The sequence below is a fragment of the Phocoena phocoena genome, chromosome 10, assembly GCF_963924675.1.
Source record: "Phocoena phocoena chromosome 10, mPhoPho1.1, whole genome shotgun sequence".
In the NCBI taxonomy this organism is placed as follows: domain Eukaryota; kingdom Metazoa; phylum Chordata; class Mammalia; order Artiodactyla; family Phocoenidae; genus Phocoena; species Phocoena phocoena.
The window spans coordinates 82608045-82674408 of NC_089228.1; the positions used below are offsets into that span (position 1 = coordinate 82608045).

At 49.7% G+C, this 66364-nt stretch overlaps 6 protein-coding genes across 12 annotated transcripts in view; 2 read left to right on the top strand and 4 right to left on the bottom strand.

The window, feature by feature from the left end:
• The first annotated feature begins 1585 nt into the window (after positions 1–1585).
• DHX16 (DEAH-box helicase 16) lies at positions 1586–16677 on the top strand. The gene is made up of 20 exons (XM_065886158.1): positions 1586–1951; positions 3512–3762; positions 3859–4021; positions 4318–4374; positions 7410–7664; positions 7852–8055; positions 8135–8326; positions 8966–9076; positions 9249–9364; positions 11064–11274; positions 11465–11563; positions 11675–11827; positions 13462–13602; positions 13794–13956; positions 14053–14171; positions 14284–14351; positions 15076–15238; positions 15345–15506; positions 15757–15930; positions 16449–16677. Exons 1-20 carry the CDS (start codon positions 1745–1747, stop codon positions 16575–16577), a joined length of 3138 nt encoding a protein of 1045 aa, XP_065742230.1. The 5' UTR covers positions 1586–1744; the 3' UTR covers positions 16578–16677.
• Positions 16678–16728: 51 nt separating this feature from the next.
• On the bottom strand, positions 16729–20620 carry C10H6orf136 (chromosome 10 C6orf136 homolog). Its single transcript, XM_065885699.1, has 6 exons — positions 20465–20620; positions 18741–19142; positions 18368–18456; positions 17992–18192; positions 17105–17174; positions 16729–17026 (listed from the first exon to the last, which is right to left on the bottom strand). The coding sequence occupies exons 1-6, from the start codon at positions 20534–20536 to the stop codon at positions 16913–16915; spliced, it is 948 nt and encodes a 315-aa protein (XP_065741771.1). The 5' UTR covers positions 20537–20620; the 3' UTR covers positions 16729–16912.
• Positions 20621–20894: 274 nt separating this feature from the next.
• Positions 20895–32938, bottom strand: ATAT1 (alpha tubulin acetyltransferase 1). 6 transcript variants are annotated; one of them, XM_065884775.1, is made up of 13 exons: positions 32812–32938; positions 32277–32337; positions 32072–32163; positions 31891–31951; positions 31654–31767; positions 31365–31466; positions 26880–26925; positions 26692–26760; positions 25035–25106; positions 24622–24865; positions 21758–21837; positions 21624–21666; positions 20895–21273 (listed from the first exon to the last, which is right to left on the bottom strand). In XM_065884775.1, the coding sequence occupies exons 1-13, from the start codon at positions 32916–32918 to the stop codon at positions 21099–21101; spliced, it is 1266 nt and encodes a 421-aa protein (XP_065740847.1). In that variant the 5' UTR covers positions 32919–32938; the 3' UTR covers positions 20895–21098. The 6 variants fall into 6 exon arrangements, with proteins under 6 accessions (XP_065740847.1, XP_065740848.1, XP_065740849.1 ...); XM_065884776.1 differs by lacking the exon at positions 32812–32938 and adding an exon at positions 32524–32597 and having other exon boundaries at positions 21099–21273; XM_065884777.1 differs by lacking the exons at positions 20895–21273; positions 21624–21666; positions 21758–21837 and adding an exon at positions 24053–24086 and having other exon boundaries at positions 32812–32918.
• A 495-nt stretch (positions 32939–33433) lies between these two features.
• MRPS18B (mitochondrial ribosomal protein S18B) lies at positions 33434–39707 on the bottom strand. The gene is made up of 7 exons (XM_065885488.1): positions 39272–39707; positions 37987–38095; positions 37787–37884; positions 37311–37379; positions 35911–35977; positions 34589–34648; positions 33434–34010 (listed from the first exon to the last, which is right to left on the bottom strand). Exons 1-7 carry the CDS (start codon positions 39449–39451, stop codon positions 33715–33717), a joined length of 879 nt encoding a protein of 292 aa, XP_065741560.1. The 5' UTR covers positions 39452–39707; the 3' UTR covers positions 33434–33714.
• Positions 39708–47043: 7336 nt separating this feature from the next.
• On the top strand, positions 47044–55507 carry PPP1R10 (protein phosphatase 1 regulatory subunit 10). The gene is made up of 18 exons (XM_065885178.1): positions 47044–47150; positions 47828–47914; positions 48060–48195; positions 48610–48661; positions 50701–50778; positions 50927–51100; positions 51318–51423; positions 51524–51636; positions 52125–52225; positions 52473–52620; positions 52697–52855; positions 52958–53204; positions 53368–53431; positions 53537–53731; positions 53886–53961; positions 54191–54304; positions 54470–55132; positions 55398–55507. The coding sequence occupies exons 1-18, from the start codon at positions 47044–47046 to the stop codon at positions 55505–55507; spliced, it is 2730 nt and encodes a 909-aa protein (XP_065741250.1).
• Positions 55508–62596: 7089 nt separating this feature from the next.
• The window catches only part of ABCF1 (ATP binding cassette subfamily F member 1), a 12206-nt gene continuing 8438 nt past the window's right edge, over positions 62597–66364 (bottom strand). For both annotated transcript variants that reach the window (XM_065884903.1, XM_065884902.1), the window contains 11 exons: positions 66045–66128; positions 65719–65843; positions 65416–65528; positions 65154–65325; positions 64977–65051; positions 64823–64893; positions 63581–63613; positions 63328–63496; positions 63076–63140; positions 62909–62981; positions 62597–62763 (listed from right to left, as the gene is read on the bottom strand). In XM_065884903.1, the coding sequence (XP_065740975.1) occupies positions 62597–62763; positions 62909–62981; positions 63076–63140; positions 63328–63496; positions 63581–63613; positions 64823–64893; positions 64977–65051; positions 65154–65325; positions 65416–65528; positions 65719–65843; positions 66045–66128 (1147 nt within the window). The remainder of the gene's footprint in view (positions 62764–62908; positions 62982–63075; positions 63141–63327; positions 63497–63580; positions 63614–64822; positions 64894–64976; positions 65052–65153; positions 65326–65415; positions 65529–65718; positions 65844–66044; positions 66129–66364) is intronic.

Below are 66364 nucleotides of genomic sequence, written 5' to 3' on the forward strand. Positions count from 1 at the left end.
GGTGTCAATAGAATGAGCCACTTCAGAGAGGATGGGGGTAGGAGGGAAACAGGATACTTACCTTAGTAGCTAATTAGGTAAAGATCCTAATCAGTTGTGGCCCAGGAAAGCAGAAGCAAGAGGCTCTGAGGTGCCAGGGGTGTCCACAGTCCATTTCAGAAATAGAAAGCAGTGCATTCAATAAGTTAATGAAGGCTTCCCTGGTGGTGCAGTGGTTAAGAATTCACCTGCCAATGCACGGGACACGGGTTCGAGGCCTAGCCCAGGAAGATCCCACATGCTGTCGAACGAGTAAGGGCATGCACCACACTACTGAGCCTGCGGTCTAGAGCCCATGTGCCACAACTACTGAGCCCGTGCGCCTAGAGCCGGTGCTCCGCAATAAGAGAAGCCACTGCAATGACAAGCCGGCGCCGCCGCTCGCCGCAACCACAGTAAGCCTGCGTGCAGCAACGAAGACCCAACGCAGCCAAAAATAAAAATAAACAAATTTTGAAAAAAGAAAGAAGCCAATGATGTGGAGCTACCTGTGGCTGTTAATTGGAATAATAAATGTTTCTTTTCCCAGCGTAGTGTCGATAAATACAATTAATTGTAAAAGTATGAAGCAGGATCAAACAGAGGACGGCAGAGTCAAGCAGCAAACTCTGCTTATTTAAAATTAAGCAGTCACCAGTGAGTTTCTCAAGCAGTTAGCCAAAAAAAAAAAAAAAAATGCTGAATACAGTTTGCACATTCCTTAGTGTGCAGATCTTTTAAAATAACTTCCAGAGACAGCGCCAAGAAAAGAGGGCACCTTTATTTTTTCTCCACATCCCAAGTCTTCTCCTGCCTGGAGTCCTCTTTTAAGCCTAACCTGTATTCACTTCTGCGGAAAGTACCAGTCCTAGCAAAGATCACTTCTAATCAGCACGGCCTAATCTGTAATAAGCATGGACCTGATCCTCTAATTTGAAAGACTGTCCAACCAGCCGCGCGCGCGTGCGCACACACACACATACACCTTGCATTATTTTTGGCTCCATGGAACTTACATGTCTATTTATTTATTTATTTTTGCGGTACTCAGCCCTCTCACTGTTGTGGCCTCTCCCGTTGCGGAGCACAGGCTCCGGACGCGCAGGCTCAGCGGCCATGGCTCACGGGCCCAGCCGCTCACGCGGCATGTGGGATCTTCCCGGATCGGGGCACGAACCCGCATCCCCTGCATCGGCAGGCGGACTCTCAACCACTGCGCCACCAGAGAAGCCCACATGTTCTATTTTTTATGTATCTTGTCTCCGCCCCCCTCAAGCCACTGTAAATTCTGTGAGGGACTTGTTTCTGATTTGTTCTTTGGTATATCCCCGGAACTAAAACTGCCTAGCACACATTAGGCTCTCAGCATTTGTGGAATGAAATGAGTGAGTGTAACACCCAGGAGTGACCAACAGAGGGCGAAAGAGAGATTCAGTGGGGGAGGAAATGAAAATGTTTTATCCTAAGCTTCGAGTACAATTCCGCAAGATTTGACTTCGCTCGGCCACCGTAGTGCTTAGGCCGGAAAAAGTGCAGCTACTTCCGGCTTCCGAGGTCCGGGAAGATTGCTTTGGGCTGTCGTAAACCGAACCCCCAGGTCCTAAGGCAGCTTCTTTGTGGAACAGAGGCTCCGGCCCGGGGCTTAAGGCCTCCGGGTGACCCGCCCGGCCGCCAGCAAGGCTGCTCGAGACACTTTCAGGGCCGGGAATAGGTAGCGTGAGTCGCCATGGCGACGCCGGCGGGGCTGGAGCGCTGGGTGCAAGACGAGCTGCACTCGGTGCTGGGACTGAGCGAGCGGCATGTGGCCCAGTTCCTCATCGGTACCGCGCAGCGCTGCGCCTCGGCAGAGGAGTTCGTGCAGCGCTTGAGAGACACCGATACCCTGGACGTCAGTGGGCCGGCCCGGGACTTCGCCTTGAGGCTCTGGACCAAGGTGCGGGGTGGGGGTGGGGGGCGGGCATGGGAGCGGCAGGAGAGGGGGTGGAGCGGGGGCGGCGCCCCCAGGTTATTTGTCCTGGTGAGGTCGGGCTAACTGTCCAACCGAGAATTAAGTAAGCTCAGTTCACCAGCATTTCTTCTTTGTCCGTTATCGCCTACGGGCTGGACGTCTACTTCCGTGGAGAAGATTGAGGATGGTTTAAGTGTGTTGGATTAAGCGCTATAGAGCAGTGTTTCTCAAACTTTAACAGGTACAGGATTCATCCAGGGCTTTTGTTAAAATGCGGGTTCCGATTCGGTAGGTCTGGGATGGATTCTTCGTTTCTTCATTTCTAACAAATCTAACAAGTTTACAGGTGATGGCTGGTGATCCATAGACCATCCTTTGAATAGCGAGGCTATAGAATAGATGTGTAGGCCCGTGCTGTGGAAGGGCAGAAGGGGTGGGAGTTGGGATCGGGAAAAGCAGACCCAAAGATCCCCTGGAATTTGTCAGGTAGAGAAGGGAGAACAGTACAGGTGTAAAGGTTAGCTCCTGGAAGACAAGACTGTATTTCTTTTTTTAATGAAATATTTTTAAAATAAATTTATTTATTTATTTTTGGCTGCGTTGGGTCTTTGTTGCTGCACGTGGGCCTTCTCTAGTTGCGGAAAGCAGGGGCTACTCTGCGTTGCGGTGTGTGGGATTCTCATTGCAGTGGCTTCTCGTTACAGAGCATGAGCTCTAGGCTCGCAGGCTTCAATAGTTGTGGCACGTGGGCTCAGTAGTTGTGGCTTGTGGGCTCTAGAGCGTCCACTCAGTAGTTTTGGTGCAGGGGCTTAGTTGCTCCGCGGCATGTGGGATCTTCCCAGACCAGGGCTCAAACCCATGTCCCCTACATTGGCAGGCGGATTCTTAACCACTGCGCCACCAGGGAAGCCCGACAAGACTGTATTTCTTGTCTTTGTATTCCTACCACCTAACTGCACCTTGCAGAATTAGAGCTTAGAAAGTATCCAGTAATACTAAAAGTGTTGAGCTTGTTCAGAGAATGGTGGATAACCTGGTGTGGATATCCCATAAGGTGCTTGGTGAGAAGTGAGGTTAGAATGTAAGGGATGGGAGGGTAGGAACTTTATGTTAATCTGTTTACCAGTGTATCCCTGGAGTCTGGTACAGTGCCAGGCCTCTGCACAACAATCCTGGCCAGTCCTTGGGTAGGAATGACTTAGTCATTGGGAAGAACAGAGGCTGAGCAGTTGAGAATTGGATATGAGAATGTAAACTCCGTGAGGGCAGGAGTTTTTGTCTCTTTATTTATCCCTGTATCCCTAGTACCTAGCAGTGGGTGCACGGGACAGGCTTCGATAAGTGTTTGTTAAATGAACCACTGAAAAGAAGTTTGGAAGCTGAGAGGTCCTATTCAGGCTGATGGACATGGTGTGAAGCCTTGGGGAAGAGAGAGGATGAAGGCCGGTTTAAGGTCAAGTTACTCCTTAAATTAGGAACAGCGCAGAGTAGGTGGGCAGGGATCAGGAGTTGGTCACACCCCCTTATCCTCTCCTCTTCTGACAGGTCCCAAGGAAGGCTGTGGTGGAAAAGCCAGCTCGGGCAGCAGAGCGAGAGGCCAGAGCCCTGCTGGAAAAGAACCAATCCTACAGGTTGCTGGAGGACAGTGAGGAGAGCAGCGAGGAGACTGTAGGCAGGGCCGGGAGCAGTCTCCGGAAGAAGCTGAAAAAACGGAAACACCTCAGGAAGAAACGTCAGGAGGAAGAGGAAGAAGAAGAGGAGGAAGACTTTTCTGAGAAAGGAAAGAGGAAGACACAGTAAGTCAGAAGTAGGGTGAGAGAGGATGGGGCAGGTGGATGATGGGACAGTAAGCCTCTGGATGCCCTTAGTTAATGCTCCGGGCTGGGCTGCAGGGGGAGTAAACAGCAGACGGAGAAGCCAGAGTCAGAGGATGAGTGGGAGCGGACAGAGCGAGAGCGCCTTCAGGACCTGGAGGAGCGCGATGCGTTCGCCGAGCGGGTTCGGCAGCGGGACAAGGACCGGACTCGCAACGTCCTGGAGCGGTCAGACAAGAAGGTGTGTAGAAGCAGCACGTCCCGTCAGTGCCCAGAAGATCCCTGGGTCCAGTGTGAGGTTGGGTGTGATTGCAGAAAGTGATCTCTGGGAAGACAAGGGGCTGCCTCCAGTGATCTGGTAATGTCTTTGGGTCTTTGGGCTAAGGTGGCTCTCTGCTGAACCTGCAGCCCCAGAGATTCCTCAGTGAAGGGGGAACATTTTTTTGGCTAGGGAACATCAGGATGATACCTGTGATTCTAGAAGGGCAGTGGCTGTGGGTGTGGGGACTCTTGGCCACTCTTGCCTTCTTCTCCTAGGCTTATGAAGAGGCTCAGAAGCGCCTCAAGATGGCTGAGGAAGACCGGAAAGCCATGGTGAGTCCCAGTGCCCAGGAAGACAAAAGGAAAGACTTACTGAAGGAGTGTGGTTAAGGATAGGGAGAAAGTGTGCACAGGAAGTGCAGTGGGGCTGCTGGTGGGGTGTTGGGTCTCTGGAGGAGGGGGCTCGGTCGACAGGAGCCTGCTGAGGGTGGATTAAGTTGTAGAGGGAAGAAAACGGCCCAGAAACCCTCTTTGACTCCTAGGATCAGATCACACTGTGTGTTAGTGAGGGGAGTGTGAGCTTTCCCTGTTCCTGAGACTTAAAGAGACGTACTCCAAAGGCAGCTGGGTGTTCAAGGGGCGGCTGCAGGACAGGGGCAGAGCAGAGTCCTGCTGCCCACGGGCATGCTGACCCCTGAGCTTGGGTACAGCATCTCCACATACCTTCTTACCACCTGATCCCTCCGTGCCCCACGGGGCCTTGTGATCTCCCACTGGTTTCCTGATTTGGTCTTCTCACTGCACGGGGACAGAGCCCTTGTAATTCATAAACTGGACTTGTTACGGGGTTAGCCTAGGTAGGGTTGCAGTTTTCCAAAGGTCTGGTCTTCCCATTAAGTCACACTTAGATTTCCCCAAAGAATTTTGAGGCTCTTGGTGTCCTGAAAATGGCCTAGTGGCCATCAGCTCTCTCCTGACATATCCATCTCAGCTCACACCCCACAAAGTGACTGTGGCCAGACTTCTGAGACATCTCTCGTTGCTGGTGTAGTGTTTTTACTTTCCTGAATTTTTCTTTTCTTTTTCAATTATGAAAATTTTCAGACAAATAGGAAAGTTGAAAGAATAGTATAAGGCAATTTTAAAAAATTTTTATTTATTTATTTATTTATATTTTGGCTGAGTTGGGTCTTTGTTGCTGCGCGTGGGCTTTCTCTAGTTGCAGCGATGGGGGGCTATTCTTCATTATGGTGTGCGGCCTTCTCATTGCGGTGGCTTCTCTTGTTGCGGATCATGGGCTGTAGGCATACAGGCTTCAGTAGTTGTGGCGTGTGGGCTCTAGAGTGCAGGCTCAGTAGTTGTGGCGCACGGGCTTAGTTGCTCTGTGGTATGTGGGATCTTCCCAGACCAGGGCTCGAACCTGTGTTCCCTGCATTGGCAGGCGGATTCTTACCCTTGCGCCACCAGAGAAGTCCCTGCAATGCCTATGTAAATGGTGGCTTTTTTCTTTTCCTCTCTTTTTGAACCATTTAAAAGTTTTAGACATCATGGCATTTTGTCCCATCAGCATGTACCTGGTAAGATATTTCTCTAAAACCACAGTGCCTTTGTCACACCCGGGCAGATGTTTCTCATATATCAACCAAGAACCTGCCTACAGTAAGATTTCTCCAGTTACCCCAAAATGTCTTTAATAACTGCTTTTTGCAAACTGGAATCCAGTCAGGGTTCACGCATTGCATTTGGTTGTTAGGTTTCTTCAGTTTGTTTCATTTCCCCCTTCTCTCTCTTTCTTTCTGTCTCATCTTGTACCGTGTCCTACATTCTGGATTTATCTGATCCTTATCTTGTGGTATTAAGTTCTGTCCCAGTGCTTTCTTTAAAGTGGAAATTGGGTCCACAGCTTGCTTGACTCAGATTAAACAGCTGTGGCAGCAACACCTCTTGGGTGGTGATGTGCACGTCATATCAGGGGGACACACTGTCCAGCTGTGTGCGCATTAGTGCTGGTATCCTTCCTGCCAACAGCCTCTCAGCTGATGGTTTAGCAACCACTGCTAATCCTTTCCTGAATCGCTTATGTCATGGGGGATTGCAAAGTGGTGATTTGTGGATCCTGACATTCCTTCTACATTTATCGGCTAGCCTTTTTATATAAAGAAGAACTTTTCCTCAACAACAAGGAATGGGCTACAGTGCCTTCCTCAAAGTGAGGGCAAATGCTTAATTGTTTCCTTTTAATTACTAATTTTCAGAGTAAAGAGTCTGCTGTAATATTCACCTCACCGGTGACAGAAGTTTTTTTCCTGTTGTTTGTACGCATGTCATGTTGGACTCATGAATTTTTATTTCTCAGTATTTTATAATTGCATATCATTATTCTTTTTGATGCTCAAATTGTCCTGATTTCTTGCCCATATTTTAAAAAGACATCCATCTGCCTCACCCATCAGGCCAGGCCGAAGGAGTATTTATTTGATTGTGGTACTCAGATCAGGTCATGAGCATAAACTCCATTTTAAGACGTGATAGAACAAACAAGAAAAACCAAGCAATTAAATCAAATCAGGGCCCCCAAGGGGAGGGCAGCAGTGGGGTTTTGTCACTGCAGTAGAGGAGCTTGTTGTGAACACAGGGAAGATTGTGTTGCCACAGTGGGAGGGCTTAGGGTTAGGGTCCAGAAAGGCCTTCAGCATGTGGCCAGTCTTCTGTCATCCACAGTGTGCCCTGAAAAGCCTGTATTGAAAGGAAACACGTAGAAGCCAAATGACCCATTGTCTGAGGGGGAGAAGTTAGTCCCTGAGCTAAACATCCCTCATTACATTTTGCCTCACAGAACCACTCTCTGATGCTTCCAACCTTTTTGTGTGTAATTTATTTTTCCCTTTTCCTCAAACTGCAGTCATTTGGTTCAAGACTGGGGAGCATATCACTGGGGAGGAAGAATACCTATTTTTGGCTCACGCAGGGTTTCCAACTGTCTCAGTTGTTTTCAGTTTGAGACCTGTGCTTCCAAATGCTGGTATCAGCTGTTATGTTTTTCCCCTTTCCACTAAGTCGAATAAAACAGCAAGAGTACAATATAAAATATGCACATAATCACCTTAGCTCTAGTGAATTTATATTGGCACAGATGGTCAGGCTGCCTGGAAGGACGTCCAGCTGGGTCCTCCTGCTGGAAGGCAGCGTGTGGGCCCAGCGTTGGGCATGTTGTCAGTCGCGTTGTCCAGTGCAGAGGGAAGGAAGGTAGAGGACACATCTTTAGGTTCTCTTGCCGGCCTGTCGGAGGTTGTCACTCTTAGGGGTATGTGAGGAAAAGGGTCACTCTTCCAGCGAGAAGAGGCTCTGACTGCCCTGGGCTGACCCAGGTCCCTGAGCTGCGGAAGAAATCCCGCCGAGAATACCTGGCCAAGCGGGAGCGCGAGAAGCTTGAGGACCTGGAGGCCGAGCTGGTGGACGAGGAGTTCCTCTTTGGGGATGTGGAGCTGAGCCAACATGAGCGGCGCGAGCTCAGATACAAGCGGCGAGTGCGGGATCTGGCCCGGGAGTACCGGGCGGCTGGGGAGCAGGAGAAGCTGGAGGCCACCAATCGCTACCACATGCCCGAGGAGACGCGAGGACAGGTGAGGCGAGGGGGTTACCGCTTCAGCCCCGGTGCCCGAGCAGATGGGAGGGAAGGCTTCCGGGGCTTAGGCGGTGGCTTGGCTGGCCCCTTCCTTGTCTTGCCTTTCTCTGGGGGCGGGGGTAGCGGCTGGGGAGGGAGTGCTGGGCAGAGAGGGCAGCTCTGTCTCCACGTGCCCCTCTCTTTAGCCAGCACGAGCGGTGGATCTAGTGGAGGAGGAGTCCGGTGCCCCTGGGGAGGAGCAGCGGCGCTGGGAGGAGGCCCGGCTTGGGGCAGCGTCCCTGAAGTTTGGGGCCCGAGATGCTGCCTCCCAGGAGCCCAAGTATCAGCTGGTGCTGGAGGAAGAGGAGACCATCGAGTTCGTCCGGGCCACTCAGCTCCAGGGTGATGAGGTGAGGGGGTGGGCGCTGGGATGTCCCGAGGAGTGTGGGAGCCAGCCCTGAAACTCATAGCCCTTCTCCTCCTTCTCAGGAGCCGTCAGCCCCACCCGTTCCAACCCAGGCCCAGCAGAAGGAGTCCATCCAGGTCGTCCGCCGCAGCCTCCCGGTGTTCCCGTTCCGCGAGGAGCTGCTGGCCGCCATTGCTAGTCATCAGGTCCTCATCATCGAAGGCGAGACAGGCTCGGGCAAGACCACCCAAATCCCACAGTACCTCTTTGAGGAGGTATGGCAGCCTCAGCCTCCGCTGGCACTGACCAACACAGTCCTGTCAGGTCCTTTACGTGGGATTTTGAGTAGTCACTTTCCTTCTGTATTTCAGTCCTTTAGTCTTTTCTGCTAAGTGGTGAGGTTCTCGAGAATAAGGACCACACCCTTTTCATGCTTCTGTTCTCACTTCCTGCCACGGTGTCCATGCCTGATAGGTGTTCTGTAGGTTAGTGTTGGAAGGAGGTATAGACGGTTAGATGGTGGCGTGTGGGTGTGAACATGGACCCCGCTCCACCAGCCCGGCCTCTGCTCCTCCTCAGGGCCAAGGAATGAGGAGTGAAAAGACTTTTCCTGCTTTTTTACCTTCCCTTGATCCCCTTGCTTTTGGGTCTGCCCAGCCGGTCAGTCCTTTTCCAGCTTGAATCTCGCATAGCCCCGAACTTGATGACCCAAAGGGCTGGGACTGCCTAGGGCTGGGTGAGGACCCTTTGTGGGCCCTGGGTCTGCCATCCTACCTGTTTGCCCTTCTTGTCTGGTTTTCTGCTCTGTCTGTTTCTCTGTTCCCCCTGCCCTGCATTTCCAACTTCTCTGAATTGCTGGGCCCCAGCTGCATATTTGTCAAAAGGAAAGCCTCCTCTTTCTTCTTGTCATGCAGGGTTACACAAAGAAAGGTGTGAAGATTGCCTGCACCCAGCCCCGGAGAGTGGCAGCCATGAGTGTGGCTGCCCGAGTGGCCCGGGAGATGGGTGTGAAGCTTGGGAATGAGGTGAGATCTGTGGGGACCGAGGGACGAGGGGAGCCCCTAGGGTCTGGGACTCAGCCCCCGCTGCCTGCAGGTCCCCTCAACCTCCACCGGTCCAGGTGCTCACCCTTGTCCCTTTGCCCTCCCTTCTGGGGGCAACAGCCCAACTGTCGATCACTAATGGCCCACATGACAGGTCGGCTACAGCATCCGCTTTGAGGACTGCACATCAGAGCGAACTGTCCTGCGCTACATGACGGATGGGATGCTTCTCCGGGAGTTCCTCTCTGAGCCTGACCTTGCGAGTTACAGGTATGCACGGACCCCCCAGCTCCCACGAGAGGGGGTGCTGCCCGCCTTCACCTCCCTCCGGTCTGCTGCCCTCCTGTTCTTCAGTACCCTCCTTTATCTCCTTTAATCTTTGGCTTTTCCCTCCTATCTTCCCACCTGGCCATTTTGGCCATTGTCTTCTCTTCTGATTTATCCACCAGTTCTTTTTTCTTAAATTATTTATTTATCTATTTTTGGCTGTGTTGGGTCTTCATTGCTGCGCACGGGCTTTCTCTAGCTGTGGCGAGCAGGGGCTACTCTTCGTTGTGGTGCGCGGGCTTCTCATTGCGGTGGCTTCTCTTGTTGTGGAGCACGGGCTCTAGGTGCATGGGCTTCAGTAGTTGTAGCACGTGGGCTTAGTAGTTGTGGCTCCTGCACTCTATAGAGCGCAGGCTCAGTAGTTGTGGCGCATGGGCTTAGTTGCTCCACGGCATGTGGGATCTCCCTGGACCAGGGTCTGAACCTGTGTCCCCTGCCTTGGCAGGCGGATTCTTAACCACTGCGCTACCTGGGAAGTCCTGTCCACCAGTTTTTGAATCTTTATGGTTCGAACAGTCTTATAACTGAGATGGGCCCGGAGGGTAGAAGAGGCTACAGAGAAAGCCTTTCTGTGTCTCCCCAGTTGTTCCCAGAGTTCAGAAAACAACCAGGATGGTAGAATGGTGCTGTGGCTACTTGAGAAGCCACGTGAAGACCACTTGCAAAAACTTAGAATGTTCAGCTTGGCGGGGAAAACTCAGACATCCTGGTTCCCTCTAAATATGTGAAGGGCTATTATTACATGAGAAAGGGACCAGACTTGTTTTATTTGACCCCAGAGAGCACAGCTAGGAGCCATGGGGGAGGTTACAGGGAGGCGGATTTCAGATCAATACCGACAAGCCATAGTGTGGCAGAGATGGCGGGGGCTGTCAGAGTGCTTGCGCCCTGACTCTTAAGCCTCTGGCCCACATCTTGGAGTGGCTTGATCTGTGAATAATGAGTTCTCAGTGCCGGCATTGGCCAAGCAGGGGTTGGATGAGCATGTCTTGTGGGGGAGAAGTGATTCATGGATGGGATGAGGGTGGAGCCAGGCCAGCTGAGCAGTACTTGCCTTTTCAGCTCTTAGGAGACTGGATTTCTGGTCCTAGAAGGTTACACTGGAGCAATGGGACAGATATGATTTGGTCCTTTTCTCAGAGGAAAAACCTCTGAGAACCCATGGAGGCCACCTAATGCGAGAGTGTTCAGGCTGTGGGGTTTTCCCATCACGCCAGCCTGCTTTGTGAAATGGCTGAGGACTTCACCATCATGGTCACAGTTAGGCACAAAGGGTTGAAGTGGGGGATGAGCTCCTGCGGGCTTGGCAGGAAATCCAAAGACTAGAGCAAGGAGAAAGAAGGTGACACACATATAGCTAAGTTACGAGGAGACCAAGAAGCCTGCAGAGTCCTCTCAGGTTGGGGTGGGAGGGCTCATCCGGCCCCTCTCTCCAGAAAGAGGCATCAGGGTCAATCAGGGATGCACGGCAGGTGCCCCAGAGGACCCCGGGAGCTTCGGGGCTGTTCACATCATGGTGCTTCAGGTCTGTCTGTTCCTTCCTGGCCAGGCTGGGGGCCTGTCCTCTCATCCGGTGACCCCAGCGTCCCCTCCTGCATTACCCACCTCCCCTTGCTCACTGGTGACCCCGTTCCTTCCTCAGCGTGGTGATGGTGGATGAGGCCCACGAACGGACCCTGCACACAGACATTCTCTTTGGGTTGATCAAGGATGTTGCTCGATTCCGACCTGAGCTCAAAGTCCTGGTGGCTTCAGCCACACTGGACACTGCCCGCTTTTCCACCTTCTTTGATGATGCCCCCGTCTTCCGGATCCCTGGACGCAGGTTTCCAGTTGACATCTTCTATACCAAGGTGCCCCCTCAGGGAGGTTGGGCTTAAGAGTGAAGGCAGTGGAGCCTTTGAAGGAGATTGTCCCAAGGAGGGGAGGACGGGATGGAGAGTCCAAAGGGAAACTGGGGTAAAGTGTATGTCGAGCTGGGAGGAGAGGAAGGGATTTGCCTGAGCAGGTGGCCTTCCTGCGGCCCTGCCTCCTCCCCCACAGGCCCCGGAGGCAGACTACCTGGAGGCCTGCGTGGTGTCTGTGCTACAGATTCACGTGACCCAGCCCCCGGGCGACATCCTGGTGTTCCTGACGGGACAGGTGCGTGATGTGGGGCGGGTGTGTGATGTGTGAACCCCAGGGGAAGACAGGGCTGGCAGGTCAGCCTCTCGTGACTCTGGGTCCCACACAGCTCTCCCCACCCAAATCCAGGAGGAGATTGAGGCTGCCTGTGAGATGCTCCAGGATCGCTGCCGCCGCCTGGGCTCCAAAATCCGGGAGCTCCTGGTGCTGCCCATTTACGCCAACCTGCCTTCCGATATGCAGGCGCGGATCTTCCAGCCCACGCCCCCTGGGGCACGGAAGGTCAGTTGGAGAAACCCACATTCTTCACCCCTGTGGTTCACGCAACTAGTAGTGAAAAGGAAAGTGTGTGCCTGCCCTGTGCAAGGTGTGTCATGGGCACTGGTGCAGCTGCGAGGCGGGGTGGCAGTTCCTTGCCTCTGGAGCTGGAGAGAGAGGGTGATGACAGCGGGAATGGCGAGATAGCCAAATGTGTGATCCAGAAAGTGAGCGTGGTAGAGGTACAGAGGAGAAGGGAGGCCCTTGGTGTGCCAGGAGGTGGGATTTGGTCTGGAGGATCTTTAGGGAAGATGATGGGGGAATATCAGAGGAAGGCTTAAGGGGTGTCTGAAGTCAGAGTACTCCAGCAGGCTTAGGGGAAGGCTCACATGGTGAAGTAGTGGGAGACAGGCTAAAAACAACTTTGAATGGTGATTAGAGAGGGCCTTTGATGGCAGGAGGAAGAGTGTGGACTTTAGACCAGTTAGTGGCCATCAAAGGATTTTGAGCAAAGATGTAACTTTTCATTCAACAAATATTTAAAGAGTTCCTCCCGCGTTCCAGGTACTGTTCTAGGGGATGAGGATACAGCAATGAACAACACAAGTCGCTAGCCTCCTGGAGTTTAGTCTAATGTAAGTTAGGAGACAGTGAGCACATGAACGCCTGATATCGATTCGTGGCAAATGCTCTGAAGAGGCACAGTGCGGCACGGGAATACAGAGGCTGACCCCGGGGTGTCAGGAGAGGAATGGCAGGAAGGGATTTTCCTTAGGGTGTAGGGAAGGCCTCTCCCTCTCTGATAAGGTGAGAGTGAAGCTGGGGCCTCACCCAGGCCAGGGAAGGAGCCAGGCTGACATCTGGGAGAAGAGCACGCCAAGTAGAGGGAATAGCGCACGAGGAGGGCAGGCGTGAGGATGGGGCGGCTGTGAGGATGGGCGTGAGGTGAGCTCAGCAGTGGGCAGGGATGGAGCGAGGAGCCCTGGTGCTAGGAGGTGAGATCAGGAAAGTAGCCAGGGCCTGGAGGACTCAGGGCCTGAAGGGGTTTGGATGTGATTCTCAGGTAGGGTGGGAGGCCGCTGATGGATGGCGGGGAGTGATGTGACAGGCTCACATTTTAAAAGGACCATTCTGGATGCCGTGTAACCAGGGCTAGGAGTAGAGCAGGGAGACTAATCAGGGGGCTGTCGTAGGGAGTAACGTGTAAAGGTGAATATGAAAGTGACAGTGGGGCTTCCCTCGAGGTCCAGTGGTTAGGACTCCACGCTTCCACTGCAGGGGTCGCGGGTTTGATCCCTGATTGGGGGAACTAAGATCCCACATGCTGTGCGGTGCAGACAAAAACTAAAAAACAAATTAAAAAAAAAAAAAAGTGACAGTGGGGAAGATGGGGCCGGAACCTGACACCCCCAGCTCCCACCTCTGAAAAAACCCCTGAACCCCCTTCATTTCCTTTCCTGTCCTTTCCGCCTTATGCCCTGCTAATCCCCATATCTCCCCTCTTCTACTGGCCTGTCCCCCTCTCCCGACCTTGGCCACAAATCTCCTCAGCTCCTGCTCCTTTGCACCTGTTCGTCTACTCCGCGTATTCCAGAATTACTTCCTCTGGGTAACTAGGTGGGTGGGATTTACCGGCAATCCCACATCCTCTCATTCAGGTAGTTGTGGCAACGAACATCGCCGAGACCTCGCTCACCATCGAGGGCATCATTTACGTGCTGGACCCGGGGTTCTGTAAGCAGAAGAGCTACAACCCGCGCACGGGCATGGAATCGCTCACCGTCACACCCTGCAGCAAGGTTGGCCTGGGCTTGAGCAGGGTCTCCACGGGGCGAGGGGGAGAACAGGCCAGCTCAGAAGCGGTGGAGGCTGCTTAGAGCAAGGGGGATTAGCGGTCCACACCCTCCCAGATTTCTTGCAGAAATACTGCCCTTTCTCTTTTCCATCACCAGATGGTCCGTGGGCCTCACAAATTGTCCTTTCTTTCCAGGCCTCAGCCAGTCAGCGAGCTGGTCGGGCGGGTCGGGTGGCTGCAGGGAAGTGCTTCCGCCTGTATACCGCCTGGGCCTATCAGCACGAGCTGGAAGAAACCACAGTGCCCGAGATTCAGAGGACCAGCCTGGGCAACGTCGTGTTGCTGCTCAAGAGTTTAGGTGACTGGGGTCCCCCAGTCCTCCTGAGACAGAAGGGGTGGGGCTAGCTTGTGCTTGTGAAGGGACTCTGTTCTACCCCCTCACATCTTTCTCCAGGGATCCACGACCTAATGCACTTTGATTTCCTGGACCCTCCGCCATATGAGACCCTGCTGCTGGCTTTGGAGCAGCTGTACGCGCTGGGGGCCCTCAACCACCTTGGGGAGCTCACCACGGTGAGGTGGGAGGGCGGCAGGCTGGGGCAGGAGGAAGGCTGGGGTGACCCCTCGAGAGTTGGAGGGACACCTGAGGGAGGAGTGGCCTCAACTCTGTCTTTCCTCTCCTTAGTCTGGTCGAAAGATGGCAGAGCTGCCGGTGGACCCCATGCTGTCTAAAATGATCCTGGCCTCTGAGAAGTAAGCCCCTGACTCGGCCGGGCCCCCAGCACACACACTGGCCCTGCCTCTTTCTGTCTCTGGAGCCGTCTTTGTGATCTTGCTTTTTCTCTCCGCCACATTCTTCTTTAACAAATAACGAGTCATTAGATAAGTTTTATTGCCCCTCTTGAGGCCCACAGGGATCAGTAAGACACTGTCCTGTCTTCGGTTATGATTATCAGAGGCGTGAAATTGACAAGCGTGTAGAAAATTTGGGGGCATGAATGAAAGTGGAAGATTCTCCATCGTGAGGAGTGCTGAGTGAGGGCTGCTTTGGGGACTTACTCATTCCTAAGGTTTCAGACTAGAGCATTTAGAAACAGCTGTGGAGGGACCGCCTTTAAATGCCCTTCCTCTGCTATGGTTGAGGTTAAATGTCATTACATGAACTTAAAGGGATTGCTGTAGTGTGCACCTTCGTACTGCAGAACCCGCAGAGGGCCCTGGTGCCTTCCTGCCCCTGCCTCCCTGGATCTCTCTCCTGTTAACCGTTTTATCTGTAACCTGACCCTCACCTCCTTCACCCCCATACCGTTGCCCCTGCCACCAAAATCAATCTACTCTCTGATTTGTAGCCGTTAGCCCAACTTGCTGTCCCCACGTGAGGACATCCACCACACAGCGATCACTTTCCTCCTCACTGTGCCTGTTCCTGTTGCTGTGTCTCGCTTTGAACTCCCATGCCTTTCCCTTCCTGCCCCAGGTACAGCTGTTCGGAGGAGATCCTGACAGTGGCTGCCATGCTCTCTGTCAACAACTCCATCTTCTACCGACCCAAGGACAAGGTCGTCCATGCCGACAATGCTCGTGTCAACTTCTTCCTCCCTGGTGGGGACCACCTGGTTCTGCTGAACGTTTATACACAGGTCACTGGGCTTGGGTGAGTGGGAGTGAGGGGGACGTGGGGGACTCTGGTTCCGCTGTATACTTAACAGCCCCTCTTCCCCCCCTCTTTTTCAACCCTTTTCACAGTGGGCTGAGAGTGGTTACTCTTCCCAGTGGTGCTATGAGAACTTTGTACAGTTCAGATCGATGCGCCGAGCCCGGGATGTGCGGGAACAGCTGGAGGGGCTCCTGGAACGCGTGGAAGTCGGTCTCAGTTCCTGCCAGGGGGACTATATCCGTGTCCGAAAGGTCAGCGTTTCTAGTCTGCTGCTGTCCACGCAGTGTCTCCCGAGGAGCAAGCTTCTCCTCTGGGGCCAGTGGCCTGAGAACGTGCCCCTTCCCCTGTGGAAGGTGTGCTCTCCCTGTGCTTTCTTTCCGGACCACTGAAAGGCCCTTACCTTTCTAGTTCTCCCAAAACCTGAACTAAAAAGGCAGTGAGTGCTGAGGGTCCATGGACGCCTGCCTTTCCCACTGACTTCCTTTCCCACCTGCTCCACAGGCCATCACTGCTGGTTACTTTTACCACACAGCACGGTTGACTCGCAGCGGCTACCGCACGGTGAAACAGCAGCAGACGGTGTTCATTCATCCCAACTCTTCCCTCTTTGAGGAACAGCCACGCTGGTTGCTCTACCACGAACTTGTCTTGACCACCAAAGAGTTCATGAGACAGGTGAGGGGACCTTGCCCTGCCCAGGCAGGTGGGTTGTGTGGGAGATGGTATCCTGGCAAGCTAAAAACCCAGGTTCAAGTTGCTGGGACTGGCAGAGAAACAGGAAAGCACCTTGGTTTAAGGTAGGATAAGGTTGGAATGCATCCTTTCTAACAGCTGTCTCAGCATCTACTAAGATCTGAGAACTGTTTATTCACTCACTAAGTATTTGAATGCCCATTGTCTCAGTGTTTCAGGTGCCGGGGTGATGATGAACAAAGCAGATATGAGCTCCACCCTGAGTGTATTTCAGTCTTTATGTTCAGGCTTTTGTTTAGGGTTAGCTTACTTGTGCTCTTGAATAGCATATAGAGACGTGTGTCTGCCCCTGGGATCCAGAGTATTAGAGCCAGGTACCATTTCACCTAGCCCTGCAGTCAAAGGGGAAAGAAGAGAACCTTCTTTTAAATCACACAAACACATCAGAAACTAGGTTGGACAGAAGGGAGCCCTGCTGATGTTTTTCTCTTCCCTTCCAGGTATTGGAGATTGAGAGCAGTTGGCTTCTGGAGGTGGCTCCCCACTATTACAAGGCCAAGGAGCTAGAAGATCCCCATGCTAAGAAAATGCCCAGAAAAGTAGGCAAGACACGAGAGGAGCTAGGGTAAAGAGCAGAGAACATAACAGAACAAACAGAACGTTAACACCAGCTCCTTTTCCTTCTGTACATTATTTAATATCTATTAATAAAAATATTTTTAGAGTAAAGCTATGGGGAACCTTAGAGATTCAGAGAAGGTGACATGGAAATTCGATCTCATATATTCACTTAGATTTTATTATTTACAAGTTAAGTTACACAGCAGCTTTACACGGCATGAGATGGAAAGTAAAGGAGAAGAGAGAAGAGGGGAGGAAGCTGGCTCCTGAGGTCTTTGGCCACCTCCACCTCCTCCTCTTGTGCGTAGCAAGTCTTCCGTGCTGCCTCTGCCCCAGTTCCTGATCAGCCCTTGGAACACAGGTGTAAGTTGGGTTCTGGCTCCGACAGCCCCAGAGCCACCAGGGCTCCCACTAGCAGCTTCTTCACGGGCGTTGGGGGTGAGTGTGAAGGCATCAGCTGCAGGGAGAAAGGTTAATGCCAGCTGGTGGGATGTTCTACCCCATCACCCCACCCCTACACGGCCCTAGGACTCACTTTGTCTAGGCGATGGCGACAAATGAGGCCGTTGGAATTCAGGTAGAAGGTGGAATAGGCATCATAGGTCCTGGTGAAGGGAGAAAGGCTCACTGAGGGAGAAGGGGACTGGTCCCAAAGTTTAACTCAAGCATTTGTTTAAACTAGTAGTTCCTAAACTTTACTACATATTATATCACCTGGGGATCTTTTAAAAATCCTGAGGTTGTTCCCTGGCCCAATTAGATCAGAATGTCTGGCACCGATATTTTAAAAAGATTCCTGGGGCTTCCCTGGTGGCGCAGTGGTTGAGAGTCCGCCTGCCGATGCAGGGGACGCGGGTTCGTGCCGCGGTCCGGGAGGATCCCACATGCCGCGGAGCGGCTGGACCCGTGAGCCATGGCCGCTGAGCCTGCGCGTCCGGAGCCTGTGCTCCGCGACGGGAGAGGCCACAACAGTGAGAGGCCCGCGTGCCGCAAAAAAAAAAAAAACAAAAAAACAAAAAGATTCCTGGGTGATTCCACTGTGCAGCAAGGTTTGGGAACCGCTGGTCTGGGCTGAGCCTAAGAATTTCTTGGGATTCTACCTGTGCCAGAAATTTACCAGGTACTTTACCTAAGGTTGTGAGGCACCGCTTATGAGACGGGAGTTTTCATCTCTTCAGTAAGTATTTGAGTACCTACTATGTGCCAGGTAATGTACATGAAGAAGCTGAGTTCAGAAGCTTCCTAATAGATTCAGAGTCTCTATTTTTTGTTAGATTAAAGTAGACAAAAACAAGATCCTGCCCTCAAGGAGCCTGCAGTCAAGTCAAGGTAGATCCAGGATTGTCTAGAAGACTAGACCATAGATTCCCAAAAGGGTAAGATTAGGAAATTGTAGTGCGTTTCTTTTCTCACTTCTCTTACCGGTAAAGCTCTTCCTTGTCACGCTTATAGAAACGCAGAAAGAGTAGGTGGATGGGCAGCCCCACAAGCCGCCAGCGGGCTTGCAGGGTCCAATTCTCAGGGTGGCGGGTCAGCTGTAGAACCTCCAGCCGAAGCTGTGCAAAATAGTTCCAGGCCAGGAAGCGGCAGAGGGTCAGTGACAGAATGTACCATGTCCGGCCTCTGGGAGGAAGGAATGGGAAAGAAATCTCATGATGGCAGAATCAGAAAAACAAACTGGTATCTGACAGTGGGATGGGGAGCAGCAGTGAGAAGCGGCCTAGGACATTCTCTAATAAGTGAAAATAGCATTGGGTCCTTTTCCTCCCCAAGGCCCTACCCATTCGTGGATTCTCACTTGGTACGCATGTTCAGGATCTCATTGATGAATTCCACATCCGATGAGTAGAGAGTGTAGTCGTGGGAGTGAAGGAAGAGACTGGGAAGCTAGGTGGAAGAAGGCATCAGACCGGGAGGAAAGAAAAGATGATCCTATTTCTCAGTTTTCTATATTTAGTGTCTCTTTATTCATGAGTGAAAGGTCATCTCATCCCATGTTTAACTTCCCTAATCCAAACTGAGGAGCATCTTTTCCTTGGGAAATGTTTATAACATATTTATATGCCCGTCTTATGGTTCCCAGAAAGAATCCAGTTGACTGACTCCCTATTTTTAAAAGTTACCTACATCCCTTCCCATTTCGGACAAAGGCCACTTCTGAACCGACTTACCTCTTGTCTCAGTCTCTCGTACATGACAGCCAGGTGCTCCTCCATACTCGGATCTCCTGATGGAGTGGCCGGGGAAGAGTGGGCAGTCCCAGAGGCTTGGAAAGGTATCAGAGCCCCAGGACAGGGGCAGGGAGGTCCCTCAAATAGGCTCCTAAGCCCATCCAGGCAGCCGCTGTGTAACTCAGGTCCTGGTCCCTCCTCCCCCTTTCCTGGGGGGAGAACCACCCATGGTGAGGTGAGGGCTTGGACCTGAGGGAGAGGTAGTGGGGGAGCTCGGGGAAGCAGCCGGGTGGGAGGGCTTGGGGGTGGGGGAGACCAGAAAAGAGGCAGAGATGGAGAAGTGGTTGTCACGGAGTGAGGCCAAAGAGGTGGGAATGGTAGGGCCCGTGGAGAAAGGTGGTCCTAAGGAGGAAGAACAAAAGGGAAAAAGATAAGAATCCAGCTGCCTAATGCCCTGCCATCCAAACTGCCCCTTAACAAGCTTCCAGTCCCACCTGCTCCTTCTGACAGGAGAGATGGAACTACTAGAGGGAAAATTCATCTCCATCTCTACTTAAAACAGGAGGAAACACTTTCCTGTGACAAAAGTACACATACCTCCCCCAAACATTAGCAAGTACTTTTAGATTTGTTTAAGATTCCAAACCCGTTTGGGGGCAGGTCTGCCTCTCTTACAGCAAGAATCATAAGAGTGCATATTTGAAGAATGAACAAATGAATGAATAAGTTACAGGTCTTCTTGTACTGTGGCCTCTAACACAACTCCAGGAGTGTGTCAAGCAGAGGTTATATAGAGAAAAGTTAACATCCAACTGGAACTAGGAGACTCTTGAGTTCCAATTCTATCATGTAACCTTAGGCACTATCTCATTTCCTCAGCCTGAGGGAATGTCCTCCTATAAACGAGGACGATGAAAGCACACTGAGTTATTATGAGGACTATATGAGATAATAATTGTAAATAAAACTTTGCGACCTGTTAAGCAGTAAGCTCATCATTCGGGCTCCTCTAATGACACGAAAAGGCCCAAGGAGACTGTTAAAGGCTGGACCTCATGCCCCTGGTTTACTGATGTCGAAACTGCGATGAGGGAGAGGTCACCCAAAGTCAGGCCTGACCCGAGTCCCTGCGTTTCCAACGAACCCCCCCGAGGGGGTCTCATTATCGGGAGAGCGGGCGGGCCGCGCGGGTACCTCTGTCCCCGACGGTGTCCCGGAGGCGCCGTCTCCAACGGGGGCGTGGCCATCTTGCCCGCCCGGGCACAGGGGCCCGAACAGGGTCCACCCGGGCCGGCCTTCCCGCCGGGACCGCTATCCGGGTGCAAGATGCGCGGGCTGCAGAGCGCGGCCCGCAGGTCTGTCTGGTCGGCTCCCGGGAGGCGCCGCGAACTTCTCCGCCCCCTGCCCTTCAAATCACCTCCAGGCACAGGTAACCGCGGAAACGCGGGCGAAATGCGGACGCGCCCCACCGCCCCAGCTTCCAGCCCGCCTGCCCCCGCAGGCCCGGGAGACCGACGTCCCGTGCTCTACAGGGCTGGCGGCGCCGCCCTCGGATCCCCACGACCCCTAACCCCTAAACGCGCCGCCCCGCACAGGTGGGAAGGAGCGGCGGGACGTCACTGCGCCTGCGCGACACGGGGCGCGCGCTCCGCCCCGCACGCCGACTCTGGGGAGGGTCTCTCCCCGCCCCCTCTCCTCCCCTCCAGCTTCCCCTCTACTCTTACCTGGGGACGAGCCTGGTAGGCACGGAGGCAGGGGCCGAGGCGCCGGGCCGCCCCCCGGCTGGGCTGGTACATGATCTTCCGGGAATGGAGAGAGTACCTCCCGTGTCCGGCCTCCTCACAGGGGTGAGCGTGCCCCGGAGCCGGCTTCTTGAAGGGGAAAGGGGGGGGGGGTGAAGGGCTGAGGGGAGGGAAACGGAGATGTTGCGCGCTTGCGCACTGCGGCGGGTTCCAGGGAGGCGGTGAGGCGCTGGGTCTGCAGTAAGTGCGCCTGCGCTCGCCGGATCGGAGGCTGCCTTAGAGCGCTTGCGCAGTAAATTAGCGGCCTCGAGCACTGCTCTCACCTGTGGCGCTTGCCCAAAAGTGGGCGATGATGGGGCTGAACGGGGCGCGCGAAGAGTGACGGGTGGGATTGAAATAATGACAATCGCGGTTTTCAGTAGCTCTCGTGATAAAAATAAATACTTTATTGCTGTGGTTAAAAATAAGATACAAATGACTTGGCACTTATAATAAAGCCTGTCGAATGAATGAATGAATGAATGAATGAATACATCCATTGTGAGGGCGGGCTTTGGCTAGGTCCTGTGTGAGAGAGAAATAATACTGACTTTGAAGGTGTGAGAGGGGGCTGCGGTCACCAAGGCCTGGTGCTGCGACGTTCCTGCAAGTTTCGAATGAACCTGGCGTTGAACATATCCCCACCCATTGTCCAGGACTGGGCTGGTGGAGCCTGGGCCTGTGGAGGAACTGTGTGCATGGGTTCCTGCCGAGACCCATGCTGTGACAAGACCTGCTCCTCACTGGCAGACCTAGTAGGTGGGAGATGGAGAGTGGTTTACAGGGGTACTAAAGGGAGAATTAAAATCACAGCTTCTTAAAGGGCTGACTGGCTCTTGTGTAGAGGATGTATGATGGGGTATGAGGCTGGAACCATTAGTGCTATGTCCAAACCTGAAACCCCTCAGAGACTGCCAAAGGGAAGCACTCGAGTCGAACCTATGGGGAAAGAGGCTTGTAGGGTGTTAGGTGGAAGGCTTTGTGGGAGGAGCTGGTGTCCAGTTCAGAGAGTGAGATTTAGGAGGAGGAAGTAGCTGAGAGTGATGTTAGGAAAGGAGTCAGAGGTGGTGCGAGGCTGGTAGGGGAGGGGGTCAGACCTCACCTATTCTCTGTTTCCTGGTCCCCCTGCTTCAGTTCTTGGTTGCCTGTGGGAATACCAGGCATGTGCATGGGAAGGCTGGAGTAGGTAGTGAATATGGCCTACTTGATTTGCGGATAAGGAGATGAATAACTTACCTGTATTGGGGGATGAGGAATTCAACCGCCCATGGCGGCTATAGCTGCAGCTTTGGGCTACCAGCCCTGGGGGAGTCCTGCTGTAGAAGAAATGTGAGATGATGGGGAAAAGGCTACAGGATGAAAGATGAGTGGGTATGGAGGAATCAGGAGAATAATAAAAGGAACAGCACAGGAACAGAGAGAGAGGGGTAGTTATCATTCCTATGGGATTTTAATCAAGTTGTGCCCCAGAAAAGGGAAGGGAGCTCATTTTATACCCCAAGGTTTTCTGAAGCAGTCCTGACTTGCTGCTTTATTACTCCTAGTTGAGGTAATGTGTTAAAAGTAAGGCCAAATGTGCTCCAAACCATGTCATAAAAACAAATTCAGGGGAATTCCGTGGCGGTCCAGTGGTTAGGACTCCATGCTTCCACTGCAGGGGGCACAGGTTCAATCCCTGGTTGGGGCCTGGTCGGGGAACTAAGATCCCACAAGCCGCGTGGTTCGGCCAAACACACACACACACACAACCAGATTCACATATACGCAAAAAAATATTTTTTTGTTGGACAAGGTGCCCTGATGTTTGGTTTGGAAAACATGATTACCTTAATTTTAGGATACTTCAGCCAGAGGGAAATAGGGAGTGGTAAGGCTGAATTAGGAAAAGGACTGTCTTGAGAAAGAGATCCAAGGGTTTAGTGAGGGAGAGGCCAGGAAACTAGCGGGAAGAGGAATTCAGGAAACAATTAGGGGACTGTTATCAGGAGGCAATTAGTGGATCCCAGAGATGTTAGTAAATCTTAACATCTCAGCAAGGGCTGGCCTGGGGTAAAGGGTAGAAGTGACTAGGGAGAGCTAGAGGTTTCTGGAGAGAATGGAGGAGTAGATATAGAAGGCTACACAGAGGGATCCAGCGACTACATGAGAGGAGACAATCCACAGAAGATCCCACAATGAAGATGAGGACAGGCAGACACCAGATCCTGCAAGGGGAGCTCTAAGGCTCCTTGCTGGAAGATCTGCAGATCTCACAGGTGAGGGAGAGAGAGGGAGAGAGGTCCTGAGATCCCAGGAAAATAAGGGGTGACGCACAAACGAGGCTGAGACCTTAAGGTTTGTTTGGTGTTTTTTTTTTTTCTTTTGTAGTTTTTATCATTGAAAATGTCCATTTAAAAAACACAAAAGAATTCACACTTTATTCAGACAACACTGAGAGGGAGAAGAAAAAGGAATGAGTCAGAAGAGAGGGAGATCCTGCTCCCAAGGATTTCGGGAATACAGTAGGGGTATCAACTAGCACACATCCAGAGGGTAGGGAGGGGGAAGGATGTTCTATACCCTGGGTATGGAGCAGGGAAGAAGGTTCTTGCTATGGAGGAAAGAAGAAAGGAAGGCCAGAGGAGGAGTTCCCCCATCATCTCAAGACAATCTCACAAGACAGGAATCTATCAGCATCTAGCGACCGGGGAGGGATGGCTGCGAGAGGGTATTCCAGGAGCTAATAGAGCCTTGAGACTCAGGCTTAGCTTCTGAAACTTGGCTAAGAGTGATCCTAGGGTGCTTGCTGGGATCTACTGCCAAGAAGCAAACTCCCTCACAGAACCTGGACCCAGGGTAAGTGGTGGTGTCTGTAGAAGTGTGGCGAGTCTGGAGCCTCAAAGCAGACATCAGCTCGGGGGTCCCCTGACAGATACACATACACACAACATGTGGAAATTAAGAGTTTGGCAATGTTGAGTGGATCCCTTGGGGAGCTGGTAAGTCCCTGTCCTACCTGACTGGACTGCTCTGAAGCAGAGCTCACTCACTGGCTGGCGTCAGCAGGCTGATAGGGTAGCTGTGGTCGGTAGCACGAAGCAGTATTAGAGCTACCAGGAGACAGTGTAGTGGGACTATAAGATTCATTCCATGGACAAGACTCTTTAAAAGGTTTCCCTGGTAGAGGAGGCCCTTGGACCTTCCATGGTGTTCTAGAATCTGACTGCAAGCAAGACTATGCTTCTCTGGATAATTAGTAGGAGCCGCCCGACCAAGAAGTCTGGCAGCAAATGGGCTGTCTGTGGGAGAGTGTTCAGAGCCCGAGTTAGGAGAGAGCGGGTGCTTTCTATGGTAAGAAAAGCTACAAAGCATTAGGCCATCTGGGACCCTGACAACCCAGTTGTCCAAGAAAGGGGAAGAGGGAATCCTATGGGCTCTGTCAGGTTCCCCTGGATGCTGGGGGATACAATGGAAGATCCGGTCTGGGGTTCTCAGGGAGGGAGTCTCTGCCCTTGCCAGGTCTCCCAGGGAGGGGAGAGGCTTAGCTGTCTGTCAGTATCGACTCTCATCAGAGCGGGGAAGGGAGCTGTGGAAGGATGTTATGGACAGGAGGAGGGGAGAGGGGAAATGGAGGGGAGAGAAAAACAGAAAGAGAAGTCAGAGGTGAAGAGAAAGCTGGGGAGAGAAAAAAAGGAGAGGCCCACTCTCTGCCTGCCGGGATGGGCTCCTGCCACACAAGGCACTGACCCAGGGCTGGTGGCTCCCCAAACTGTGTCAGAGATCCTGCCCCTTCCCAGCAAATGTTAAACCATGATTTCCCCAATCTTAGAGGCTCAGTCACCCACCTAACGGATCTGTGTTCTTCCTGTGCTTCCTCCCAGCTCTCCCTTAAACTAGACTCCCTAGACTCTACATAAAGTCCTATTCTGCTCCTTCACTGTAATTTATTTCCAGACCACTCCCATAAATATTTTCCAATATATTCTTCTTGAAAGGTTTCAGGACTCTCCAGTCTTCCTGTCCTATTGCTTCATGTCTCTGATGGATTTACACTGCCCTCTGCCATTTCTAACACCCTGTCCGACAGTCTTGACACTCCCTAACCCTCCAGCTCCTATTACCTGGTGCGGCGACGCTGGGCCGGGCTGCCGCCTGGGTCAGTAGCAAGCAGAAGGCGGGCGGTGGGGTGCGGGGGGCAGAGGCGCAGGGAACGCAGCAGCTCCTGCTCTGGCACGAAGGGGCGGAGGGGACCCCGTTCTGGCGAGTTTCCCAGGCTGCTGGAGCGTGGGGGTGGGTGGGCTGGAGGTGTAGCACGGCGAGGGGCCCTGTTCAAGGGCCAGGGAGGCTCCACAGCTACCTTCAGAACTGGGGAGAGGGAGAAAAAAGAGCAAGACAGAGAAGAAAAAGGAAAGGGAAGAGAGTCATGACAGCAAAGATTAGAGTAGAAAAAAGAGAAATCAGAGCCTTTAGAGAGAACAAATCTTTCCCCTGGGTTAAGGCCCCCCCAGGCCCAGACCCCCTACCCCAGTCTTACATTCTCGGTCACTAGAGGAGTATGGCTTTATGTCTCCCTCTGCTCTCTTGGGTGGCAGCTTCCTTGCTGGAGCTGGCAGTGGAGAGGACACAGGCAAGGTAAGCATTAGGAGGCATACTGTGCACCCCTTCACTACCCCCACAACCCCAAACCTCTGATCCCTGACACCACAGTTCCTCCGGGGAAAGGAGACTTCAGCTCCACCGCAGAAGCAGCTCTGTGGCACTGCCATCACACCAAAAGGGAATTCGGGGGGAAGGCTGGAGCATTTTGAGGAGAGCCAGAAGGAGTAGGCTGAATGCAGAGTTGGGGGGAAAGATCTGGGGGAGACTGTGGGGCCTGGGAGACGCAAGAGAAGGGCAGCCAAGGGAGGCGAGCTCTTACTGTCAGTGGGCGCTGTCAGGCCCCCCTGGGATTCTGGGGCAGTGGAATGGTCCCAGCTGGGCCACCGAGGACCCCAGGTCCCTCTAGATGAGACGGACAAAGCCCTTGGTTAATCAGGAATTGCTTTGGAGAGGTCAGGGGAGGCTGGGGTGGGGCAAAACCTCCCTTTCCGGAGCAAAGATAGAAAGAGATTTACGTTTTATAAGGGGAAAAAAAGGATGAGGTAAAAACACAGACACCTGGAAAGGAGTCACCAGAGTAAATGGGAGGCTAACGGACTGTCCCAGCCCTGTCTCCAGCCTCCTCGCTTCTCCACTTGCCCCTCCCTTTCCCTCTCGAGAGGTTCCTTCTCCATCACACGTGGCAAATGAGAGACTGCCCAGCGGATCCACTTAAACTTTAGGGTCCCTCCCGTGTGGACCTGGTCCTCACCGTCCTTGTTGGCTCTCTCTCCCTCACAGCTTTGGTCAGCAGGAGCTAGATGGGGGAAGCCTTGGAAAGCAGAGCCGGTCACGGATCTGAACTGCCTCTCCGTGCCTGACATTGGTGGATGCTAATCACTGTTGAGAGATTGCTGTCTGGGTGGTGGTTACTCTGTTTCCTGGCCACCGAGGAGGTGAGAGAGCTAGCTACAGAGCCAGCTCCTTCAGCAAAGGGCCCTTCTGTGCAAATGCGCACAGCACGGCCAGCAGAAGGCTGTGCCCCTCGGCCTTGAGAAGGAGGAAGGGGTGGGGCTCAGCCTGGCAGGGAGCATGTGTGTGGATGAGGATGGAATGTGGAACCTGGGCAGCATTTCAGTACCTCCTAGGTATGGTTTCTCCAGATCAATTTCATTATTTGGTTGGAAATGTTATAAATTCTGAGTGTTATCTTCTAAAACTAGTATTTAAGCTCTGGACCATTCATGTCACTATTCAGTGACTGGAAATGGAAGGGCTGACTGCACTTGCCTGTCCCTCACTGGCTGACAGAAGCCTGAGGAGTTTACGAAGGAACATGACTCTGGCCTATTTTGATGGGCCCGAAGCAGCAAGAGGCTCCATCACTGTCAACTGTCAAACAGGCTTCCGATGAGCTTGCTTAGTTGAAAGTCTTGCCAAATATAAATACACTGAGCTCCCATGAGGGCAGAGGACATGGGTAATGTCTGCTGGGGACTTGGGCTGCTTTAGAATTCTCCCAAACTGCCCACAGATTGCACTGAGTTCCCAGTGGCCTCCAGAGTGACTAGCCATCACAGCACTACAGATCCACCCATTCAATGCAGCTTTACCAGCGGGCATAGGATCGACTGCAGCAGCACAAGAGTGTCGAGTTGCCCTCAGAGAGGTAGCAGGGGGCCCTGTGAGGAAGGAAGCGGTGGTGCCCCTCAGTGCGGGGTCCCGTGGGACCAAGAATCCACCTCCTTCCTTCCCCTCACCCCAACTGCTTGACCAACACACACAAGGTGAGAAAACTTACGATGCTGATGGGCAAAGAATCCTTCGAAGATCACGAAGTTGTTCACCTGTAAGATGAAACAAGCGAAATATATTTGTCCATTCAGCCACTCAGCACATACTTGCGTATAGAACCCTGTGCTAGAAAAACCACAGTGGGAGGAATGAAAGCCAGCCTTCTTGTCCTTGTTGACAGACTTAGTCAAAATCTCAGACCCTGACAAGCTAATCCTAAAGTTGAATTGCAGAGGACCTCGAATAGCCAAAATAATCTTCAAGATTAACAAAGGAATAACAAATTTGGGGAGGATTCATACTTCCTGATTTCAAAACTTACTACAAAGCTACAGTAATCAAAATAGTGTGGTAGAGGCACAGGACAGACATAGAGACCAATGGAATGAATAGAGTTCAGAAACAAACCCATGTGTCTATGGTCAATTGATTTTCAATAGAGGTGCCAAGACCATTCAATAGGGAAAGTATAACTTCTTCAACAACTGGTGTTTGGATAACTGAGTATCTACATGCAAGATAATTAATTTGGACCAAAAAATAGCTAAAAATGGATCAAACAGCTAAATGTAAGAGCTAACACTGTGAAACTCTTAGAAGGAAACATTGAGGAAAATCTTGATGACTTTGGACATGGTTTCTTAAATATGACACCAAAAGCATAAGCAACAAAAGGAAAAAATAAATTACACTTCATCAAAAGTAAGAACTTTTGTGTGTCAAAAGACACTATCAAGAAAATGAAAAGCGGGGCTTCCCTGGTGGCGCAGTGGTTGAGAGTCCGCCTGTGGGTGCAGGGGACAGGGGTTCGTGCCCTGGTCCGGGAGGATCCCACATGCCACGGAGCAACTAAGCCCACGCGCCACAACTACTGGGCCTGCGCTCTAGAGCCTACAAGCCACAACTACTGAGCCCGTGTGCCACAACTACTGAAGCTTGCGTGCCTAGAGCCCATGTTCCACAACAAGAGAAGCCACCGCAATGAGAAGCCTGCGCACCGCAATGAAGAGTAGCCCTGCTCACCGCAACTAGAGAAAGCCGCATGAAGCAACAAAGACTCAGTGCAACCAAAAATAAAATAATAATTAATTTTTATAAAAAGGGCAAAGACTTGAATAAACATTTCTCCAAAGAAGATATACAAATGGGCAATAAGCACTTGAAAAGATGCTCAACATCATTAGTCATTAGGGAAATGCAAATCAAAACACAAAGAGATACAACTTCACAACCATTATTATGGCTATTATAAAAAGAACAAAGAAAAATAAATTTTGGTGAGGATGTCAAGATACCAGAGCTACCACACATTGCTGATGGAGATGTAAAATGTTGCAGTCATTGTGGAAAAACCGTTTCTCAGTTCCTCAAAGAGTTAAACACAGGATTACCATATGACCCAGCAATTCTACTCTTAGGTATATACCCAGGAAAACTGGAAATATATGTGCTTGGAGACATGGCTTGCCCAAAGTCTAGTAGCTACAAGTGGCAGAACTGGGTTTCAAGTCCCAGACTCCTGATTCTAGTTGAGGCATTTCAGCCAGGAATACAGTGTAGTCATTAGAGGGGGCTATGGGTTCAAATTCAAGCTCTACCATTTATTAGCTGTGCAAACTTGGTCAAGTCGCTAATCTGTATAAACCCAAAATGGGGTCAATAATGGCAACTACCTCAAAGAAATGTACAAGGATCAACAGAGATAATGCATGTAGATACCACACAGAGCTCATGAAACATCAGTTGTTATTGGGTTGGCCAAAAAGTTCGTTCGGGTTTTCCAGACGGATGTTACAGAAAAACTGGAACGAACTTTTTGGCCAACCCAATATTATTTACACTCTATACTGCCCTGCTCTTACATGTTACCTGGGTAATGCATTTGATGCTGGATACTGTGTTTCTTCCGTTGCTCTCTGCTGCCTCTTAATGGAAAAATGATGTGCTACTCTGGGAGCACAGTCTAAGGAGATCCTGTCTATCTCCTGTTGTAATGTCTACCAACCCACCCACCCTCATCCTTCCCCAACAAGCATATGCCCAGCACTCCAGCCAAACAAAACTGCTTGCAGTGCCCTGAAAGGTAGATTAATATCTCTCTGACTCTGCTCGTGCTGGTTCCTACATGAAAAGCACCTTAGCCTGCCCAATTCTGTCCACCTGACGAACACCTTTCAAGATTAAGTCAAGCCTAACTCACTTTATGCCCCCTCTGTAAGCACACCAATTAATCACGTTACAAGGGATTAACTATCCGTGCTCCTACCCAAGGCTCGCTTGTCAACCCAATCCCAAGCCCACTCAACGACACTGCTTCAGCAATTCTTCCCACTTTCTCTGACATCAGATTTTCTTTCTGAGTCATTCTTATGCTGTTCATTTTTATGCAACTGAAAAGAATCAACCCTCCCTTGATCCATATCCCCCTCTAGCTCTTGCTCTATTTCTGTTCACATTAAAGCAGCATTTAAAAGAGTGGCCTATTCTTGCTGCCTCCAGTTCTGAGCTTCTCAATCTCCTAAAGCCACTCCATCCAGGCTTCCACCCACGAGTGTGCTGAAACCGCTTGTCAGGAACACCAGTGGCTTCAGGCAGCAAAATCCAATGGTCACTTCCCAGACCTCTTCTTACCTCACTGATCAGTAGCATTTGACTCAGTAAGCCATTCCTGCCTTTTGCAAACACTTTCTTCACTGGCCTTGCAGATCACTTTACTTCCAAGTTTGCATCTACTTCACCAGTCACTCCTCAGCTGCATTTGCTGCTTCTTCTCCTTCCTGACTTTCCAAGAGTGCCCAAGGACTCAAGTGCTTGGACCACTTCTTTATAGATACTCACTCCACGGCGGTTTCATCCTGTCTCACTGCTTTCAGTACCCTACGTGTGGTGAAAACTCTCCACCCCGAACCTCTTCTCTGAACTCCAGGGAAGTAACCAACCTGGACTCATCACGGACATCTCCAATTAACATATTCAATATGGACTCCTACTATTTTTCCCCAAAGCTGCTCCACCTTCCATCAGTTAATGCAATGCCATCCTTCCAAGTGCTCAGGCCAACAACTTTGGGATCACCCTTAACTCCCTCTTTTTTTTCACAGTCTATCAAGAAAAATTATTTGCTTTAACTTCAAAATACCTAAAATCTGACCACTCCTTACCATCTCTACTGCTACCATTTTAGACTGAGCCACCACCATTTTCCAGCAGGATTGTTGCTTCCTAACTTGCTTGTACCCTCACTCCTCTACTACCTATTCTTAACAGGCAAAGTGCTCTGGTTTAAAGTAAGTCACATCATATTCTCCCTCTGTTCAAACCCCTCTGATGGCTCTCCTTTTCTCATTTAAAGGCCAAAGTCTTTGCAATAGCCTATAGAGTCCTAAATGTCTTTCCTCCCCCAATTACTGCTCTGATCTCATCTACCACACTCCCCCCTCACTCATGCTGCTCTAGGCACACCAGCCAATTTTCCAGGCACACTCCCACCTCATGGCCTTTGCACTAGCCATTCCCTTTGCCTGGGATGCTCCCCCTCCAGATATTACTTAGCTCACAGTCTCACCTCTTTAAGTTATTGCACAAGTGACACTTTCTCAGTGAGGCCTTTCCTGCTTATCCCATTTAAACCTGCAATCCCACACACTCCCACCCTCACATGGCACTCCCAAGCCTTCTTACTTGCTCTCGTTTTCCTAGAGCACTTATCATCAATCATAGTATATACTTATTACGTTTGTGTCTCCCCACGTAGAATATAAGCTCCGTGAGAACAGAGACTTTTATCTGTTTCATTGAATAAAGTCTTTCTAGAGCCCAGAACAGTGCCAGGTACTCTAATATGTATATGTTGAACGAATGGACAGCATTAGCACCATTATATTGCATCTACTTATAAACAAACCACCTTCCCCAAAATAGACCACATTTCCCTGAGGACAGGGAATGCGTATTATTCTGAGCCCTTACTAAATCTTGATAGACTAGGTAATGGTCTATGTGAAAACAAGGAGATGAAAATGAGCTGATTATGTTTGGGGCATAGACATATTATTGGGTGTACACAACAGCCCATGATGAAGAATTAAAATAGATGAGAGGGCTTCCCTGGTGGCGCAGTGGTTGAGAGTCCACCTGCCGATGCAGGGGACATGGGTTCGTGCCCCGGTCCGGGAAGATCCCACATGCCGCGGAGCGGCTGGGCCCGTGAGCCATGGCCGCTGAGCCTGTGCGTCCGGAGCCTGTGCTCCGCAACGGGATAGGCCACAACAGTGAGAGGCCCGCATACCACACACACACAAAAAAGATGAGAGTGAAATAGCTGCAGGATGAGAGATGGTACCCTGCCCCCCCAGAACTTACCTGTATAAAATAAGTCCTATATAATAGGGAATAAGGAGTGCATGGAAAGTGCCACTTGTTTGCCACAAAAAAAAAAAAAAATAAATTCAGTGGGAATGCTCAGTGGGGTCTACTCTCTGAAACCTCTAACCTGTGGGACTGTGGTCTCCAGGCTGTAGTGTTTATTCAGGAACTTCAGCAGCTTCTGTGAGGGTCGGTCAATAGCCAGTTGATGTGGTTCAACTCGCTCCTTCTGCAGGCAACAGGAGACTCAGGGTAGGAGCAGGCATGGGGAAAGCAGGCCAATAGGAACCCAGTCACCTGGGAAGGATATGGGAACATGGGGGGTGGGAGGGTGGGAGGCAGGGCCTCTGGAAGGACTCAGGACAAGGGGCCTTTGATCTCCATTTTGGATGAACTGGTGAAGAGATAAGTAATACCTGCAACATATACTGGAAGAGTTCTCGTCCATGGCCATGGCGTTGAAGTGACTCATGGATGTAAAAGTCCAAGATGCAAAGTGGTTCTACCTCATTGTGAGCCTCACGGTCATCCTAAGAGGTAAAAGAACAACAAAGATCTTCTAGGACCCAGACAGCATTGCCACCTTCCAATCTCCAGCACTTCTGTTCTCAGGAGCCAAGGCACATGAACTTTTAGTTTCCAATGACACTCACCAGTACAAAGAGTTTCTTATATCCAACTTTAAGGAAGCCAACAATGGCTCCTTTTCCAGCCCTGTAGGTTGGAGAAAATAACAATAATTAGCAGCTATCTGGAAGAGGCAGAGTCAAAAAAGGGAGAGGGGCTGGGAGAGGGAGGAATTAAGTATAGGGTAGAACGGTATTTGGCACTCACATTCGAGCTGAAGTATCTTTGAGTATATACATAACGTGGCGGTTACTCTGCATCCTTGATGCACTGGTGATGGGAGCAGGAAGATGCTGGGCCTGCCAGGAATTTGAAGACAGACTTTCTACAAGTCCCTTCCACAGGACCCAGGCCTCCCTTACCAACTGTCTCCAGAGAGGCCTCCCTTTACTCCATGTAGACTCCACATTACCTTAGCAGAAGCCTTGCCCAGTTCATCTACAATGGTCATAATTTGCTGCTGCAGATCAACACTACAGAAAGAGAAGAGATCAAGAGTCAGATACTCACTGAATTAGAGGGTCCTGGGCACTCACTCCCTGGGAATCTGGGCGATAACCGCAACCCCAGTTCGGTACTTCAGGCCCTCTGCCTTTACCTTGGAATCTTCCAACCTGATTTCCCACCCCACTCTTCTGGAACCCAAACTTTTGCCACACCTCCTTTCAGTGTGGTACACTCCCTCCTCCCTTGAAGTTATTGTGGGGAAGCAGGAAGGGCAGGTCAACCACATCCTTTGGTTGGAACCACGATGGGGCCAAGGGATGAAAGGTGACAGATTCAAGCCCCAATCTACCCCACCAGTTCTAGGATCAAATGTCACCAAAAAGGCGAGCCAGAACATCAAAAGGAGCAGACACTAGTCAGTGAGAAGGGGGCGTGGTGCCTGGACCAGGTTTCGAGAGGAACCGGGAGAGAAGGGCCGTGGGGCAGGTTTGAGATGTCACCGGGCCGGCGTTGTGGTTCCGGGTCGGCGGGCCGGTGGCCGTAGGTGCTGGTCTAGCACCGTGATCCGCTCCGGGAGCAGCGCGTCCACATCGAACGGGAACTCCATGGCCCATTGTGCGCGGCCGGACCCGCCCCGCGCGACGTCACTTCCGCCCCTCCGCCACCGCCCCGCCCACCGCCATCTTTACTTCCCCTGCCGCGCCCCCGGGGCCCTAGGGGGGTCGCACCGCCCCCCTCCACCACCACCGCCCCCCACCCACCGCCGCCCGCCACCCACCACCATCCCGGCAGCCGGCCCGGAGACCCCGTTCTTTTTGCCAGACCAGCTGTCACTTAGCAACGCCACTCATCCCATCCGCGCCTCCCACGGCAGCGGGTGCCATAGCAACGCATTTTTCTTAGGCCTAGTGTCTCACTCTCCAACCCTTTAGCCCCTCAGTGGGAACACTGTGCATCGGGCACAGGGGGGCACAAGTGATCATCACATAATGGCACAACTGCTCATCCCAGGTGGCTTCTGGTCCCAAGAGTGCACTGATCGGACTGGCTCAAGCCTGACCACTCCTCTCCCCACAGCAGCACCCACTGCCCCCCAATCCTCCATAGCATTCATCTGAAATGCAGCCCAGAGACAGGATACAGCTTTATTGTGGAAAAACCCAGTTGGCACAGGTCTGAAACAGTAGCAGAATGTACAGCCTATCTATTAACAACATATAGGGGCTGGGGCTTCCGATACACGTCTGCGCTGCCCTCCCTCAGCCTCAGATGTATTTATCCCTTTCACCAACAATCATTTCCTTTCTCTGGCCCTGGGCCTGCCACTGGCCACAATGTAGACAGCTCTTCAGGATGAAATACTGTGTAAGGGACCCTCCGGCTCCCTTCCTAGTCTACAGCTCCTACAGAGCAGTCTGGGGGCCCGCCTGCTCAGTGGAGGAGGCTTCAACTGCGGCTGTGAGGGGCACCTTGGGCATTGACTCAGGCGGAGGGCCACTTTCTTCTCGGAGATGACCCTGGTAGAGCCGACGAAGGCGGGACAGCTCTCTCTCTGGTGGTTGTTTCCAGCTGTACCATGGGTACCAGGGGTCACCTGAAACCAGAGTGGGCGCTGGCGGAGTGACACTCACAGCTCCATGAGAGGTACTGAAGTCAGGGTCCCGGGGTTCAACCTGGGGAATGTGGTAACTGAGGAGACCTGGGGGATTAAAAAAAAGAGAATGCCAGGGAAGGGAGGACAGGTACTTCAGATTAAGACAGATAATAAGAAAAATGACCTATAAAGGGAGGGAGGGACCAGTCAGAGCCACTGGGTTCATTTATGCATGTGGTATGCTGCACAGAAGCAACTGGCCAAGGGGGCAAGTGTGGGCTGACGTGCTGCCCAGACTCTTGCTGCCAAGCTGTGCAGGCCTGTGCCAGGGCTATGAAGCTGCATCTGCCCTAACATAGAGGTACCTTTTCCTAATTTGTGCAGAAGTGTCATGGAGCCCAGGGTCAGAAATTTATACAAAGCTCCTATGATTTAGACATGGCATTGGGGCAACATTTATAAAATAAGAAGGCAGAGAAAGAAGAAAAAGAGGACAGGGCAACGACAAGATAAGAGACTCAGGAGAGGAAACAAGAGACAGTGGAGTGATGAAAGAAGAGATTCTTTGGAAGAACATGAGTGCTACCTTCTCAGATAGGTGGGAGCATTTATACCCACCCTCCAGCCCTAAGTCACCTTCCTTATGCCTAACAAAACTGCGCTGTGCCCCTTCTCATTCTTACCATGATCCCTGGCTTTCTGGATGGCCTGGGTCAACTTCATGTGTTGCTTCATACAGACCCCTGTGAAAAAAGGTAACTCAGAGATCATTTTATAAGTCACAGTAAATGAAGAACATAACTGCTTCTACATGGTGATAGAGGCTTAGATTTGGAAAACCTAGCTCTACCTGATGACCCCATTCCCCTGACCCCTCGGCAAGGCTTGGTTTCCCCTTCTGCCCAGTGGGAAGAACCTTCTCTCTCTCTCTGCGAACCAGGATGAAGACTTAGGAGGGTCTAGCCACTATAGAGAAGCCACTTAACAGTAAAGGTTTCAAGACAGGGAACAGAACACAATTCAAAGGGCAAGTGTGGTTAAAGGGCTGAGTTGGACAATCCACAGAGAAAGATTCAATAAAAGAAGAATGGATTTCAGATCTGGGCAAGATGATCTGAGAAAGTAGCAAAATAGTCCCTTCAGCCTTTTACAGCCTGACTATAGAACTCTTCTTAAAACTCCTTGGGAATTCCCTGGTGGTCCAGTGGTTAGGGGCTCTGTGCTCTCACTGCCGCGAGCCCGGGTTCAATCCCTGGTTGGGAAACTAAAATCCCACAAGCCGTGTGGTGTGGCCAAAAAACCCCACAAAAAACCAAACTAAGCCAAAACAAAAACAAACTCCTTGACAAACCAAACTCCACCGATTATGCTACCACACCACAAAAGGGTGGATTCCAATTATTCTTTGCAAATTTATCTTGCTTTGGAGCAGGGGTTGGCAAAATGTTCTCTGTACAGGGCCATATACTGGAGGCAATGTGGCATATGTTTTAGGCATATATTATAGTCTGTCTCAGCTCCTCAACTCTGCCACTGTAGCCTGGAAGAAGTTGTAGACAATATGAAAATAAATGAACATGACAGTGAGCCAGATTTGGCCTGTGACTATAGTTAGGGAATAGATGTAATCTTGAATTGGTGAGCTTACGCCAAATTTGGGAAATCTAACTGAATTGTCAATGGAATAAAAGTAAGGTCAATTTATGAGAAAGCCTTCCGTAAAAGTGAAGAGACCCTATAGAAAGGAAACAATCAGCACCATTTACCTTTTAACAGTTCCATTTAGATAGTTTGCTTATACTGGTACTCGCCTGTATCTTCTGTTCACATGTAACTGTTTTAGCGTGTGAGTATCCCCATTAGGCCAAGATTTCCAAAAGGTTCCATCACATTTTTTAGGCCATTAGTAGGAACCACCAAATAAATACCTGTTGTCTGTCTTAATAAATATAAGAAGTGCTGTAAGGAAAAGCTATTCTGGTGGTGACAGGGATGATGGGCTGACCTGTATATGGAGCATGGAAGATGATACCCGTGTGGGCGCAGACAAACTGTTCCAAGAGCTTCACATTCTGTAGGAAAAAGTGGTGGAGAAACAAGAGAGAGGGAAGGGAAGGTAGCAAGACGATTAGAGACTAAAAGTGCAGAATCCCTGCATACCCACACAAATGACCTTGACCCTTCTACATCTCTCCAGGTACTACTTTCCTTCAGGTCCTGGTTTTAGCCCCATCCCTTTACTGAACACATTCTTGCAACCTTTTTCCCTTTCCTGGCCTTCCAACCATTTCACATACACATCCTACGTTTTGTCACTGAGACTCACATAGAATTATCTTCTGCAGGGGTTAGGTTCTAAAGTCAGTCCTTCATGCAGCAAATTAGGGACAGTCTGTTGGAAAATCCCTGAAATCACCCAGGAAGTGTAGTACGTGTTATAATGTACATTTACAAATTATTAACTTATATAAATGCATGGTATATGTAATGTATATGTTTACTAAAATCAATTTTAGAGATTTAATTATTAGAATGACTCCCAGACAGTAATTAATCACAGGTGGTGAGACTTCCAAAGAAAAAGCAGGTGTATCTGTGGAGTGGAATGGCAGGCAGAATCATCTGCACTCTTCAATCTGTAATCTTTCTCTCTCCCTTAGTCATGCGATTTGTTATAAACTGTATACAAATGATTATAGCCTTTTTTGGGTAACCAATTATACACAGCTGAAATTGAGAAGTATCTTCTGGACTCCTCTACAACCTGTATCAGAAGGAGCCTGAGAGCAGTCAGACACCCCCATCTGCTGACTGACTGACACCTGAATGCCCTCTGACTTCTCTGATGACCAGCCATTCAGCTTCTGCCCTAATACCTTGTAATACTGCAAGCTCGGAAGGGCACTTTTCCATTATCATCTTTATAAGGTTTTTGAATACTTTAAGGAACAAGTTCTGTCCTTATCACAATGAAGGTTTTTTGAAAAAATAACTAGATTATAGCTTGCTTCATGTATCTGCCCTCCAGCCCCAAGTCTCAGCATGCCACCAAACATCAACATGACAACGAAATAAAGAAAATCTCCGGAAAAAACTAGTCCAATCTACCTGCTAACAACTGTGATTGATATAAATCAACCTTTGGGCATTGCCCTCACATTAGAAACAAGCATTTCTCTTGCCAAATTAGACTGTAAATTTCATAGACAAGGGATGAAACTTTTTAGTAAAACCCTTAGTAGAGCGCAAAAGGCTGGAGGGAGGAATGTTTTTATATTACCAGAAAGTCAACACAAAATGGACTTTAGGGGCACCAGGATATGAAGAGCGGGGCACCTAAGGTAATCTCTTTAGCATTGCAAAAAAGGCTCCAAGTCTTTATCCTAGAGAAAAGATTCTCCTTACCCTAAAGTCAACGTGCAACTTCTGATCCCGGCAGATGGGGCAGGGATTCCCAGCAATTTTATTTCCACGCTGTAGAGAGAAGAAACTGGCAGGTGAAGCTGTTCAAAGCCCTGTCAGAAAGAGTGTTGCTGGGGACTTCCCTGGTGGTGCAGTGGTTAAGAATCCGCCTGCCAATGCAGGGGGATACGGGTTCAAGCCCTGGCCTGGGAAGATCCCACTTGATGCCGAGGAACTAAGCTCGTGCACCACAACTACTGAGCCTGCGCTCTCGAGTCCGTGCTCCACAACAAGAGAAGCCACTGCAATGAGAAGTCCATGCACTGCAACAAAGAGTAGCCCCTGCTCCCTGCAACTAGGGAAAGCCCGCATGCAGCAACGAAGACCCAATGCAGCCAAAAAAAAAAAAAATGCTGCTGCCGCTGTCACTATGGCCTCCAGCCCCACTCCACATCCACGTGCCACACTCAGAAACTCACAATACATGTCTTTCGAGTCCGCTGTGGGGGTATTCCACCTTTGTGGTTGCGACGGTAGTCAGTCCAGACAGGGCGAGAACCATAGCGGTTCTGGTATTCTGAAATGAAAGACCATACAAGTTTGGGTGGTGGTGATGGGCGGGTCTCTGTCCAGTTATTTAAGACCTCACTTGACCCTCCCCTTCCCCATTTAGAAGTACCTTCTGAGTCCAGATATTTCCAGGGTTCATCCTTATAAGGGGAAACGGGAAGTGGGAGCAAAGAATCGTCCTCAGGGGGGGCTTTGGTGCAAAGAGTCTGGAGGGGAACCTATAAAAGGAGGAGCAGAGGCGAAATGAGACAATGAGTTCAAGGACAAAACCTGATTGGTTTGCTGCCCACACTTCAGGGAGAAAGGGGAAGGCACGCCCACTGTGTAAATGAAATACAGCAGGAATATGCTGTATATGGGAGGTAGCATTTTGTGGGAGATTAAGTTTACATCAACAACGACTATCCCTACCTCCAACTGGATCTTGAAAGAAAATGTAACATTAGAAGATAAACTAGCACAGGTGACTGGGAAGCAAATTTATTTGAAAAGACAACTCAAAAACCTGGCACGTATAAGGCATTCATGCTTTCTGGGATGAACTCAGTCTACTGGAGGAAAAGGGAGAATGTCCATCTTCTTGGAATTAAGATGTGTGGCAGGAAGGGGATGCAAAGGACATGCGAGTCTCCAACTCGATCCAATCCAATCACTCAGTTGCCCAGCCTTCTAAGAAGTTGAAGGTCAACATTCCATATGGCAGAACAAACTTAAGTCCTAACGCTACCTCTAAAGCTACCAGGCCTGTAATTAACTCTATGGTGACCCCGTCACCAGTTTTCAGTCCCACTTTAGGGAGTGGCAGCTGGGCAAGCCTTCCCATCTCACCCTGCGCCACCAAGAATCTGCCCTGCCCATAACCTCCAGGGTGGTGAGTACGTAGGCTGGAGGGAAAACTCAATCCAAAGTTAAGCTCTCACGTATGCTTTGATAAGAAACTGATTTAGTGAGATAAAGAGCCGAGTAACTGGTCCCAGGTCATGAGAATGTATCCTGGCTTTATTGGAAGATAGTAGGGCTGGTAGAAGCTAGTGTCCCTCAACCCAAGAACACTCCCTGGCATCGAAGATTTAGACACCACCTGTACAGTTAATAGTTGGTTTGTGTATGGCCAAGAGATCCGTTCCACCGCCTATTTATTCAGCCGAGATGGAAACGGGAAGAGGAAGACATCCAACCCCTGCTCTTTACCCTCGACTCGAGATTAGAAAACGTGCGCTGTACTGAGGAATGAGAAGGGAAGGAGGAGGGTGGTGGAAGCAAAGCGTTGCCTTGACAGCCAAGGTAGAAGCACTTGGGAAGGCCTCGGCTCCTGGATTCCCAGCAGTGGAGCGATTACCTCGAAAAGGTACAACCAAATCTGGCGTTGTACAAAATGTGCCCCAAGGCGTTACCTGAACTCCGTAGGCACCTCTGAAGGGCGAAATGCTAGGAAGGCGCCTCAGCAACACGTTCAATGTGGAGGCAGCCATCTTGACATACGCATAAACCAGGAAAAGCGACTGCGCATGCTCCAGGAAATAGATTAGGGTAGGGCCAAGGACGACCCCGCAGTGCGGAAGGCGGCAGCGCATCTGCGTCAGGACGGAAGCGTGAAAGGGGAGCCGTAGGGAGAGGTCAATTTCAACTGCGTCACTATCGAATTCGGCCTCAAAATTGCATTTTTGCTGAACCAGCCAGTACGACTCTTAGATCGCATTCTTACAGTTTGTATTTTAAGCAATTTTGAAGTCGATTTTGACCGAGATCCTCTCACTGCGCATGCGCCGGTCCGATTCTACCAACCCTTGGTGAGAAATGATCTCGAGGGCGGAAGTGGTGGAAGCAGAGGAAAGGGAGGTGCTAGGCCGCTAGGTCAAGCGCACGCTTTCGGGGGCCAGGAAGGAGGCGGAAGAGGGTGCCCAGGGGAAGGGGCTGAGCGAAGGTTAAGGCAGGATAGCCAATCAGCTGGCGAGTTGTCTTATTGGTTGCCCAATGAATTCACGCCCCGCGCACAGTCTCTCGCCGCAAGGGCGTTTCACTAGCACGTTTGGGCGCGTTGGGCGGTGTCCGGATATAAAAGACTCAGCCCGAGCGGGCAGCCGCCATTCTGGGGTTCGTTTAGAGGTAAGTCTCGGCCTTTTGTTGGTTGGAGGGTAAAATTTTGCTGGGACAGTTGGCCTAGGAAATGGGTTAGGCGAGGGCTCGGTTGAGAGCCGTGACTCTTTTTAAGCGGCTGTGTTCGGGATGGGACGTGGAGGTGTTTGGGGACAACAAAGATTGTACTTTTGGGTGTTTAAGAGCAACCCATACTGATTATATCTTTCTCCCTTGTGTTCCTTTTATCCCAGGTTTGAATTTTCTCGGAGAAAGACGGGCCGGCCACGAGGAGAAAAGAAACAAGCCGCAGCAACATCTAAGCCCTTGAAAGGATCCTGAGAGAGGGGGGAAAGGGAAAACAGCAGCCACCAGCCCAACCACTTGTGTCTTCTGCCCCTTCCCACCTATCTTGCCCACCCCACCAGCCCACGCTGCCTGGGACTTGAAATCTGTGGCCGAAGGACCGTCACCACATAACTTCAAAAATAATCAACCACCCTCCCTTCCCAAACCCACCCAAATTCACTCATCCAGCGTTTACTTTTTTTAATCCACTCAGAACTTTTTTTCTACGACCCCCCTCCCTACATGGAGTTGGGTGGGGGGAAAATGAATACTGAGTTGGCCTTTATTTTTTTTAAGGAGACTTTTTGATCCAATGAGGCCCCCCAAATAATTGAGTTTTGGGTCCTGGTTGGTTGTTTTATTTTTTTTCTCCAAAATTTTAACCCCCTCCCCCCCTGAGCCCGAGGTGCTGACGTCGCAAAAAAATTGGATAGTAAGTGTCGAATTTTCAAAAACCAGCCTTGCAACAAGAAATCAACGTTTCCCTTTGTGAAACCAAAAATAATGAGAGGAAGAAATGAGACCGTAGAACAAATAGAGAACTGGAGAAGGACCGATCCGGTCACTTAATCTCCATTAAAAAGGGCCTTTGGGTCTAAACAGTGTTCTCGCTCCCCTACCACCTGCCTTTTCCCTGCTCTGCTGCAGGCTAGGAGAGGGTGGAGGGAGGGCCTGCAACTTAAGATTTTGATGGTTAACCCTTGGTAATCCAGCCAATTTCCAGACTGCCAAAGCCATAAGTGTTTGCTTTTTATAAGGAGGTATGGTTACCTTCCTCTCGTTAGCAGCAGTCTTCAAAAGGGTTAATGAGCTCACATACAAAAGATGGTGGATTTTGTGGCCCAGAAGTCCCACTTCTTTGTGTGTGAGACAAGCAGGGCGCCTTTCAATTTGCCAGATTAATAAGCAATCTGTACATAAAGATTGCAGGGTAAGGAGATGGGCAGAGAGAAATAGGTGGCTATGACTTTTTAAATGATTGTTAACTCTCAATTTTAATGTAATTTGTTTGGGGTATATTTGTGTGGTTAATACAGGTGGCAATCTAGGAATAAAGATTGCAAGACACTTAATTCAGGGCAAAATATAATCTTAGTGCCAATACATACAAGATAATAGTTGGGGAGGTAAAGAATGTCTTGTAATTGTTGCAGATTGCGTAGGTTATTTAAAAGCAAAAAAAAGTGATTAACATTTTAATTTGATACTTTTTGGTGGGGGGAATACAGTTTAGAGGGTGGAAAGGTTGGGGAAATGTGGAATTCAGGAGTATAATTTTAAAAGCCATTTAGTGCAATTGAATGCTAGCTTTCTAGAAGATTTGTGTCGTTAAAAGGAATTTTTTTCTTCCCTGCTTCAATATGGCGACTTCTTTGTCCTTTTGTCTTCCAAGCGGCGTTGCAGGTTGTGTCTTGACCCATTTTTCTCCTGTCCTCCCACCTCAACCCTATTTGTTGAGAGGGGTCCAAGTCCTCCCCCCTTTCCCTTTAAAGGGAGGATGGGGGTGTTCGACAGTAGCAGGTTGAACCTCAATTGCAAATTCAGTTCTTCCCCGCAGAAAATTGTTCTTTTTAATATTTTAATTGCTTTTATTTTCACACTGCTCTTATTCAAAGTAGGTCAAAGACTATTCAGGATGGGGGCTGCTTTTTGTTTTTTGTTTTTTTTTACTAAAAGGTTTTTTAATGTAAAAAGCTACCGGCAGAGCCGGGATAGCTTTTTAAGTTTGAGTTCTCTTCTCCGTAACAAGATGGCGTCCCTGCCTTGTTGTTTTTCTCCCCCTTTTGCCATCCAGAGCTTAGGGCCGCCCTAGAAACTTGGTCAAGGGGGAGGAGCAGCATTGAAAGGTGATGTAATCAGCTTTCTTCCTCCTTTCTCCACCCTCTTCAAACTCCACCCCGAGCAGATGCCTTCTGGACTCTTGTGCACGCTGCTGCTAGACAGGAAAAGCCATTTTCCTTATTTTCTTTATAACCTTTTATAGCCATTATCTTAAAAGGAAAAAAGCTTATAGGAATTAGGTCTTGAAGCTGTCCGTCACCTTGGGCAGCTCTAGTTTTTGTATTTAACGATCCCGAGTCTGTTGCTTTTATTTTCACCTTCTTTCATCACTACTGCTTGGAATTTTTCCCTGCTTCAGTTGCCAGGGGTGGAAACCAGTCAAACAGCTGTACTTTAGGGCTGGAAGCTTTTGAGGGGAGTGTGTGTGAGCGTGTGTGTGTCTTACGTGTGTTGGGGGATACTGGAGGAAGACACAAGGACTTGTGAATGAGTAACTGGAATAGACAACTGGGGCCTAATGACACTGAAATGTGCCGTTTCTGCTCAGTAGTCAGTCCTTGGGCCTCTTGCATTTGGTCGCTTTGTATGATGAGAATCTGGGGGAGAGTGGGTACTTTAGGACTTTCTTCTAAATCGCCCTTATTCCCGCCTCTGGGTTTGGGGGTAAGCTCTTTGTGTTCAGTGCTGTATCACGTTCTCCAGTTGCTTAGCTCCTGTACATTGGTACTAGGATGAGAAGTGAATCTTTAGGAAAGGAGGCGGCAGTTGTAAACTCAAGGCAGGGGGATTCAAGCTACGGTTTCTGGTAAGCAAAACCTTTCTGGTATTACATTTCACAACCTTCATTTCTTTTTTCCAAAGAGACACCCTTTTTGAATTTCTTTTTCCTTCCCTTCTGAAAGAAATTCCTTAAAAACAATGGGGAAATAATGTCCTCTTCGTTTTTCAACTTGTGCAGTGCTGTAGCAATTGGTGCATGTTCGAAAGCCATGCCCTACCTGAGGGTGGTATTGGGTGTCCTGTCCCTTTCTTACCTTTCTTCTTCCAACTTTTTCAAAGTCAAATCTTTATCAGACTCTCCATATACTTTTCATTTTTTAAAGTCCTGCCGTGAAGCGTGAAGGTTCTAGGCAGAATTGGAAAGCCATTTTGTACAACTGTTCTGTGGTGACTTGGTGAGACTTTAGGGCTAATTTTCTACTGGGTATGGATTCTCAAACTATTACTTGTGGATTGGATGGGAGGGCCTCTTCCACATGTCCTACTGACCACAAGTTTTTTATCTTTTAAGCAGTTTGCCATGTGCCTCTGCAGCATACCTTCCTTGGGAGCTGAACGTTCTGCCCACTGGGGTTCCTGAGCTCTAGTGAGCAGGGGATTATAATAAAGAAGATCTGCATTAACATGGGAGATGGGAAAAAAGGTCTTCTAGGGAAACCACATCCATCCAGAGAACGTCGGAGAACCTGATCCTTGTAGTTTGTGGCCACAGTCTATCCTGGGATCCTGTCCTGTGAGGGCAGGGGTGGGGGGTGACTTTACACCCTTATTGAAAGGCAAATAAGCGTTTGGGAAGGGCATGTGCTACCAGGTTTTGGAGTGATTTTGAGGGGGAGCGGCTTACTGCTCGAAGAGAGGTGCGACCTTGTGAATCACCTGAGAGACATAATTCAGTCCACTCTGGAGTCAGACTAGGAAATGCCTCAATTACGGTGGAAAGGAAGGGGGGAATGTAAGCTACAAAGCACTTCATTTCCAGAAGTGCTGAGACCTCTAAGTGAAGGTAAACTTGGACGGACACCTTCCTCCTTTGTTAGAAGATTGTTGTGATTGTTTTTAAACTCGCCTAGAATTTTTGTCCTGAACCAATTCAGTTCTGTTTCATTGGTGATGGGTATGGAATAACTTTAGCCAAGCTAGATATTTTTTTTTTTCACCTTATTTATTTTGGAGGCAGGAGTTGGTGTCACTTCTGGACTTAATTTTATCTCTGGTAAGAAGGAAAATTCCCCAGTGCCTTGTGTCTGCACGTGTCTGCCGGCAACATCCTCCATAAGGAGAGCCCAGCTTTAGGACAAGGTGGAGATGATGCCAGGGGTTGCTTCCCCACTGCCACCCCGTATGTTCTGCCTTCAAGGAAATTAAAACATCATGCCCTGGATTATTTTTGGTTTCAGAAAGCTTCCTTAAGCTTTCGTTCCAGGCTCCAGATACGTTAATGACAATTGGTCACTGCCCCTCTTTCCCTGGTAAAGTCATTTGCCTTTTCTCCTGTAGGGCTGTGCCGAGAATTTAGGCTCTTCATTCCTTTCCACTTGAGTGCCTTGGAACTTCTTTCTAAACGTAATGACTTCAAAATACGGAAATAGGTTGTAAAACACTTGGGGTCCTTAATTTTAAATGAGTGAAAACTAATCTGCCTGGAGGAAGCCGTCATGAGAAAAACCCCTTACATTTTAAAACCACGTGATTGGTGCTTGTGAGACAAAATTTATAGTTTTGTTAATTATATTTCCAGAATGTACATAATAGGAAAACTGCAGTGGAAAATGAATATTTAACATTTCTTCTGCTTTGTCTTCTAGTTTTCCTTGACTGTTAATGTCTTTTATTCTTGCTGCTTGTGAATGGGAATTAAAAAGTTGTCCCTGGGTCCCATTCCCAGCAGAAGGCACTGGACAGAATTTAGCTGTGTACTCGCTGGTTTCTTTTCTCTCTAAAGATGGTTATTCTCTCTTGTCTGCTGCCCTCTTAAGCAAAGGAACATTTGAGCTCAGGTGACAGTTTTTGTTTCTGAAGGAAGTAAGGGGAGCAGGCCTGTTGACTTAACTGGTAGGTGGGTATGCAAAAGGGACTTTTCCAAGGTGCTGTGTATTCAACTGGGTTTGAATCTGAGGGGCCAGCTGTATTTAGGGGACATTGGTTGGAAGTGAAGTTAGTCTAATTGAAAGCTTTTGGTCAAATTGCATATATATTTTTAAACTGATGATATATTTTATTATTTTGGATTCGCTCATTGCTTTTCCAGTCTCCAGCAAATGGGAAATCTATTTTATGTATCCCTTTATTGTATTTCTGTCCTTATAGTGTCTATACTTCACTTTATAGTGTCTTACTACATGGGGAAAATTCCTTTATCCCCATGTCTGTCTCTCTCTATATAAGAATCACCACACTTAAGTGGATTTGGCCTGTGGACTTCTAATTTATCTGGTATTGGACTTGAATGTTTTTTCCTCTGACCTTAGGTTCTACCTGTCCTCGTGGAGATTCCAGGGCAGCAGCAAAGCACAGTTAACCCAGACTTGCTCACCTCTCAGTATTTCTTACCTTACCTCCTCTCCCTGTATTCAACCCACAGGTTATGGTCTCAGGAACCAAGTTCCCCCCATGCCTCTGCCTCCTCTTGGCCTAGGTTGTTAGACCGTGTAAATGTAGAAATTTATTGACTTTTTTATTGTGAGAATTAAAAGGTTGAAAGTGTTATGCTTGTTTTTCTCTTTTGGCTTGAGAACAAATAGAACAAATAGAACTAATTAACATGATCTTATAAGGAACCTGTTTTCTGCAGAAAATATAATCATCTTTGTAAAACACTGATTTTTCCCACCCTTCTGCCTGGCTCATGTGTTTCATCTCTGTACTAGATGCGGGATTCAGGAGGCTTTCTTCTTGCCTGCTTCCTACCCAGTGTTCGTCTTATTTCCCAAATGTCGATATTACTAAGGTGGCTTTCTTTTCTGCTTCTCAGAAGCCAACGTTTAGAGGCATTGTGGATAAAAATCCTAATCAGAACTATATTGATTCTAAATCACCTCTCTCAAACTTCAGTTCTGGCCTAGAAATTGTTTCACGTGTCTGTCCCGTAACAGCTGTGTTCAGCTTTTAATTAACTCCTTTTCTAACCTAGTCTAAAGCAGCTACTTAAAGTTTAATGGCATTTTGCCAGCTTCTAGTTTTATTTGTTCCATTCTTTTTGGCTCCATGGTTTCTAATTTCAGGCTCTCCTTGGGGATCTCGGGTGGTGTTATGATTTAGGTGGGACGAGGAGTCAGATTCGCATCTTTGCTTTTGAAACCACAAACCAGTCTTGCCCTTAACTTTGAAACAATAAAAACTCATGCAGGGTTTGCTTAATGAGTGACATTTTTTCAAGGCTTAGGAGGACCTGCTTGATTTTCTTTGCTCCATTTGTCTCTCTTTCTGGGAGCCACCCCTAACTCCCGTAGGGGAGAGGTTCTGTTTTCAAGTTTTGTTTCCTTCTCTTTTCACCTACAACTTTAGAAGATTGTCTACTGGTGCAAGCAGAACATATCCTGCTACCTGTGGCGGTTGACTTTTTTTTTTTTTTTAATAAGCAGGTTCTTATTAGTTATCCATTTTATACATATTGATGTATATATGTCAATCCCAATCTCCCAAGCGGTTGACTCTTCATGGGCTAAGATAGAAAGGAGTTGACTCTTGGAAGACAGCCCAACATCCATGATTGGCCCAGTTCTTATCAAGCTATAGATTTGGTGTTTTTTTTTTTAAGCTCGATTCATTAGCAACTAAGGGGAAACGGGACCTGATAAGCAAAAATGACTTGGAGAGTTGAGTGTTTTGGGAATGTGAATCTTAGCTCTGATACAATCTGGTGAAGTGCAGCTGTCCTGGGAAGGATGTAACTGGGAGCGAGAGGAGAGGCGCTGCCTCAGTCCTCCAGTCTGACTGTCGTCCCCTTCAGTCATGTATGGACACAGTGCTTCACTTGCCAGGGCTGTTCTCTCAGTAGGGACACTTGTCTGTGTTGATTTTTCTTACCTAGATAATGGTGAGTGCAGTTGAATGTAGATTAAATAATCACTAATAATTTGTCAAACACAGAGATAGAATTTATTAGAGGGCAACTGCGGCTGTCCTTGCCACCCATTTATTCTGTGGGTTTGTTTTATCCTCATCTTAGAAAACCTCGATCATGGGTTCGGGTCCCATAGACCCCAAAGAGCTTCTCAAGGGCCTGGATAGCTTCCTTAACCGAGATGGGGAAGTCAAGAGTGTGGATGGGATTTCGAAGATCTTCAGGTGAGTCTGTACCCTTTGAATTTGTTGTGAGTGGAGAATATTTTGTGTTGTAATATGACTATAATTAAGGCAGATAGCAGAAAGTGTTCCCTAAGAGGAATGGGAGTCAGTGGAATAGGATTCAAATCCAATTATGTTAGAACTAGTGATAGGAAAAGATGACCCCTTGGTCCCCGGTCATTATGGCATCTGGATATTTGGAGATCCACAGTCCCAAGGGAAGGAAGGAAGTAAGCAGGGGAGTCAGGTGACAGGATTCTTAGTTCTGTTTTGGGTTGCATTCTGCATGCCCCAAATGTCATTTTCATTCAGGGATCCTCAAGTTTTCCAGGAGAAAGCGAGTGACTAAGCCAGTCCGAAGAGATGGTAGTTGAAGCCTAGGGCTCTTCACCTGGAAGCAGAATAAAATGTGTCCTGTGGGTTAGAGAAGCAGTGACACTTACCTCCTCAGATCGGAGACTTCAGTGCATCTCCTCCATTGTGTTCCATCCCTCTGGGTGTTTCCACATCAATCCTGATCCACCCCATCCTCCTAGGGGCCTGTGTGATCCTCCCACCCTGTAGCAAAGTCCCAAGTCATCAGGGATCTCGAGGTACTCCCACAGATTAGAGATGTCTGCTCAAAGAAGAGGTGCTTTCGGGCTGCTTCATTTCTAACCTTGACATATCTCTTACAGTCTGATGAAGGAAGCACGAAAGATGGTGAGTCGATGCACTTACTTGAACATTCTCCTGCAGACCCGTTCACCAGAAATATTGGTCAAGTAAGTGGGGACCTGGGTGGCTGGGTACTTAGAAGGGAGGGGGGGTGAGGCACGGGGTTCCTGGGTTATTGCTGGGGGACTAGGAGGGTGGGGTATACTCCCAAGACCCAGGAAGGGCATCACAGAGCCTCCTCCCTGCCTGCAGGTTTATTGATGTTGGTGGTTACAAGCTTCTTAACAACTGGCTGACATATTCAAAGACAACCAACAACATTCCCCTCTTGCAGCAAATTCTACTGACCCTGCAGCACCTACCACTCACTGTTGACCATCTCAAGCAGGTACCTTCAGTCTTTACAATCCTGGTTCTTCCTTTTTGGTTTAGGCTAACAGATGAAAAACCCATTGACTCTGATGTGGCTATAGTCTTGGGCCTGTGAGGTAGAATGGTAGAAAAAAATAGGAGTTTGGAATCAAGATTTGGTTCAAATTTATGTCCTTTAATAGGTGTGTGACGTGGGGCACTTTATATATCTGAGCCTCGGTTTTTTCATTTGTAAAATGGGAATGGTTGAACCTACCTAACTGGGTTGTTTTAAGGAGTAAGACTACGTCTCCAAGGGCTTTGTAAGAGAGAAGGTCTATCTCAGTGTTAGTGGCTGTTAAGAGATTGTGCGTTTGTGGGAGTGGTTAGCTCTGAGTGGGCTGCTTTTCCTTCTGGCACTTACCATCCTGCTGCTCCCTTCCTTTCATAGAACAACACAGCCAAACTGGTGAAGCAGCTGAGCAAGTCAAGTGAGGATGAAGGTAGGGGCCAGTCCTTTCCTCTGTGTCCTGGGCCTTCTTCCGTTACTTCCACTCAGTTACCTTCATTTCTTAAGATCTCTTGGTGTAAAAGCCATACACTTAAAATTCTTTGGGGGAAATAGTGTCATCCTAGAATGTTTCGTCATCATTTACTTCTGCTTCTCTAAATATCAATAAATAGAGCATATTCTGGGACCCTCAATGTCTATTTTCCTAACAACAGGTATGCTCGTTCTACCAATAAACACCCTGCTCTAGGGCATGGGCAGAATCCTGACTGCTGGAGTATATCATAGCTTTGATAGCAACAGATTCTTTCCTTTGCTAAGACAAAGGGTTTTGGAGCTCCTGGCAAGGGCATACAGTTCTGGCTTGAAGACAAAGCCTGGCTCCAGAAAGTCACAGGCTTTTCTTTAGAGAAGAAAAGGGTTTATATCCAAGAGTTAACCCAAAACATAACCCAAAACCCATAACCCAAGGCATAAACCAGTGAGCACGACACTGGTTTCCCGCAAGTGAGCAGCATTGTAGCAGAGCCGATCCCCGCTCTTTGTCTACGGGGAATGGTATGCTAGGTCCCTTTGGAAAGTTTAGCTAGAGGAGAAAACACTGGGAACATTTTCCGGGATAAAGGATCACGATTTTATTTTAACTCACAGTATCGTTTAAGTGAAAAACATTCCCTAGCTTTCCGTTCTTTTAGTTGTATTAATTCTGTTTATAGGTCCTTTTATATAATGAGCACTTCACTGTTTTTCTGACATCTCAGAGTAGCTTTGTAGGATAAACTGTAACACAGAAGATCCCATTAAATCATTGCCTATCTTTTGTTTCTTCACTGAGGTATATTGGTCCTTGTTCCAGCTGGCTTAATTGTGTTGCCATCTTTGAGTATAGGTTTAATTATTATTCTGTGCTTCCTTTAGATACTGAAATTTGTACATTCCTTATTGACTGTAGTTAAGTTTACTGGACCATAGTATCGATTGCTTCAAAGAGGTTTCAGGATATTCCCCCACTGGGCATTGGGGTTCATATTGCATTAGGTATAGGAGTTGGCAGTTGTGTGACTGTTTTAAAAAGTTAAGTTTTAATATCGTACAACAATTTCATTATTAAATCAGCCCATAGTGGAAATGTTGGCAAGAAGAGAGGTCCCGTAGATAGGAGATTTTATTTGCCAAGTACAGAAGGAAAGAGCTACAAATGCATTTTTCCATATATTTAGAAATAAATTCTGTTTTTTATCTTTAAATTCTCTGACCATCTTTTTTCTCTAGATAAACTCTGCTTCCTTCATCCTAAATCAGTTTGTTTTTAAGTTCTTTTTTCACTCTTGCAACACTTAATTGATTCTTTTAAGAGCTGTCATCACTAGTGACATCCTAGGAAAAAAGTTTCCCTAGAAAATCTTTTTTTTACGAGGATCTAAATCTGCCTCCTTGAAATTTTTAAAATCTGGTAGCCCTTTGGATACTTGAACCCCTCTGCCTTTCTCCTTATTTTATTGTAATAAGTGGTTAAGGGAAGAGCATAGGCACTAGGTTCATTCTGCCATCTTCTAGTTTTGTAACTTTAATCTCCATGCTTCTGTGTCTTAAAGGGAGATGAAAAATGTTCAGGTTGTGGGCTTCCCTGGTGGCACAGTGGTTGAGAGTCTGCCTGCCGATGCAGGGGACACAGGTTCATGCCCCAGTCCAGGAAGATCCCACATGCTGCAGAGCGGCTGGGCCCGTGAGCCATGGCTGCTGAGCCTGCGAGTCCGGAGCCTGTGCTCTGCAACGGGAGAGGCTACAACAGTGAGAGGCCCGCGTACCGCAAAAAAAAAAAAAGTTCAGGTTGTAATAGCAATTACATGAGATGTATGCAAAGCAACTAGTGTAGTTTTTACAACATACTTTAATAAATGTTTCTTCTTTTTGCCCCCCCCGCCCGGTGTTATAATGGCATCAGGGTTGAAAGTTATCTGAATAGAGGAAAATTCCATGATTCAGTGTATCTTACATTATTTAGGCATTTCCCCTTTCTCTCACCTGCAGAGCTCCGGAAATTGGCCTCAGTCCTTGTCAGCGACTGGATGGCTGTGATCCGCTCCCAGAGCAGTACCCAGCCTGCTGGTAAGCAGCTAGGCCCTTTATCCCTTGTATTTCTTTCTTTCCCACTGGGATGTGGCCTTCCGTGCCCCTAACCTGCTTTTTACCTCTGACTGACAGTCTTTCTCTTTATCTAAATAAAATCCTTTTCTGCTCTGTTTTTCCACAACAGAGAAAGATAAGAAGAAACGGAAAGAAGAGGGAAAGAGTCGAACCACCCCTCCTGAGCGACCGTTGACTGAGGTGAAGGCTGAGACTCGGGCTGAGGAGGCCCCGGAGAAGAAGAGGGAGAAGCCCAAGTCCCTTCGAACCACGGCGCCCAGTCATGCCAAGTTCCGCTCTACCGGTAAGGCTGCCGTCTGGCCTCTGGAGTGTCTGTGGGTAGGTGCAGAGCCCGGGCCTTATGTGGAAGAGTTGGACTTAATGGTACGATAAATCTGGAGAGAGGGAAGACTAGTGGGTGGAGCATTGTGGGAGTTTATAGGGCTTGATGAAGGTTAAGGGAGGAAGAGTCAGGAGAGTGTGGAGTGAGTCCAGCCCCAACACCATGTCTTCTCCCCCAGGACTAGAGCTGGAGACCCCGTCTTTGGTGCCTGTGAAGAAGAATGCCAGTGCAGTGGTGGTTTCTGACAAGTACAACCTTAAACCCATCCCCCTCAAGCGTCAGAGGTATGGACCATGTTCTTGGTTTTTGAATGGGTTGGGTCTGTGGACATGAGGGGAAAAGAGGGGGCAAGTCAGGTGTTGTTGACCAGTCCCTTTCTAACAGTTCCACAGCTGCCCCAGGAGATGCTGCACCCCCTGCAGAGAAGAAATACAAGCCACTCAACACAACACCCAATGCCACCAAAGAGATCAAAGTGAAGATCATCCCGCCACAGCGTGAGTCCAAAGTGGGGGGATGTGCTTTGAATTGAGAGCAAACTCTTTTCATGGAAATGAAGCGTTTTCCTCCATTTTCATCTGGTTTCTTGGTGTCCTTTAATGTTTACTCCCTTGGAACTCCCTTCCTAGGAGTCCTTGATAGGGTTGCTTAGGAGTGATTTTAGAGATGAAGTAGGGAGGCGTGCTGTTCAGTGACTGGTGGGTGCGCTCCCAGCCGTCACGTTCATGGGGGCTGACTTTGTCACTTACCTGAGCTCTGATTCCTATCCAAAGCCATGCTTGCCTGCCTTTAAAAGAAAGATAGAATAATGACAATAATTTCTTGTGTGAATCCTCCTACATATGCTTCCTGGTCACCTTGAGCTTATTGTGTCCAAAGTTGAGGCAGGGTCTCTATTGGCCAATTTTCTGCCCAGATTTTGTCTATAGGAATAGCATTATTAAGGAGGTCTGATGATTCCATTTTGTGCTCTTTTCTTTTGTAGCTATGGAGGGCCTGGGCTTTCTGGATGCGCTCAATTCAGCCCCTGTTCCAGGCATCAAAATTAAGAAGAAGAAGAAGGTGCTGTCACCCACAGCTGCCAAGGTATGGGTGCTGCGCAGTAGGTGCCAGTAACCAGGTAGAAAAGGTACAGGTGAAGAGGTGAAGGAAGGGCCCAGCAGCTAGGATGCTCGGGGAGGACAAGAGTTGTGTCTCAGACGTAGACTGGTGGCAGAGTACTGTTAGAGACAGTCTTCCTTTATAGGAACTGTTAGGGGATCCTGCCAAGGAACCTGGACTAATTGCCTTGCCTTTCCTGTCAGCTCATTAATTTCTTTTTCTTTCACAATAGCCAAGCCCATTTGAAGGGAAAACGAGCACAGAACCGAGCACAGCCAAACCTTCTTCCCCAGAGCCAGCACCTCCTTCTGAGGCTATGGACACAGAACGTCCAGGGACCCCAGTTCCCCCTGTTGAAGTCCCAGAGCTCATGGATACTGGTAAGTCTAGAAACTGGTTCAGGTTTCGGGGTTTTCTGAAAGGAAGGATCTGCTCTGAAACTACTTCTGTTTATAGCCTCTTTGGAGCCAGGAGCTCTGGATGCAAAGCCAGTGGAGAGTCCCGGAGATCCTAGCCAGCTGACCCGGAAAGGCAGGAAGAGGAAAACTGTGACCTGGCCTGAGGAGGGCAAGCTGAGAGAGTATTTCTATTTTGAACTGGATGAAACTGAACGAGGTTAGAGATCCAGTTTCCTCTATAGTAGGTGGGGTATAGAGAGTTTAAAAAGGACTTGGTTGGGCTTACCTTCCCTCTTGCTTTTTTTCTCCTTGGCAATAGTGAATGTGAATAAGATCAAGGACTTCGGAGAGGCAGCTAAGCGAGAGATACTGTCAGACCGACACGCGTTTGAGACGGCCCGGCGTCTGAGCCACGACAACATGGAGGAGAAGGTGCCCTGGGTGTGCCCCCGGCCCCTGGTGCTGCCCTCGCCTCTTGTCACCCCTGGAAGCAACAGCCAGGAACGGTACATCCAGGCTGAGCGGGAGAAGGGGATCCTTCAGGAGCTCTTCCTGAACAAGGAAAGGTGAGCAGAATGGGGTTCACTTCCTGAGGTACTGCGCCCTTGAGGGGAACGTGCCCTGGGGTAATTAGAAGGGGGGTGGGGTTAGGAAGAAAATCAAGGGCTTGAATAAATAATTTGACTGTCACTCTTTTTTTTTTTCTATCGCCTGCTGCATTCCTGACAGTCCTCACGAGCCTGATCCTGAGCCCTATGAGCCTATCCCCCCCAAACTCATCCCCCTAGATGAGGTGAGTTATGTGGTGATGGAGGTTGTGATTGACGTTAATGCATCTTTCATGTGAGACGGGCTCTTTATCCTTGTTGGTCCTGATTGTTCTCTCCTGTCATTTCAGGAATGTTCCATGGATGAGACCCCATATGTTGAGACCCTGGAGCCTGGGGGGACCTGTGGCTCACCCGATGGGGCAGGCGGTTCCAAGTTGCCTCCTGTTCTGGCCAATCTTATGGGAAGCATGGGTGCCGGGAAGAGCCCCCAGGGTCCTGGAGGAGGCGGCATCAATGTGCAGGAGATCCTCACCTCCATCATGGTACGAGCCTCCCTCTTCTTCCCCACTGTCTCCATTTCTCCTTACTCCCGTTCTGCTCTCCTTCCCGCTTGCTTTTTCCTCGGGCTCTCCCTTCTCTGCCGGGTGTTACCCTTATTCTCTGTTGACCTTGTCCCTTAATGACCTTGCCTCACAGGGTAGCCCTAACAGTCATCCCTCAGAGGAACTGCTGAAGCAACCAGACTATTCAGACAAGATCAAGCAGATGCTGGGTAATCCTCGGGGCCAGCCCTGGGGCCTGGGCGAGGAGGCCTGCAGTGGAACTGGGGGAGCAGGGGTATTGCCACTAGGCAGCAAGACATGGGAGGGGAAGACTGGACAGAGGGCAGTGCTCTGCCAGGTTGGTCTGAGGGGGTCAGCTGGGCACACCTAAGCGGGAAGACGTCATGCCGCTCTTCTAGAATCATCTTGCTGACTGCTTCACTCCTTTTTCATTAACAGTGCCTCATGGACTCTTAGGGCCTGGTCCCATAGCCAATGGTTTCCCACCGGGAGGCCCTGGGGGCCCCAAGGGCATGCAGCACTTCCCCCCTGGACCTGGCGGACCTATGCCAGGTAGGTGGTGAGTGAGAGGTTGGAATGGGTTTGTCTGCTTAATTTCGGCCTGGTAACTGTACAGGATTGACCAAAGCCGGGGGTTGGTTTGGGTTGGGAGCTGGCGGTCCCTGGGTGCAACAGGTAGCTGATACTGTCTCTCTCCCTTTTTTTTCCCCCCAAAAGGTCCCCATGGAGGCCCTGGGGGCCCTGGTGGGCCAGTGGGTCCACGTCTCCTGGGTCCCCCACCCCCTCCCCGGGGGGCTGATCCCTTCTGGGATGGCCCAGGTGACCCCATGCGGGGTGGCCCGATGCGTGGGGGACCAGGTCCGGGGCCATACCATAGAGGCCGTGGTGGCCGAGGCGGGAGCGAACCACCTCCTCCTCCTCCTCCATTCCGAGGGGCCAGAGGAGGTCGCTCTGGAGGAGGACCTCCAAATGGAAGAGGGGGCCCTGGTGGGGGCATGGTCGGAGGTGGTGGGCATCGTCCCCATGAAGGCCCTGGTGGGGGCATGAGCAGTGGCAGCGGACATCGTCCCCATGAAGGCCCTGGCAGTGGCATGGGCGGTGGGCATCGCCCCCACGAAGGCCCTGGCGGCGGCATGGGTGGTGGCAGTGGCCATCGTCCTCATGAAGGCCCTGGTGGAGGAATGGGTGCTGGTGGTGGACATCGGCCCCATGAAGGCCCTGGACATGGGGGGCCCCACGGCCACCGGCCTCATGATGGCCCTGGTCACCGAGGCCATGACCATCGAGGGCCACCCCCTCATGAGCACCGTGGCCATGATGGCCCTGGCCATGGCGGAGGAGGCCACCGAGGGCATGATGGAGGCCACAGCCATGGAGGAGGTGAGGATGCTCCCTGTCCCCCGTATGGCTTTTGGTGTCCCATTACAACTTTCTGGGGAACGTCACTACCCCGGGTCTGCCAGGCAGAACATGAGGTCACCCCGTTCCCAGCATGCATGGCAGTTCCTTCCTTTAGCCCTTCCCCCAGGTCCCCAAGACTAGGTCTCTGAAAGACAGGTCTCAGGATGCCTTGGACGGGTGGGATGAGGGTGGCATTGACCTCTTGGCCATTTCCTATCTAACTATTCCACCATCATTCCCACAGACATGTCAAATCGCCCTGTTTGTCGACATTTCATGATGAAGGGTAACTGCCGCTATGAGAACAACTGTGCCTTCTACCACCCGGGTGTCAATGGGCCCCCCCTGCCCTAGGGACCACCTGCCCACCCCGCCCACACCCCTGTGGACTGCAGCCTTGCTCCTTCCACCCTTTTATGGCTTCTGTGAGGCCCATTTTCCCCGTTCCCCAGCTGATGAGGAGCCGGCCCCCTCAGTGCCCACCTGCCTGGGTTCTTGGGGGTTTTCGGATCACTGGTGCGCATTGATGTACATATTTTCCTCCAGTCTGGGGAGGAGAGAGACTGGACACATTCTGTACCCTGGACTGCTGAAGAGGAGACCGAGTTGGCTTCACTTTTTGAGGAGATTTGCCCTTTATGCCAAGCGCCTCTCCAGTATTACCCTTTATGCCTGAGAACCTAAAGCTGGTTATCCTGGAGAACACCTCTTGTGGGTCCTCCACACGCACACAGAACTCTGACACGGGATCAGCTGCACTTATGAAATCATCCCAGCCAAGTTCATGCTTCCTCGTGGGGTGGGGAGATGGTAAAAGGGGTATTGTGTATCCCACTGCACTGAGAGGACTCAATCAGGCTGGATTTGAGTTCTGGAACACATCATCCCCACTCCTCCCGACACAGGCTTTACATTGAGTCCTTTCTCAAGTAAGACGTTGCAATCTTCCGTGAACACCCAAGTTTGCATCATGGGTCTGCTAGGTTCAATGATGGCAAATCCACATCGGCATCCGGTGAAAAGTTTTAGCTGGCATAGGTGAGGCCATTGGTGGTGGTCCACCCTTGCCTGCAGCTCATTCTGGAAATTAAAACACTTCAGTGAGACCAGCTTTTCATCAACTGAAGCCCGGCGTGCTGGGCATGCCAGTCACACTACACGCACTGCCTCTGGGAGTTAGCGTGCTCCTGGCCCCCACCTGGAACCTTGTGGGTGTGAGGCCTCCAGCTCCCTCCCTTGCCCTGTCAGCCACCTCTGAATCCCCACCAGGTGCCTTCCTGGGTGGATTCGATGAGATGACCTGCCCTCTCCCAGCCCTCTCCTTCACCTGTCTCAGCATCAGTTGTTTTCTATGAAAACAGTGGATTGGTTGGGTTTTGTGCAGGGTCTTGGGTTAGAGCCACAATGGATTTGAGGATGAGTATTTTCTTTTTTCTTTTGGTTTTGTATATTTTGTACATTAATAATAAACAGTGGAAAGAGAAGTATTTAACCCCTGGTGTTCCTGGACTGTTTAAAAAGAAAAAAGCCATTATCAGCTGTTGTTGAAAGTTCATTAATACAAACCTTTGTGGAATGTGGCTTTCAACCCTTTGTTGGTGTTAAGTGAAATACTGGTGAAGGAGTACTTTGAATACAGAACGCCACAGCTCGGGAAGGCAGCGCTCACAGATCACCTGAGCTGCAGGCACATCCATTCTAGCTGATCCTAACAGCCCTGTGGAGTAGCTTAGGGAAGGGACTTAACGTGAGGGTGGGCAGAAGGGAGGAGTAGGGAAGAGTGGCTGAAAAAGGAAAAATCCAAGAGCAGTTTCTGGGGAAGGAAGAAAAAAAGAGGTGGATCCTGCTTGTCCCCCAGAAAAGGGGCTCTGCAGGGTAGAGAGAAATAGGCCTGCTGCTAGAAGATGTAGGATCAAGATAATTTTTAGACCTTAAGGACAGGTATTGAGGACCTCGTTGATGGAACAAGATTCCCAGGGGTGGGAATTCCCTGGTGATCCAGTGGTTAGGACTCAGCACTTTCACTGCTGGGGCCTGGATTTGATCCTTAGTTGGGGAACTAAGATCCTGCAAACTGTGTGGCATGGCCAAAAAAAGTATATTTAAAAAAAAGAAAGATTCCTGGGGAGACAGGAGGTTTTAGAGTCCAGAACATGGAGGGAGAGGATTAACTTTAAATAGGAAGCTCTGCTATTCTTGTAATCAGAAATTAGGAGATTACATTTTGGGGGAAGAGGGAAAGGGAGGTAGGGATATTGGGGTATAGGTTGAGAATGGTGGTTACCAAAGTTGCAGCGTTCCTCAGAATCATCTGAAGGGCTTTTAAAAGAGATTGGGGGTGGGGTTCGGCAAATTTTCTGATTCAGCAGGTCTGGGACGAATTCCGAGATTTTGCATATCTAACAAGTTCCCAGGTGTTGCTGACTGCTGATCTGGAAAACAATGAAAAGACAGGGCCCTAGAACACGTTTCTTGGCTGTTGTTTCCAGGATTGGCCACAAGAGGGGAGCAACTTCCTAAACCTCACAGGCCCCACCTACACTTAGGCCAGCGGTGTTAATTTTATCTTCCCTTTTGCCCCTTCTCTGGAAAGAGGGTGTTCAGTCAGCCTACTGTTGCTCTTCACACTCGGAGAGGTCCTGAAAAGATGTAATCTAAGGGCCAACCTAAGAGGTGAAATACCAATGAAGTACACAACTCAAGTGAAAAAAAGTTAAAAATTCTTTAACTTGGGCTTCCCTGGTGGCGCAGTGGTTAAGAATCTGCCTGCCAATGCAGGGGACACGGGTTCGAGCCCTGGTCTGGGAGGATCCCATGTGTCGCGGAGCAACTAAGCCCGTGCACCACAACTATGGAGCCTGCGCTCTAGAGCCCGCGAGCCACAACTACTGAGCCTGTGTGCCTAGAGCCTGGGCTCTGCAGTGAGAAGCCACCACAATGAGAAGCCTGCACACTGCAACAAAGAGTAGCCCCCGCTCACCGCAACTAGAGAAAGCCCGGCGCAGCAATGAAGACCCAACGCAGCCAAAAATAATTAAAAAAAAAAAAAATTCTTTAACTTGTGTTTCTTTCTTTCTGGTTCCATCTACTGCTGCTTCTCACCTTCTTCCCTCCACCTCCTGCAACAGGCCACACCACAAGAACCTTTACAGAGAGCTTAATTTTTTCTATTTTAATTTAAAAATGAGTTCAGCCATTTTTTTTCAAATTCTCCATGAAAATCCAAATTACCTGTTACTTAGATTTTCTTTTTTTTTTAGGCAGGGAGACAGTTTGAGCATCTCATCCATTTCACTGTACCCACTGACCCATTTCTGTTTCTTCACCAAGCCTTGCAGGCACACCTCTCGCGACTGCTTCAGTTGGTCTGTTCTTCCTTTCTTATTCCATTTCCACCCCCACCCCTAAATAACCTATTAACTTTTGACTTTTCTGTCAACCCTTCCCCAAGCACACCAGTGCAGTCTCCAATTCTGAATCACCATTATTCTATTTCTCCCATTCCTGCTCCCAGGCAGTAAATATAATGTTGAAAACCCACAAAATCCTACCATCTTGGCCCAGTACCAATTACTAGCACGGACTCAACATTCACTGCTACCTGGCAACTCCTAACTCCTCTCCCTTCTCTGGCACCAAATCTCCTGAGAAAGTGAGCCCCATCCTACGTGAGCACCATTTCCCCTTCTCTTCACCTGAAAATATGAGTCTACATTATCTCCTTTCCTTTCTTAGAGGAAGGAGGATATCTCCTCCTGCTCGCCTCTCCTGGCATCTCCTCTTCCTGTCTCCCTCCCACCCACCACTCTTCACCCAGCAGCCAGAGCAATTTTGTGAAAATGAAAACCAGGTCAATTCACACTCCTGCGTACACACTGCCTTCTATTATTCCTAGAACCATATCCCAACTCCCTATCAACGTTTATAAGACCCCACGTGTCCTGGCCGCTGCTCAAGCTCTAAGCTCAAGCCATGGTCCTGACCAAGTCAAGCTCTTTCCAGCTTCTGAGCCTCTGCACATTCTGGTGCCTTGCTGAAGGCTCTTTCTCACCCATCTAGTTGGTTCCTTCTCCACCTACAGGCCTTGGTTTTAATTAATGTCACTTCTTCTGAGAAGTCTTCCCTAATCACTCAAGCTAAACGTGACCCCTACCCTTTCTCTCCTAACACGTTTCCTGTGACATGCTCCAAAGGCACCACTGAGTTCCTACCTTTGCACTTCTAACAAACTCCAGGTGATGCCGCTGCCGCTGGTCTAGTCCACGCTGAGAACCACTGCCCTAGAACAGCCACCAGTTCAAGCGTCTCAGCTGCTGCACCAGCACCGGCAGCACAAGGGCAACTTCTCACATTCCCAGGCCTCCTCTGAGTTGTGTATGGCCACAGGGCTCCTTCCTGACTTTCATCTCTCCCACCGTAGTGCTGACAGACTTCCATAAAACGTCTCTCACATGTTCCTAAAACACACTCCTGCCTTGGCTCTCATGCCCCTCAAGGACTCATCCTTTGGTCATCCTGTCCATATTCTACAGATGAGGGAGGACGCCCAGGGCACTGGCATCAGAAAACCAGGGCCCCCATCCCAGGAACTCTCCTTTCCAGGCTGGGTGACCATGGGTATGTCAGCATCTCTGAGTCTGTTTCTTCATTAGGAAGGTGTGGAGAAGAGTAAGTAATTTTTTATAACACTTCTATGGTGCTCATTATGAACAATATTAGTGCATGATTTGTAGGTGACAAAGGTTGTCATAAATTAAAATATTTAATTGTTAACTAAATTCCATTTTTCAGGCTTTGGGTTACCCACATACTGTACTACCGTGTAAACGTGTAATTTTTTCCTTTCGAGTTCCATTTCTATGCTGCTCTTTTTGAAGAAGTGTAATTCTTTTGCCCATATTTAAAGTGCATTATTATAGTATATATATTGAGGAAAGAAAGAAAACTTGTGCCCATGGATGGAAGTTATTTTGGAGCATCTGAAGTATTTGTAGTGAAATCCGCGATCAAACACTTAAAATGCAAAATGTTGGTGTTCATTTTATAAACAACATTCTCAACTATTTTGTGTAACATCTCATCTAGACTACTGAACTGAAAAATTTAAGTGCAAAGTGTAGAGTGTACATGAAATACATGTAACAAAAGTAAAAAAAAAAAAAATTAAAGCCCTTCACAAATAATTACTTAATCCCTTAATAACCTTGTGAGGTAGGGGCTTTTTATCACCTTCATGTTACAAATGAGGAAACAGGTACCAAGAGGCTAAGTCCAAGGTCACCCCACTAGTAGTGGACTTGAAGCCTGCTCCCACTGTTCTACGACACACCTACTTTGTGGAATTGTGGAGAATACTTTCACATGTAACATCTTACTTGGCACAAGACCCTGATGCTTTTCCCTCAAATTCCATAAGGGGTGCTCCTTTAGATCTAACTTGGAGATGTACCCAACGGCACGTCTTCAATCATCTTCACACCAAACCTTCACTTTTAGCGTAAAACTCATAATTGAGGTCCAGTATTATTTGGCCAGAAAATAACTTCCCCAAATTAGACATCCCAACTTAGTAAATCTTAAATGGTTCTTCATATTTTCCCTGGAACTGCACACATCTGACCATCCTCTCTCCAACTCCCACACCTGGCTCTTTCCATCTGTCCTTGCCTTGTATCCCTCTCTCTCGTATCCTAATTCAGGATTTATTAGCTCATCCCCACAGCGAAAGTTCTGGGGCCCATCCCATAAGTCTCTAAAGTCCACCTTGCCCATCACTACCTGAAATCACCACCAACCAACCACTTGCCACTTGGGTTTTACTTTCCAAACCCATCTCTCCAATCTAACTCTAATAAGAAAAGTGGCCACAGCAGCCATGTTCTCTCATTAACTCTCAAATAGTTCTTTAGATCTGCCTTAGACCTGCTCTTTTCCTATGTTCCAAAAATGGCTCCCTGTTCCTCACTACTAAAATCCTGGGACTTCCCTAGTGGTGCAGTTGTTAAGAATCTACCTGCCAATGCAGGGGACACCAGTTCAAGCCCTGGTCCGGGAAGATCCCACATGCTGTGGAGTACCTAAGCCCGTGTGCTACAACTACTGAGCCTGCGCTCTAGAGCCCATGAGCCACAACTACTGAGCCCATGTGCCACAACTACTGAAGCCTGCACACCTAGAGCCCGTGCTCCACAACAAGACAAGCCACTGCAATGAGAAGCTGCCACACCACAACGAACAGTAGCCCCACTCGCTGCAACTAGTGAAAGCCTGCGCGCAGCAACAAAGACCCAACACGGCCAACAATAAAGAAATAATTTAAAAAAAAAAAAATCCTTACTTTTTCAGGGTCCACTCTCAAGTGATCCCGCCCAATAATCAAGTTCTAGATAATCTTTCTCTTCTATGAGCTCAAGGCAACTTAGAATCTACAGCACCACACATTTGGCAATTAACTGTATCACGCTATACACTCAAGTCTTACTTTCTAAGTCTTCTCTATCTAGACTATTCATGAAGGCAGACCTTGTCTCTTCCCTTCTTGCATACTGCACGGTGCTGTACATGTTGGCTGATTTAGTAACTTTTGGGAGGATCAGGTCTCTGGTCCCTGATACCAGGGCGGAGCTTGGATAGTGAGAAACCCGAGTGTCCTAGTTGGATGGGATGACTCACTTTCCTTTGTCCTTGTCGGAAGGGCTGTGGGAAGGGAGGGAGGCTCCTCAAACAGTGAGCACCACCTAAAGTGCGGTAAGACTGCAAGTTAGACCCACCTGTACTGGTGGGGAAGAGAGGATACTAACTGCTGCTAGTAAACTGAACAAAGCAAATCAAGAGTAAGAACAGTTCCAGCTCCCACGAAATCTCCAAACAGTGACAGGGCGGCGCAACTCCTTTCCTTTATTTCTTCCCCTTGTAAAGCGTGATTCGAGTTCAGCAGCATTCCTTTCCTGCCCCCAAGTCCCCAACCAGACTAGAGACTGCAGGCACCAAATCCTGGGTGACAGTGCAGGCCTCAGAACTCTCCTCCAGCTCTGAGCTGCGCCAGCTGTTTGTATCACTTAGGTCGGCATTAAATCCACCAGAAAAAAGCAGCACCACTCACAGAACAGGGCAGCAGCTGGGCCTGAAGCTTTGAGGCGGACCAGACGCAGGCTTCTGAGGACAGAGTCTCAGACAACTGGCCACATGAGCTTGGCTGGATGCAACCCCATAACAAAGGTCACCTCTGCTTGTACAGAGGGATTTCAAGAACAAGGCCAGCTCAGTTATCTGAAGAGAGCAATCAGACAAGTCTTTCAGAGAAGAGGAAGCAATCGAAGCGGTATCCTGGTCACATCAAGACCACACTCCGCCTTCATGTACCCGAGTAGCTACTGCGCCAGTTGCAGACCAGAGCAGACTTCCGAGTGGAGAGGAGACGAGGGGATGTCCAGGAAGGAAAGCTCATTCTCGGGGCCGGCTGACCATGACTTCCCCCAGGGCCTCCAACACCTCCCGCTTGTAGTCTTCGAAGTCGCCGTCGATCTGGCTAACACTCTGCTCCTCCACCACCCACAGCTGGCAGCTGGTTTCTGTGATAAGTCGGGCATCATGGCTGACGACGATCACAGCTTTGAAGAAAGATGGCGAGAATGGAGGGCAGAGAGGAAGGAGGAAGAGGGGGATCAGAACCTGAGAGGAGGGCGCCCAGCCGAAAGACACCACAGCCCGGTCCCCAAGGCGGGGAGGAGGAGGGCGCGCCCTGAGCTGACTCACCACCCTTGTATTCGTTGATGGCCTCCCCAAGAGCATCGATAGACTCTATGTCCAGGTTATTGGTGGGCTCGTCCTATGGGGGAGGAGGCATCCCGTGACTGAGAGTTACGACTCTTACCTTTCTCTTCTGTCACCCTTGCCCCAGCCCTGCAGTCCAGCTCACTCACCAAGATGAGGACATCGGGCTCCCGACAGGACAGCTCTGCAAACACAACTCGGGCTTTCTGCCCACCTGTAGCAAAGGGAAAGGAGATCCACCACACCTTTCACCACCTGACATTTCTGCAGGTAAACCCTGAATGTGTGTGTGCACACGCGGTGAGGTCCCCCAAGTCCCAGTTCCTCTTTCCTCCTGCCTCTAGGGACAGTCTGCAGGTATGAAGGCTAAGGACGGGGACACCTGCCCTGGCCCCTGGTACCAGAGAGTTTGCAGATCTGGATGGTGTGGGCGTGACTCTCCAGGCCAAAGCGGCCCAGGCACTTGCGGGCATCCTGGTAGGGCAGGTTGAAGCCCCGTTGCAAGTACTCGGTGGGCGTCTCCTCCATGCGCAGCTGCTCTGCATACTGCTGGTTGAAGAAGCCAATTTTCTGCCCGAGAGAAGAGGGAGGTGGTCAGTCAAAGTCATACTTCCTCTGTCAGCCTCTTACTCCCTGATTTCCAAAGCCACTTACCAGCCGGTGGTTCTTCCTCATTTCCCCACGAGTCTGCAAGGAAAAAGCAAGGGGGGAACTAAGGGGAAAGGAGCTGCAGCTCCACACCCCAACTTTTCTGAAGGGGAGCTAAACACCAGAACCGGGCTGGAACAAGCCAGCATGAGAAAGGGAACACGGGCGTCTCCTGAACGTGACCAAGGCAGGCCCAGGAAATCAGAAGCAAGAGGAGAATGAAGGAGGGGGAGACAGAAAGCAGAGATTCAGAACCAGGAGCAGACTGACCACAAGTAAAGGACCCCTGTCCCCACCCCCGCCTTCCAGCAAGATGTTTTCAGGGTTCCACCTCAGATGGGGATTAAGAGACAGTTTGTGTGAGGATCTAGAACACCTTTCTGAAGATCTACTCTCTGTGGGTGTGAGGCAACGGGCCCTCTCAACACTTTCTTGGAGGGCAGACAGATGGCTACAACCCACCTAAGCACTACATAACACCGCAAAAGTCCCCAAAGCAATTCCAGGGAATTTATCCTAAGGAAAACTAAATTCATGAACAGGTATAATAAGACTATTTACTACAGGTTTGTCCTTTAGTGAAAAATCTAAACGACTGACATCAAATACACTACGGTAGATCCACACGAAGTGAACGCACACACAGGATTACTGGCACGGAAAAACACTTGATGTACATTATCTGGAAAAAGCTGGCCACAGAACAATTCACACGATAGGCCACTTTCGTTAAAAAAAGTTATACGCACGCTTGTAAAGGAAAAAAAAGGGAGAAAGCAATCCATCGAAATTAATACTGGTCACCTCTGGATTTTGCTCTGGCTTACGAAACTTTTTTTTTCCAGCTGTGCCGCGCAGCTTGAGGGATCTTAGTTCACGGACCAGAGACTGAACCCGGATCCATAGCAATGAAAGCTCTGAGTCCTAACCACTGGACCACCATGGAATTCCCTGGCTTGTGCAATTTCTAACCACTCTACAATGGGCATGTATTTCTTGCATAACCGAAACACATGGGGGGTGGGGAGGCATGCCCCTAGCCTGGCCCCACTTCTGGCTCTTCTCCCCGCCTGATCTAAACCGTCCTCCTCTACAGCACCTCTCAAGGAAGCGCACCATCCATGACAAGTTCTGTATTTAACTCTCCACGGCACAGAGGGGCCCCCAACTGCAGCCTCTGGGGAAGAGCCGTGTGCTCACGCTTCCGCTCGCTCGTCGCCATCCCCCCTTCCTGGCTCCTGGACTCACCGGCGTCAGCTTGCCTGTCAGCAGCAGCAGCAGGGTGCTCTTCCCCACACCGTTAGGGCCCACGATGCAGACTGCCAGAAGGAAGACAAAGGTCAAAGAGGCGAGGTCCCCAGAAACTCTCCCCGGGGCTCCTGAGCCTCCCCTGCCAACTCACTCCTTGAGTCCATGTCAATGCCAAAATCCAGATTCTTAAAGAGTGGTTTCTGCCCCTCATAGCCAAACGTCACACCTGAGAGGCCAGGAAAAGAAGCACTTTATTTTCTCTTCAGAGTCCCCCGAGGGTGCCCTGAATGTCCTGGTGTGGAGGGAAGGCATGGCCGCGGCCGCTCACCGTGCAGGCCCAGCACCGGAGGGCTGAGCGGCGGCGGGTCAGGGAACGTGAAGCGCACAGTGTACTCCCTGGGCCGCTTCAGGAGCTCGGGGGCCTCCTGTGACTCCTCATCCTGGTTTTTCCTCCGGCACTTCTGCTGCTTTCGAGTCAGGGCTTCCTTTGTTTGCTTTTCCTGGGGAAGAAGGAGACACCCGCACCCTTTACAGAAGGCCTCAAAAGGCAGGCAGGGCCCGAGTCCTCCCAGGAAGACCCAAGTGCTCACCGCCTGCTTGGTGGACTTGCCGCCCGCCTTTAACTCCTTCAGCTTTTTCTCCTGCTTCTCATACTGCTTCAGCAGTTCCTTCTGTTTCTGCTGGTACATCTTCTTGAAGGTCACTGGGGCAAGAGAGGGGAATGGGCATCGATGGTTGTCCCTCTCCCCAGCAGGACGGGGGAGGATGGGGGCAGGCGTCGTTGTCTAGAATTCTGAAAGACTCAGAATTATCACCACAACCCTACAGGCCCTCCCTCCCAGGCCCTTCTCCAGGAACCACCCCTTTCCTTGCCCGCAAACGACCCTCCTTACTGTAATTGCCCCTGTAGTAATGGAGCCGCTGGGCATCAAGATGGATGATATCGGTACAGACGTCATCCAGGAAGCCCTGGTCATGGGAGACGATGAGCAGCGTCTTTCGCCAGCCTTGGAGGTAGCTGGGTTTTAGAGAAGAGCGTGGAAATGTCACAATGGCCAGGTTAGGGTGGAGTCAGGGGAAGCAGACAGAGCACGGGGGCAGGGAGTGAAAGAGGGGGGGCTGGAGTGAGAGGTGTCAAGGACAGAGTGGAGACCAGCTAGAGGAAACGAGGGCAGAATGCGAACCAACGATGCAAAGGCTGTAATCAAGGGCTACTCACTTATTGAGCCAGATGACAGCATTGAGGTCCAGGTGGTTGGTGGGCTCATCCAACATCAGCAGCGTGGGCTCCATGAATAGCGCCCTAGAGGGCAGGGCAGCAGAATGCAGAGTCAGGGGGAAGAAGACCCTTGCTCAGAGAACCCAGAGAAGCCTCTGGTAAGTGGAGCCTGAGACCATGAACACTCCTTCCCAACCTCTCCTTAGACAGTTCCCAGGCAGGAGACACAGACAGAATACACCCCCAGGTAAGGAGAAAAGACCCTGAGTCTGGCACGGCAGGGAGGGAGAAGACGGCTTTGGAAGAACGGGGAGAAGGGA

What these genes read in the sequence shown, in the direction of transcription:
- DHX16 (XM_065886158.1), top strand. Translation starts at nt 1,745, where the DNA reads ATGGCGACGCCGGCGGGGCTGGAGCGCTGGGTGCAAGACGAGCTGCAC. An exon ending in CCTTGAGGCTCTGGACCAAG is followed by an intron (nt 1,952 to 3,511) that starts GTGCGGGGTGGG and finishes CTCTTCTGACAG; the next exon opens with GTCCCAAGGAAGGCTGTGGT. An exon ending in CCAAAGAGTTCATGAGACAG is followed by an intron (nt 15,931 to 16,448) that starts GTGAGGGGACCT and finishes CTTCCCTTCCAG; the next exon opens with GTATTGGAGATTGAGAGCAG.
- C10H6orf136 (XM_065885699.1), bottom strand. Translation starts at nt 20,536, where the DNA reads ATGTACCAGCCCAGCCGGGGGGCGGCCCGGCGCCTCGGCCCCTGCCTC. An exon ending in CCTACCAGGCTCGTCCCCAG is followed by an intron (nt 19,143 to 20,464) that starts GTAAGAGTAGAG and finishes CTTCCTCCTTAG; the next exon opens with GACCACCTTTCTCCACGGGC. An exon ending in ACGAGAGACTGAGACAAGAG is followed by an intron (nt 18,457 to 18,740) that starts GTAAGTCGGTTC and finishes TCTTCCACCTAG; the next exon opens with CTTCCCAGTCTCTTCCTTCA.
- ATAT1 (XM_065884775.1), bottom strand. Translation starts at nt 32,918, where the DNA reads ATGGAGTTCCCGTTCGATGTGGACGCGCTGCTCCCGGAGCGGATCACG. An exon ending in TTCCTCATCCCCCAATACAG is followed by an intron (nt 21,667 to 21,757) that starts GTAAGTTATTCA and finishes GTATTCCCACAG; the next exon opens with GCAACCAAGAACTGAAGCAG. An exon ending in GACCAGGAAACAGAGAATAG is followed by an intron (nt 21,274 to 21,623) that starts GTGAGGTCTGAC and finishes CCCACCTACTAG; the next exon opens with GTCTGCCAGTGAGGAGCAGG.
- MRPS18B (XM_065885488.1), bottom strand. Translation starts at nt 39,451, where the DNA reads ATGCGCTGCCGCCTTCCGCACTGCGGGGTCGTCCTTGGCCCTACCCTA. An exon ending in CTTCCATGCTCCATATACAG is followed by an intron (nt 34,649 to 35,910) that starts GTCAGCCCATCA and finishes CTTTTTTCACAG; the next exon opens with GGGTCTGTATGAAGCAACAC. An exon ending in CCAGAAAGCCAGGGATCATG is followed by an intron (nt 34,011 to 34,588) that starts GTAAGAATGAGA and finishes TTAATCCCCCAG; the next exon opens with GTCTCCTCAGTTACCACATT.
- PPP1R10 (XM_065885178.1), top strand. Translation starts at nt 47,044, where the DNA reads ATGGGTTCGGGTCCCATAGACCCCAAAGAGCTTCTCAAGGGCCTGGAT. An exon ending in ATCCCCCTCAAGCGTCAGAG is followed by an intron (nt 51,424 to 51,523) that starts GTATGGACCATG and finishes CCTTTCTAACAG; the next exon opens with TTCCACAGCTGCCCCAGGAG. An exon ending in CAAGATCAAGCAGATGCTGG is followed by an intron (nt 53,962 to 54,190) that starts GTAATCCTCGGG and finishes TTTCATTAACAG; the next exon opens with TGCCTCATGGACTCTTAGGG.